This window comes from Dermochelys coriacea, chromosome 4 (genome assembly GCF_009764565.3).
Source record: "Dermochelys coriacea isolate rDerCor1 chromosome 4, rDerCor1.pri.v4, whole genome shotgun sequence".
In the NCBI taxonomy this organism is placed as follows: domain Eukaryota; kingdom Metazoa; phylum Chordata; order Testudines; family Dermochelyidae; genus Dermochelys; species Dermochelys coriacea.
In genome coordinates this window covers 138,565,709-138,637,328 of record NC_050071.1, presented here as the reverse complement: position 1 = coordinate 138,637,328, position 71,620 = coordinate 138,565,709, and the positions used below count along the sequence as shown (strand labels likewise).

Here is a 71,620-nt window from a genome sequence, read left to right as displayed (position 1 = left end):
GCACTCTGCAATGACTAACACAGTGGCCACATAGATGCCAGTGTTGACAAGAACTGTACTATACGCTTCCTATCCAAATGCAATGGCCGCCTGACTGCAGAAGACAGGCCGGTAACCGACAAACAAAACCCTCTCTGCCAGGGAAAACCTTTTCCCTTCACTTAGAACAGAGGAAGACTGAGTGCAGTGAGGGCGGGAAACAATGTGAGGAGAAAAGGTGGTTGAAACGTTTCCCTCAAAATATTTGTTTGGTGGGGAAAAAAAAGATATCTTGACAAATGACTTTTTGATAAAATGGAAAATTTCACATACAAAAATTTGCTGCAAGCTAAACCTGAAAGTGTATCGGTTTTCGACAACTGAAAATGTCGAGGGTTCAGTTTTTTCCAACAAAAACTTGAAACCTTTGGGAGAAGCTTCTCAGTTAAAATGGGAAGGGGGTGGATGGCTTTGTTGAAATATTTCATGGGGAAAAAAAATTCTCCTGGCCAGCTGAACTTGAGGTTCTGTCTTGCAATTGGCATGTACCAAACTGGCCTTGTAGCGAGGCAGTGACCCTGCTCCTGAAAAAGGTAGACAGATTGCGTGTGGCTGCAGCTGTGGCCGCTTCACCAATCAGGCCACAGCTGGCCCTGATAAAAGGGCTGAGGGTAGAGTGGGGTCAGATCTCTCGAGAGAGAGAGAGAGAGAGAGGAGGACCTAGCTGTCTGAAGGAGCCAGGGTACCGGAGGCTGAGCAATTCTGGGGAAGGGCAAAGGAGCTGGGGAGTTCCAGCCTGGCAACTCCCCAGGCTGTGTTGGGTCCCCACTCCCCACTTGCAGGAGCCCCCTAGCCTGTGTTGGATGTCCACCCCGGCCTGAAGGCCAGGCTCCTAGACTCTTACTTGCTCTACCCTGCTTGAGGGCTGGAGCTCTAGACTGCTGGGTACCCTGCCTTGCCTATGGGCCTGGGCCCCTGAACTGTTCACTGCTCTACCCCGCCTGTGGGTTTGAGCTCTAGAAAAAGCTACTATCCCCCTGGCACAGATTGCTGTTCCAGGTGTATGACAGCAAAGAAGCATAGCCGCCCTCAGAGATTGACAGTGAGGGACGGCCACGCACACCTACCCGCCTACAGTACTAATCGGGCAAATTCCTCAGGCATCAAAGTTCATGCTACTTTGATGCTTGAGCCAACTGTAATGAGGGTGGTAGCTGGCTACTAAGATCCCCAAAAGGGACCAGCAGGAGGTGGGACAGTGGCCTATGTCACCTCCAGGCACTTCCCCAGCAGGTCACCCCGCAGCATAATTCCACCTTGTATCTGGAAGCTCCGGGGCCCCTTGTGCTCTCCCACCCCATCTCACCCCCCACCAGCCAGTGCAGCTGTTGTTATTATTTATTGTATTACAGGAGCACCTAGGGAATCCAACCAAGATTGGGGCCCCATTGTGCTAGGTGCTGTACACAATGAGAGAGTCCTTTCCCCAAGGAGCTCACAATCTACATAGAGAAGGGAAGCCAAGGGGATAACTGTGCCACAGAGAGAGGGGAAGTGACTTGCGAAAGATCACACAGTAGGCCAATTGCCAAGCAGGGAGTAGAACCCCAATCTCCTGGCTTCTAGTCCTGTGCCCAAACCACTGGACCATACCCCTCTGTTCCATTGGAGCCACGTGGTCAGGACTTCCCAGGAGAGGGGTGGCCCCTGGAGTCCCTCTACAAATGGAGTTTGCAAGTGCAGAGGGGGCTCATGCTGGCTCCTGAATGTCTGTTCTGCAGGGCTGGGAATGGGGGTGAAAGTGTTTTCCCCATCTACTCTGACACCTCTAGATCTCCAGAGAGTATCCCTTTTGCCCTCTATATCCTTCATAAAGGCCAGGCAAGCATAATATAACCCTTAATTAACATTGGACCACATCTTAAAGTCAAGCCCGCCTCCTCTCTCACACACAAACACCCATCCCTATGCAGCTTTCTGTATAATTCTGCTTACCCGTTCGTTAATGATCACCTCCCCTAGGTAACCAGTCACAGCCGGTCTCTTAGCTGGGTACATAATGCAGGTTTCACTCAGTCACAATGTGAGCAATTTGGCTGTTCCTATCCCATCACTCCTTGAAGTAGCCTTTTCATCTGAAAGCCTCTCTAATTATACAGGCAGCACTTTTTATCATGGCACATTTTCTATTAGTCATTGCTTAATCTATATTGCACCTACCCTTTCTTAGCAGAATAAGATAACGGCGGTTACACAAACAACAGAGTAATCACGCTCCTGAGCCTTTCATGAGAGGGACTATAAAACCTCTTGTCCATTGCCTGGGATTGGGGGGGGGGGGGGAAACAGGCCTGCTGAAAAAATAGAGGCTTGGTAGGATTGCTGTATTGTGAACACACTGCAGAGGGCAAGAGGCGGAGGTGATATGTTAAAGCAGCCTAGACAAGAAGGGGGAAGGAAACAGGAGGAAGTTGAGAAACAAGCTGGGAAACTCAAAGCAAACTCTTCTCTCCATTGGTATCGTTAGGATGTGTAACCCTATGTATGTTGCGTACATCCTCATTTATCTAGCAGCATTTATCGGCATGATCGGCAACCTCATCGTTGTCTTTGCCTTCGTCAGTAATGCCGTCCGGCACAGAGCCCTTCTACCTTTGGATAGAATCATTGTCAACATGGCCCTGGTGAACCTCTTACTCTGCTGCTATCAGGTAATCCCTGGGCTCATCTTCTTTGTCAGCGCCAAGGCTTTTGGAAAGCTGAGCTGCAGGATCCTCCTCTACACTTACCACACGCTGAGGCTGATTAGCATCTGGTCAGTGGAGAATTTAAGCTTCCTTCACCTGATCAAGATCCGAAGACCTAACCACCGCTGGTCAAAATTCATCTACAGGCACCAGGGGCAGTATGTAAATAGCGTCCTTGTGGGATGTTGGATCTTTACCATCGTTTTCCATATCCCTTACCTTCAACATGACGGAATGGCAGAGAAGAAGATTAACAAGACCATAGAGTATCTGGCAATTACAACCTGCTTAAGCTACACAGGGACTTTCATCATGAAGTTCACCACCTACGCATCGGTCAGTTTGGACCTCATCTTCATCGTCCTTGTGATTGTCTTAAATGGCTTCACCATCGACCTGCTCTGCAAGCACCGGAGAAAAGTCAGGGCCACTTGGACCACCAACAGCAGTTGGAACAAGCACACGGCCCAAGCCACAAAAATCTTGCTCTCGTTGCTGTCCATCTATGTGGTTTGCTGGATCTCTAATGACATGGTCTGGATTGCCATCATTTCTGGGTTGCTCGAAAGCGATTTTGAAAACAGCGTCCTCAACGGTGTCTATGGAATTCTGTCCTCCATTTATTACTCTGCCAGCTCCTACGTTGTGGTGTTTGGCTACAGAAAGGTCAGAGAATACCTGGCTGAAGCCTGCTGGTGCCTGAAATGTGAGAGGCCCACAGTCATTCAGAGCATGGAGCTGTAGCCTGGATGTGGTATGAACCAGCTGCTGGCTCCTTCATCCTCCAGAACATAAACATAGTTCTGCAACCATGGCTTTCTTTGGACCTTTACAATAGCCCTCAGACCAGCCTTTTGAAATCCTGCCTTGGATATTGCTTGAAATTCAGAAGATTCCCATTTGCTTTCCCCGCCCCCGACCTTTATAGCAATATTCATACTGAAGCAGTATCAAGCAGGGTGGGGAACTATTCAGATAGCAGACCTATTAGGCACTACACAATGGATACAGCAAGGAGATCTGCCGCAGAAAACACCCAGCAGAAAGCGTATTTCAAAAGGCAAGCGACAGGTAAACATTTGCCTTCAGTCAGCTGAAAGCAAATGGAAATACTCCAATCTTTACCAACCCACGGTGGCACTGATCTTAAACAAAAGACTGAGCGCACACATGACCCTGAGCGTTCAGGTGTTTGATGTTCATTATCTTTTACAGCTGCAAAGGTGGCAGGGGAAGAAAGTATTGTTTTTTTAAATATTGTCACTGTCACCAAAGCAGTCTCTTTTTTCTGCAATAGATCATTGAAACAACAAATGCTCACTGATGTTCCAAGCAGTCTCCATGTACATGTTCAGCAAATGAAATAATTAAGGAAACTGGGAAAATTAACTGAAGAATTCTCTTCTAAACAGGTTCTTATACTGTGCTCATCAATGTTGTATCTTGAGCACCTTCTAGTACCGTATTAAGCAACATGACTAACATCTGTTACATGTTCGTTCTTTCATCCTCTCCCCAGGTGGAGAAACGTGTGCCGTGGAGTTTCTTGTTTTGGTAGGGGTTTCTTTTTGGATGGGTGGAGAGTTTTGGGGGGTAGATTTGAAGTGGGAGTTGTTTTTATAAATATACCTGTTGCTCTGTATTTATGTTAGAAAAGGCAGATGAAAGCAATATACCTTGCACTTGCTGGTGAAGTCTACGATGGTCCTTAGTTTCTGGGGGAGTTTGTTCCATGGTCTCAGATTGGCCCCCAGGAAAGCTGTGTCTCCTGCACAGACAAGCTTTACTTTTATTGTACAGAGCTTCATTGTGTCAGAGTAGTGGAGCGGTCAACCACGGTCTTCATCCTGGAGCTTTAGGATACGTCTACACTACAATTACACACCCATGGCTGGCCCGTATCAGCTGACTCGGGCTTGTGCAGTCTTGATGTTCAGGCTCAGGCTGGAGCCCAAGCTCTGGGAACCTCCCCCCTCATGGGGTCCCAGAGCCCTGGCTCCACTCCGAGCCCAAACATCTACACCATAGTTTTACAGTGCTGCAGCACGAGTCCCATTAGCCCAAGTCAGTGACATGGGCCAGTGAGGATGTTTAATTGTAGTGTAGACATACCCAGGGTGCAGGCCATGGAGCACTGTGAAGATAAGTGAACCTGGTATCAGATGATGCTTTACACCTGAGAAAGCTAATGTGCAAACAAGTACAATTTTTTTATTTCCCGAAAGAGTATAAAATGTGAAATTGCATCAAGTGTATTTTGTGCTTTTTTTCATTCCATGCTCACTACATATGGACCAGAACCTGAAATCCAAACCCTCACTCCCCTTTGCGCTCCAGCTCTAATCCTGGCCCTGACGTTTTATATCTGAGATGGATCCCAAATTGGATAGGGCCTGTTTTCTGTATGCATTTAGTCATGGTCCAAAATGGCTAAAATCTCATGAGAAGAGGGGAATGTGTGGGGTTTTCTTCATTCAAATACTTTCTAAAGACACCCTTCTCCCATGGTGTACCCAAGAAGAGAGTCAATATACAATCACAAAATAAAAATCCACAGCTGAGTGATATTCTCACCTCGGAGATTTGTATGTGCATCCTGTCTGCTCAGTGTCTGTCTAGATTATGTGAGACTGCCAAGTATTTTTGTCTGAACAATTGTTGTCTCTTCATAAATAATCAAATCATAATGATAATCAATTGATCACTCAAGATTTCTGCCCATTTGAGGCCAGACTCGAGAACAGCTCACAAGAGCTCAGCACCATCAAATCCAAACCTGACTTGTAACCCTGCGTGGTTCTCAAACCCCAAACTTGCCCTACCCCTCAATCTGGATAAAGTTCTGGATTCAAATTCTGTTGCCCCAAGACCTCTCTCGCATTCTAACCCAGTGGAGCAAAGTGCCCAAAATTAAGCTAGTTGGTGGTTAACAATCTGTTGGTGCCCATGTAAGTATATGCTCACAGCAGTCATTAGTTGCATACAGTCACAGTCTAACCTTTGAACAGATACGGTTCTGTCCACATGCCAATGTGCTTATTTCTGTGGATGACAGTGGCTTGTCCTGGGTGAACTACATGCACAATCTAAATTCATCCCCATGCAGAAGGCTAGTATGAGCCCACTTAAGCCCTCATACCACTCAAGGAATCTTTTACAAAAGGTCAAGGGGGAGGATCCTCTTTTGGAGAGTTAAACCATCTTTAGGACATCTTTCTGCAGTGCGAGCTGACCAATCCAGGGTCAGCCCCATATGTTGCTTCCTTTCAACTGCTTGATTCTGGCCTGCAGATTCAAGACAGCATCAGCATTCTCTCCTCCTGCTATACAATTTCATCTCCACCAATCTTCTCATCTAGGTCAGGCACTCCTCTCTTTAAGGGCCAGCATCTTAGAATGAATAGAAGTTCTGAGTGCCCTGATCACTGCTAGAAGCTCTTTTAGGTCAGCGTTTGTAGATGGAAGGATTTTTTTCCCTTGTTTTGGAGGCCTGGTCTCCATGTTTTCTCCAGTAGGGAGTGGAGACAGAACTTCCAGAACCGTCAGAGGGACAGAATAGCTCTTGACTTGGATTATTTGGTCACTGGATTCTTGTGGGATGATTTTTGAGGATCACATGCTGACACTGGCAGCCCAAGTAGAGACGAATTTGGCAGCTGCCCACTCAATGATGGAGGCTCAAACTGCCATCCCCAGCAGTGCCCCCTAGTGGTCTTGTTCTTATCTTTTAAGGACTTGATCCACCACTGAAAATGTACAGTAAACGTCACAGTCGCCTGGTTTAAATATTCCACATGCTGTAGGAATCTCTCCTAGAAGATGGCTTGAGAAGATTGCCTGTTGCTGGTGAAAGATACCAGATTGACAGCATTGGAAATGGAAGGAGGGCAGCTACGCTCAGGGACAGAATATCCCACATCTCCCTACTACAGGGTGCTAATGCTGTCCTTAGAAGCATCAAGTGCTGGCCTCTGCTAGATAGGATATTGGGCTAGATCAGGGGTTGTCAAACTTCATTGTACCACGACCCCCTTCTGACAACAAAAATTACTACACAACTCTAGGAGGGGGGACTGAAGCCTGAGCCCTTCCCCAAACCCCGCTGCCCCAGGTTGGGGGGGCAAAGCCGAATCCCCAGGGCTTCATCCCCAGGCAGGGGGCCTGCAACTTGAGACCATTACTCCTCGTTCTGTCATCTGCTACTGCTGAGAACAGTCTAGATCCATCCTCTTTGGAACCCCCTTTCAGGTAGTTGAAAGCAGCTATCAAATCCCCCCTCACTCTTCTCTTCCGCAGACTTAACAATCCCAGTTCCCTCAGCCTCTCCTCATAAGTCATGTGTTCCAGTCCCCTGATCATTTTTATTGCACTCCACAGGACACTTTCCAATTTTTCCACATCCTTCTTGTAGTGTGATGCCCAAAACTGGACACAGTACTCCAGATGAGGCCTACCAATGTCGAATAGAGGAGAACGATCATGTCCCTTGATCTGCTGGCAATGCCCCTACTTATACATCCCAAAATGCCACTGGCCTTCTTGGCAACAACGGCACGCTGTTGACTCATATCCACTGTTGACATCTAACAAAGGTGCTGGGTAAAGCATTGGCAATACTATGTTCTAATTCCAGGTCCTGCTAGAGGTCAACCCCCTCCAGCTTTTCATTATTTTTACCATCTTTTAACCAAAAAATCACAAGAGCAAAGCTTCCCCCCACTCCCCTCTTAAAACCAAAATAATGGGTTTGGCTCACATCCAGCCCAATGAAACCTGCCTTCCTGCTCTCAGATCGATCTGCAAGCCCTGGGCCATGCAAGTTGAAATGCAAACACACCTTGTGGGTGATGCGGTTTGCTTAGCTGTTGGTAAGTTTAGCCTTCTCAGTGGCAACTATGCATGCAGCAGGCAATGAGGCACTCTCTAGAAACTGATTGTTCTTTTTCTAAAGCCAGGCTTATCTATGGATGCAGCTCTGAGTCCAGCTTGATCTGTCCATAACATTTTTCATGCTCTTTGCTGACAGTCATGTAGAACCCATCTTGTTAACAGAAAAATACCTGGAAGTTGTCCCTACGTTCAGATCAGAAGCTAGATAAGCATACACAAACCTGGGTGGCTTTTCCATTCATGATGACGAACACACTCTTTCTTTCTCCCAGACTCTGATGTCAGAGCTAAAGGCTGTGCCACAATCCAAATCTCTGCCTCACCCCTAACTTCTGGGGGTCAGAGAAAGTGGGGCCCAGATACAAAGCACACCTGGCTTTGATCCGACAAAGATCATACTTGTGTTTACCCCTTACACAGATTGCAGCTCGGGTTGGCATACCCGCTGTGATGGTTTTCTGGGTACCCATCCAGGATGGCATCACCTTGTTACCCCCTGCCTCCAGCATGAGGAGAGTCCTTCTTGTGGTAGCTGGGTGTCCGCTCCCTGATGCTGCCAGCCTTTCAGGCACTTAAGCACTCTCCTCAGGGCTATACCAGCCCTAACTTTGCCTTGCAGGTTAGCAATAGATGCACCCTTGTCCCTGTGTCCCTTTGAATTGTTCCCCTTTGATATAGAATCCCTGACACTGGCTAATCACAGAAATTCCAGATCCTCTACCCCCAAAGGTGCAGTGTGCCCTAGTTTACGAGCTTCACCTTCAACCACCGCGCCTGTAACCCACACACCACTTGTGAACACTTATAATAAAACAAAAGAAGGTTTCTTTAAGCATAAGGATTTAACTAGCAATTAGGGAGTGGTGGAAACAAATGGTTACAACACAAAACAATGAGTGTAGACTCAGGTTCACATTTTATTATTTTAACAGTTACCTCCTATCTAATAAAGTAGCTTCCCATCCACAAAAATTCCGTCTATTGCAGAGCTTGCTGGTTTCCCAAGAACCAAGATCCAGAGGTTCATGGAAAGCTCCTTCCTCTGCCAGGGGTTTTGTCGAAGCCAGGTCTACACTATAGACCTATATCGGTATAACTAGGTTACTCAGGGATGTGAAAAATCCACACCCCTGAGCGATGTAGTTATATCAACCTAACCCCCCACGTAGACAGCGCTATGTCGACAGGAGAGCTTCTCCCACCAACATAGCTACTGCCTCTCAGGGAGGTGGATTAACAGTGTCGATGGGAGAAGCTCTCCTGTCGACATAGCGCTGTCTGCGTGGGGGGTTAGGTTGATATCTCCCACCTGCTATCATGTTCTTTATACCAAGTGGTTGTGATCACTTGTCTTTGATGCATAGAAACTTGTCTTTGATGGTTTTCCATTGATTGTTCTGGGATCTGGCACAGGCAGACAATAGAACCTTGCGCTACCTTGCCATTTGACTAGGGAGACGGCTCAAACGGGACATCACTGAGATCCATTATCGCTGATGACGAATTTTTACTCCAAGTCCAAGCATACTTTCACTATCCACACGTTGTTCCTTAAATATTATCCATACTTATCTCTTTCAATGATTGAGTTTTGACAAGTTACGAGCTTTCCATAGGTACCATACTTGTTACTGTTTATGGATCAATACCCTTCACGTCATGGTATGGTGTTGTGAGTTTGTCAGGTCTGAGGTGAGATGTTTGCAAAGAATGGGGACCCTTTGCCAAGTGGACTCTGGCACACCCACCCTAGCTTTCATTGAACTAGTGCAGCTAAAAATAGCAGTAAAGATGGGCAATGCTCGTACATACCCACGGTCCCAGGGGGTTTGTACAGCCCGTGCCACTGCATCTTCACTGTTGTTTTTAGCTGTACTAACTAGATTAAAGCTAGTGTGAGAGTGCCAACCCAGGTGATAATGATCTCTCTAGTTGCTGTGTAGACATGGCCTCTGAGAGACTATGCAGCAGCACATCCAAACCAATACATTCCTATGGATCTGATTCTCTGCGCACTTCCAGTAGAGAGTAAAACCAGTTCCAAGGGAATTATTCCTGATTTCCATTGGTGTGAGTGGAAGATCAGGCCCATCTGTGTCTTAGCTGCTTCTTGTGTGTGTTGTCTGACTCAGACAGCACTGCCCTGGTTTATTTCAAATGTAGATGATTGTGTCAAGAAAGAGATAACACCTTTAATTAAAAAGGTTTTAATGGAAGCGAGTGGGTGGGCAGGTGAAATTAAAAAGGGGTTGAAAATGACAAGGCTCTTGACTGATGCTTTCTAAAATGGGTACAATTCACAGTTTGAAAAGATAAAGGAAGCTCATTACCGTGTTGTATAAACAGCTCGGAAGGCCTTACAGCTATCAAAGCACGATAGTGATGATCGTTAATGATACCTAGCTCTTACATAATGCTTTTCATCCTAGATCTCAAAGCACTTTGCAAAGGAGGGTAGTGTCATTATCCCCATTGTACAGATGGGGAAACCGAGGCACAAAGAAATGAAGAGATTTGCCCAAAGCTAGCGGCAGCATCTGGAATAGAAATTGGTCTCCTGAGAGATTGATAATTAGGTGCTGTGGCAAATCCCCTCTATGGACAAAGGGGATGAAAGTCACAGAATCTCCAGCTTAGAAATTTCACTTCTGGGCCATTTCTCCTTCACCCACCACTAGGATAGCCCCGTGGGTGCCCAAAACTCCCCATATAATTCTTAAATTGTGCTCACTGGCAATACAAACTATATGCTTTGTCTCTATATCATGCAAAGCTGGCAAGAAATTCAGAAAAGTAGAGTCTCTGTCCCTGTTAACTCAGCTGCATTACATCCACTTTAATACACGATATAATATTTCATGCTATATATTTATAACGGGCTCTCCACCTTTTCCGGAGCCTGGGCCACATTGTAATAGGAAGGTTTCAGAGTAGCAGCCGTGTTAGTCTGTATTCACAAAAAGAAAAGGAGTACTTGGGGCACCTTAGAGACTAACAAATTTATTTGAGCATAAGCTTTCGTGAGCTACAGCTCACTTCACTGGATGCATCCGATGAAGTGAGCTGTAGCTCACGAAAGCTTATGCTCTAATAAATTTGTTAGTCTCTAAGGTGCCACAAATACTCCTTTTCTTATTGTAATAGGAAGATTGTCTTGGGGATTATCATCCAGTCCCAACTCTCCTCCCATTTGCGACCGCATGGACCACCATTGGCTAGCACATAGTCTGACCATCTGCCTTCCAATTTACCATCACCCGGCACCAGCTCCACTGCCCAGGCATAATGTTACAACACCCCACCGAGCACGACAGCAAATGCTCAGGTGGAAAAGTCATGTATGGGAGTCTGTATTCTGAATTGTGTTTTGTCCTTTGTGCAACAGGTTAAGAACAATGGGCTTGATTCCTCGTTGCTGTCAATCACACCAGTGCTAAGGGGGTGGGTGAAGCACTAACAGATTGCAATGGTTGGATTTTACCTGCACTTAGCACTGGGGGGAAAGATTGCACAAGGTACAAGGCAATGGGGAATTAGGCCCAGTGTCTCCTTTTGCTGTTTGTCACGGTTCAGGGTAACTGCACCTGTATTCCTTCAGGTGTCCAGCCAGGGCACCCACTCTAGGCTCTCGTCTCCTCAGCTGTCACCTCTCTGGGGCAGAGACCCACATCTCTCTCCCTCCTGACCAGGGTAGTTGCAGACTGCTCCCCGCGCGGCTCCCTGCCTACACTATCACTTCCCCAGCAAAGTCAGGCTGCATAACCCAGCCTGCTTTGCTTTTCTCCTCTCAGACAGCAAACAGTGTAATGCCACAGTTAAGCTACCACACAGTTCTGTCTAAGCAAGCATATGTATTCTTAAGGTAAAAGCACTACAGAGAAAACATATTAAAACAATAAAAGAACCTATAGCCTACTAATAAGCTTACCAGAGCTCACCCCCTGACTCCAACAAGGTCTTTGGCCACTCTCCCAGAGGTTTTCCTGTTGTCACAAGTTCATCACAGCTTCAGCTCAGAACAAGTAGCCTCAGTCTTATGGGCCTCAGTAGGCCTAAGGATCTGGGCCCCCTCAGACTAGAGGTCCTTCCTTTGCTGGATCAGGAAGATGGCCCTGTGACGGTTTAAGTCCTTTCTTTCTTTGTTGCTCCCTGGAGGATCCAGTCTGAACCAGTACATGCAATCTCTCCAGGAGGTGGTACCTTTGGGAGTGTTACAACCTTAGTGAATTTGCCTAACATCCCCCACTGTTCTTACATGCAGTCCCTGGCCCACAATGATGCACAAACTCAATTCAGTCAGGTTTGTCCAGGATATTGCAGGAAATTGCCCTCTTTGTCACACTCTTCATTCCCCGATGCTAGCTGTTCTGTTCCCCTCCTCTTGCAAGTGCTTCCTTGGTGCTTGGTCTCTTTATCTATCCCTACTTTGAGCAGGGGGTTGGACTAGATGACCTTCTGGGGTCCCTTCCAACCCTGATATTCTATGATTCTATGATTCTATACTGCTTGGTTCCCTTCTCTTGTGCTTCCCTTGACATACTGCCCAGATATTTGATCCTCATCTCCCACTGTTCCCTTAGTCCCTTCTCCCAAGCATTCTTCTTGCTCTAGTTACTGGCAGCTGCTATTGCTATTCTTCCTCTTCTCACTTACAGATTAAAAGGGACCATTATGATCATCAAGTCTGATGTGCTGCATATCAGGCCATAAAACCTCACCCAGGAATTCCTGCATCAAGACCATAACTTGTGGTTGAACTAGAACATACATTTTATCTGGTCATCATCAGTAGTTGTCAAAGAACTTTACAAAGGAAGTCAGCATAATTTTACAGATGGGGAAACTGAGGCATGGTGCTGCAGTGACTTACACAAGGTGCCAGCATGCACAGAGCCAGGAATAGAACCCAGGTCTCCACTCCAGTGCCATATCCCTAGACCATACTACCTCCTCTAGGTCACATTGTCTTGATTTAAAGACATCGAGTGATGGAGAACCTACCAAGTCCCTTGCTAATCTGTTCAAAGGATTAGTTGTCCTCACCTTTTGCACCTTATTTCCAGTCTGAACTTGGTTAGCTTCAGCTTCCAGCAAGGGCCGCTTGCTCTGCCATTGTAAGACCTTCTTTCTCCCTGATGGCTGGGAGTAATGGAAATTCAAACAGTGGCATTTTAAAAGGTTCGTGGTTCACGCTTCTCTTTGGAATTTTCTTAGCGGGGTAAGAATTAATGCCTCTATTCAGAGACAAGTGGTGTGAGATGTGCAGCGACTAGAAGTTACTAGTTAGAATCTCAGTTTTATGTCTCTAACAAAAAGTGGCACTTCCAGCTGACCTATGTGCCCTACCCCACTCGGGCACTGGCAAAAGGGCCACCTGTCAAATCATTAAAACCTCCTACTGCAGCCCCTGGGATTTTTCTCGGACATATCCCATCCAAGTATTGACCCCTACTGATCTTGCTTAATGGGAAGTAGCATAGAATGGGGGAAAATCAGGATGATTAAGGGCTTCAGGGGTTATGAGCGAGCAGAGGCTAGGAAGGTTTGGCTTGCATTTGTTAGAAGGGAGTGGGGGCTAAGAAATGAGGCAATTGCAGTGTGGTGACCATTCAGTGGAGTTTAAAGAAAGTGGATGCCAAAAACGTGCTCTGAAGGTACCGGATGCAAAACCTAGAGAGTATGTATGAAAACCAAGAAAACACAGGTTGGTGCAGGAGCTCAGGAGAACTTGCTCTACAAAGAGAGTAATTAATGTAGGGAGAATAAGAGCACTCTGGGCCAGATATTCAAAGGGATTTAGGCACCTAAAGAAGCAGATAGGTGCCTCGCAGGATTTGCTAAAATGCCTGAGCAGATAAGACACCTAACTCCAATGGAATATGAAAATCCAACAGGCATCTATCGGCTTCGTTAGGCACTTAAATAACTGTATGTAGATGTGGCCCTGTGCGCTTACACAGCAATTTCTGCCTGTGGATCTCCTCCTCAGAGGCCCAGTCCTGGACATTTCCTGAAAGGTACTGAAGGCCCTCAACGTCTATTGACGCTACAATTATGTAGAGGGTACTCTAGCTCTTCTAGGATAGTGCACCTCTGGACTTCAACTGAGTATTTTAGAAAGACAAACACTTGGAGGGAAGAAACATGACCAGGTACAAGTGGTAGGGAGGCAGGTGGACAGCACCGGAGAGGCTGCATGTCCTCCTTTCACCCTAAAATACCACTTGTTACATTCAGGGACACAGACTAGACTCTGATTGCTGTGTGATCAATAAGCTATGGTGTTTGTTTTGCAGTTAGATGGAGATGCACTAAGTTGCAAATTGTCAGAGATGGAGTATTGTATATTTACAACATTGACGGTGGGGGGAGTCATGCTCCAACAGAGCCACAAGGGGACTGAAGGTAACTATGGTATTAAAAGGATTATGAGAGTGAATCCTCCCCCGCCACCCCAAAAATTCACCAGCGCCCTTCATCCCCCATTAAAATCCTCACAAAGCTCCACCAGCAGCCACAAAACACACGTGGTTGCTGCTGCGAGCTCAACCCCCACCTCCTTTGAAACGTAGTTGGTTAGAAACCACGGCTAGTTTGGGGGGGTCCAAAGTGGGAAGAGGCTGAGCACCACTGGAATACAGTCTGACAGATCTTAAAATATCAGGAGACCTGCATTGTGCTTCCAGATAGGAAGAGACGTGCTAGCCAAACTGAACTGAGGCATCCAATGCACCTTTATTTATTTTGTGTAAATCTTATCTCCTCTTTTCCAGCTGTCAGAGTAGCAGCCGTGTTAGTCTGTATTCACAAAAAGAAAAGGAGGACTTTTGGCACCTTAAAGACTAACACATTTATTTGAGCATAAGCTTTCGTGAGCTACAGCATCCGATGCATCCGATGAAGTGAGCTGTAGCTCACGAAAGCTTATGCTCAAATAAATGTGTTAGTCTCTAAGGTGCCATAAGTCCTCCTTTTCTTTTTTCCAGTTGTGTTAATGTGGAACAAGAATGACACCTAGTGGTATGACTAGACATTCATGAGTATATAACCCAGACAGGGTCTGATCCTGGGAATGAATACACACCTGTGTAGTCCTCCCTTTGCACATAAGTAATCTTATCAACTTCACTGAAGGCTGCAGAGACTGTTCAGGTGGATGCAAATTGCTCATGTGGGTACAGCTTGCAAGGTCAGGCCCAGAATCTGGGCTATCCAAGGGTATTCTGTTTCCTAATGGTAAAAGCGAATTTGACCGTGGTTTCTGCTACCGTACTGTGCCTTCATTGCACAGTACAGTCTAAATGGCCAGAGGAAAGTAAAAATGATAAATAATAGGTAACTGCAGGATCATAAAAATAATACAAAGTTCTATAAATCTCCTGCCAAATTTCTACTTCGATAAAATAATGAGGTAGATAAAATAATATGTGGAGGCCCTAGTATATCTCTCCTATTTAATGTTTAGTATTTTATATCTAGAGCAAACCTAACTGACTAAAAATATTTGATTGATGTAGACACCAGGAAAAGAGGGCATTCGTGAGGGGGATTCTAGTGATTACAGGATGACATTCAGGAAAGGAACGGTTATGGTGAATAAAAAGGAAAACATTCTGATAGGGAGATCTTACTTGTGGAATATTCTCCTAAGGAATGTGCCGCACTGCATTTGACTCCTTCACATACTGCACAGTCAGCCTGTGAAACTCATTGCCAGGGGATGTTGTGAAGGCCAAAAATATAACTGGGTTCAAAAAAGAATTAGAGAAGTTCATGGAGGTTTGGTCCATTAATGGCTATTAGCCAAGATGGTCTGGGATCCAACCCCATGTTCTGAGTGTCCTTAGCCTCTGACTGCCAGAAGCTGGGAGCGGACGACGAGATGGATCACTTGATAATTGCCCTGTTCTGTTCCCTCTGAAGCATCTGGCATTGGCTACGATCAGAAAACAAGATACTGAACTAGATTGACCATTGGTCTGACCCAGTGTGGCCATTCTAATTTAATTTAAACCTAATTTAAAATTCGGTTGGTTAAGCATTAGCAAATATAGTGCAGGGAAGCAACCAACATGGGTAAGGCCTTCCAAGGATGCCCCTCACAAGCTCTTCCATAAGGTGGGCGTGTAGGAGCTGGACATGCCGTCCACTTCCAGGAACCGCCTAAGGTACGCACCACCTGGCTGGAGACCGCACCCCATACCCCTTCCCGCATCCCAATCCCCTACCCCAGCTCTGAGCCCTCTCCCCCACCCAAACTCCCTCCCAGAGCCTGCACCCCAGCCCTGAGTCCCCTCCTGCACTCCAAACTCCTCATCCCCAGGCCAGTAGCGTAGCTAGGGGGGGAGTGGGGCAGCGGCCGCTCCCACACCGAGCAGAAGTGGCGCCTTTTTAATTCTTTGGCGCCTTTTAAATTGTTACTCACCCGGCAGCACTCCGGGTCTTCAGCGGTGGGTCAGGCGGCGCTCCGGGTCTTCAGCAGCACTTTGGCGGCGAGTCCTTCACTCGCTCCGATCTTTGGCATCATTGCGGTGGTGGTGGAGAGTGAAGGAGGGCTTTAAACTAGGTTCACCGGGGGAAGGAGACCAAAGCCCTGAGGTAAGTGGGGAAGTGGGATACCGGGAAGAAGCATGAGCAGGAGCGCGTGAGGGGGAGGGCTCCTGCTTCATACTGAGAAAGAGGGACGATCAGCAAGTTATCTCAAGTGCCTATACACAAATGCAAGAAGCCTGGGAAACAAGCAGGGAGAACTGGAAGTCCTGGCACAGTCAAGGAATTATGATATGATTGAAATAACAGAGACTTGGTGGGATAATTCACATGACTGGAGTACTGTAATGGATGGATATAAACTGTTCAGGAAGGACAGGCAGGGCAGAAAAGGTGGGGGAGTTTCATTGTATGTAAGAGAGCAGTATGACTGCTCAGAGCTCAAGTATGAAACTGCAGAAAAACCTGAGAGTCTCCGGATTAAGTTTAGCAGTGTGAGCAACAAGGGTGATGTCGTGGTGGGAGTCTGCTGTAGACCACCAGACCAGGGGGATGAGGTGGACAAGGCTTTCTTCCAGCAACTCACGGAAGTTACTAGATCACAGACTCTGGTTCTCATGGGAGACTTCAATCACCCTGATAGCTGCTGGGAGAGCAATACAGCGGTATACAGACAATCCAGGAAGTTTCTGGAAAGTGTAGGGGACAATTTCCTGGTGCAAGTGCTGGAGGAACCAACTAGGGGCAGAGCTCTTCTTGACCTGCTGCTCACAAACCGGGAAGACTTAGTAGAGGAAGCAAAAGTGGATGGGTTCCTGGGAGGCAGTGACCATGAGATGGTCGAGTTCAGGATCCTGACACAGGGAAGAAAGGAGAGCAGCAGAATACGGACCCTGGACTTCAGAAAAGCAGACTGTGACTCCCTCAGGGAACTGATGGGCAGGATCCCCTGGGAGAACAACATGAGGGGGAAAGGAGTCCAGGAGAGTTAGCTGTATTTTAAAGAATCCTTATTGAGGTTACAGGGACAAAACATCCTGATGTGTAGAAAGAATAGTAAATATGGCAGGCAACCAGCTTGGCTTCACAGTGAAATCCTTGCTGATCTTAAACACAAAAAAAGAAGCTTACAAGAAGTGGAAGATTGGACAAATGACCAGAGAAGAGTACAAAAATATCGCTCAGGCGTGCAGAAGGGAAATCAGGAAGGCCAAATCACACCTGGAGTTGTAGCTAGCAAGCGATTGTTAAGAGTAACAAGAAGGGTTTCTTCAGGTATGTTAGCAACAAGAAGAAAGTCAAGGAAAGTGTGGGCCCCTTACTGAATGAGGGAGGCAACCTAGTGACAGAGGATGTGGAAAAAGCTAATGTACTCAATGCTTTTTTTTTGCCTCTGTCTTCACGAACAAGGTCAGCTCCCAGAAGACATAGACATAGAAGACATAGAATATCAGGGTTGGAAGGGACCTCAGGAGATCATCTAGTCCAACCCCCTGCTCAAAGCAGGACTAATCCCCAGTTTTTGCCCCAGATTCCTAAATGGCCCCCTCAAGGATTGAACTCACAACCCTGGGTTTAACAGGCCAATGCTCAAACCACTGAGCTATCCCTCCCCTGCATTGGGCAGCACAGCATGGGGAGGAGGTGACCAGTCCTCTGTGGAGAAAGAAGTGTTTCGGGACTCTTTAGAAAAGCTGTATGAGCACAAGTCCATGGGGCCGAATGCGCTGCATCCGAGAGTGCTAAAGGAGTTGGCGGATGTGATTGCAGAGCCATTGGCCATTATCTTTGAAAACTCATGGCGATCGGGGGAAGTCCCGGACGACTGGAAAAAGGCTAATGTAGTGCCCATCTTTAAAAAAAGGAAGAAGGAGGATCCTGGGAACTACAGGCCAGTCAGCCTCACCTCAGTCCCTGGAAAAATCATGGAGCAGGTCCTCCAGGAATCAATTCTGAAGCACTTAGAGCTCTCAGGAACAGTCAGCATGGATTCACCAAGGGCAAGTCATGCCTGACTAACCTAATTGCCTTCTATGACGAGATAACTGGCTCTGTGGATGAGGGGAAAGCAGTGGACGTGTTGTTCCTTGACTTTAGCAAAACTTTTGACACGGTCTCCCACAGTATTCTTGCCAGCAACTTTAAGTAGTATGGGCTGGATGAATGGACTATAAGATGGATAGAAAGCTGGCTAGATTGTCAGGCTCAGCGGGTAGTGATCAATGGCTCCATGTCTAGTTGGCAGCCAGTATCAAGTGGAGTGCCCCAAGGGTCGGTCCTGGGGCCGGTTTTGTTCAATATCTTCATAAATGATCTGGAGGATGGTGTGGATTGCATCCTCAGCAAGTTTGCAGATGACACTAAACTGGGAGGAGAGGTAGATACCTGGAGGGTAGGGTAGGATACAGAGGGCCCTAGACAAATTAGAGGATTGGGCCAAAAGAAATCTGATGAGGTTCAACAAGGACAAGTGTAGAGTCCTACACTTAAGACGGAAGAATCCCCTGCACCGCTACAGACTAGGGACCGAATGGCTAGGCAGCAGTTCTGCAGAAAAGGACCTAGGGGTTACAGTGGATGAGTAGCTGGATATGAGTCAATAGTGCCGTTGTTGCCAAGAAGGCCAATGGCATTTTGGGATGTATAAGTAGGGGCATTGCCAGCAGATCAAGGGACGTGATCGTTCCCCTCTATTCAACAATGGTGAGGCCTCATCTGGAGTACTGTGTCCAATTTTGGGCACCACACTACAAGAAGGATGTGGAAAAATTGGAAAGTGTCCTGTGGAGTGCAACAAAAATGATCAGGGGACTGGAACACATGACTTATGAGGAGAGGCTGAGGGAACTGGGATTGTTAAGTCTGTGGAAGAGAAGAGTGAGGGGGGATTTGATAGCTGCTTTCAACTACCTGAAAGGGGGTTCCAAAGAGGATGGATCTAGACTGTTCTCAGCGGTAGCAGATGACAGAACGAGGAGTAATGGTCTCAAGTTGCAGTGGGGGAGGTTTAGGTTGGATATTAGGAAAAACTTTTTCACTAGGAGCGTGGTGAAGCACTGGAATGTGTTACCTAGGGAGGTGGTGGAATCTCCTTCCTTAGAAGTTTTTAAGGTCAGGCTTGACAAAGCCCTGGCTGGGATGATTTAGCTGGGGTTGGTCCTGCTTTGAGCAGGGGGTTGGACTAGATGACCTCCTGAGGTCCCTTCCAACCCTGATATTCTATGATTCACTGAAGTGCTGCTGAAGACAGTACTAGCGGGTGGCGCCTTTTTTTTTTATCTCCGCTCCCCGTTTTCTCCACCTGGCTACGCCGCTGCCCCAGGCCTAGCCCAGAGCCCACAAACGCAACCGGAGCCCACACCCCAACCTCCTGCCTGAGCCTTAAGCCCCCTCCTGCATCCCAAACTTCTCATCTCTGGCCCCACACTGTGGCCCACACACCCAGCCAGAGCCCTCACCCCCTCCTACACCCCAATCCCCTGCCCTAGCCCATTTAAAGTGAGTGAGGGTGGGGAAGAGTGAGCAATAGAAGGAGGGGGAATGGAGTGAGCAGGGATGGGGCTTCGGAGAAGGGGCAGGCCAGGGGCGGGGCCGGGTAGGGGTGTTCAGTTTTGCGTGATTAGAAAGTTGGCAACCCATTTTAGTGTTTGGACTTTATGAAATACTTGTAGGTTGCTGCATGCATTAATATCACTTTTTATATCTGTATCCTACATCATAAGGTAATAGTATTTGCTCTGTAACTACAGAAGTGTTTGCTATGAAACTGGAAAAGCTCAGAGTCAGGAGCGAGACATTAGCAAGTGTGACATACTAGTTTATCACAAGAGGTGGTGTCATCTGCCCAACAAAAAGAAGGCCTATAAACATCAGACAAGCCATTGTGGGACATCAGCGAACAAAAGACTTTGTTGATGGCTTCCCCCCCACACCCATGAAGAGGAGACATTCATGAACACTCACCCCAGTAGTTTGAACTCTAAGGGAAGGGACTAAAAATGCCTACCAGAAGGAACTTTATGCTTCTTGAACGCTGTGGGGCAAAGACATCTAAGCATAAGCAAGAGATTCCCCAGCTGGTTAGCCTGGGTTAGCCCTAAAGGACACATAGAGCTTGCTAATTATAGAAACTTCTATTAGGTTTTGGAACCTAAGACTGTAACTCATTTGTGTGTACGTTTACCTGCTTTAACCTTGTAAATATCTCACTTCTCTTTCTTAGCCAGTAAATCTTTGGCTAGTTTAGTAGAGGATTGGCTAGAAGCATTGTCTTTGGTTTGAGATCTACGGTGCAATTGACCTGGGGGTAAGTGACTGATCCTTTAGGACTGGGAGTAACCTGATTATTATACTTGCCTAATGTATTTTCCACTCCATGCATCTGATGAAGTGGGTTTTAGCCCACAAAAGCTTATGTCCAAATACATTTGTTAATCTGTAAGGTAACACAAGGACTCCTCGTTGTTTTTGCTGAACATTACGGTAACTTCTGGTATAGGGGACCATCCACCAGAAAGGCACGACAGATCGGAGTACCCAAGGGGACGGTCCGTGACCCCATGCTAAGGCCGTCATCGTGCCGAAGGCGGTCACCCTCGCTGCTGGCTTGGTTTCAGAGTAGCAGCCGTGTTAGTCTGTATTTGCAAAAAGAAAAGGAGGACTTGTGGCACCTTAGAGACTAACAAATTTATTAGAGCATAAGCTTTCGTGAGCTACAGCTCAGCTGTAGCTCACGAAAGCTTATGCTCTAATAAATTTGTTAGTCTCTAAGGTGCCACAAGCCCTCCTTTTCTTTTTGCTGGCTTGGTGAAATCAAAGCAGAGCTTGGCACAACCAATGTGGGGTTTGTGCCCCGCTGCTTCGCGGTCTGCCCTGAGATTGGGACTCACGCCCATGAGCCAGGCTGAGAAGAGCCGAACTTTCCCCCTAGTGACAAAGGGGGAAGGGATCTTCCCTGCTGGGGGGGGGGGAGGATCCCCCCCAGGAGCGAGGCTTTGGGGAAAGCCGCGCCTGAAGGCGGGTAGGGAACCAGCCTCGGATACACCCGGGAAGAGGGAGAACCACCAGCACCCCCTTTACAGCGGGTGTCCAGGCCATCCTCTGCCAGCCCCCCCCCCCACCACCACCACCACCAGGCGTGGGGGCCCCGGCTCGCGCCCCTGATGCTGCTGAGGCCCATCGCTGCCCGGGACAGCTGCCCCCCAACGTTATCATTGAGGTGGGCGCCATGACAGGCAGCGCCCTAGCCACCCCCCTGCCCTGCCCACGCTATTGCAACAGGCACCGAAGGGGCCACCCCGCCTCTGGGGCCCTCACTCACAGCCCTCCCCCTCACTTCCGGGATCGCCCTCGCTGCCCCTCCCCCTCCCCCGGGGAGCTGAGTCGCTGTGGAACCGCCCTCGGCGGCCTTCGGGCAGAAGGCGCGTGGCCTGCGGGGGCGTGGCCAGGCCGCCGACGTACGCGTGTGGAGGGGGCGGTCCCGTGGGAAGATGGACCCGGTGCTGTACGTGTTGGCCGCGGCGCTGCTGGCCGCCCTCATCGTCTTTGCCACCCGGTTTCGGGGCCAGGCGCAGGCAGGTAAGCGGGGGGGGAGAGTTCTCCCCTCGGTCCGCCCCTCATGGGCGGGCCTGTCCTCATCTCGGTCCGGCTCTCAGCCGGGGGGGGGGGCGGCTGAAAGGAGTTGGGAGCCCCCCGCCCCGGCTGCGTCCTCTGAGGGCCCCGTCACCTGCAAGGGGGGAACAGGGGCCCGTTGGGGAGGAATGGGGCGGCCCCCCCCCGCGGGCAGAGGGGGGGCAGCCTAGCCCCTGGGGAGTGGGAACGGGCCCCTGGGGGAGGATGGGGGGGCCCGGCCCCCCTGCGGTTAGACGGGAGGCGGCAGCCAGGCCCTTGGCTCACTGAGGGGGAGCCCAGGGGCGGTAGAGGCTGGGGTTACTAGGGGGGCAGTTGGGGCAGGGCAGCCCAGTGGTCAGGACACCATGAGGAGGATGTAATGTGGCGTTTCCACAGCCTGCTGTTCTGTGGCACTGGTGTGGGGGTGGGTTGCATGGCACGTGGTTTATATCAACCAGGGTGATCAGTGAAATGTGACTTTTTTTTTCTTTTTCCGGGGACAACGTTAGTGCTTTCCTTCTTCACTCTCCATTTCATTGGTGTCATTGGTATTGCAATAGCAGCTGCCGGCCATGCTCCGGAATCAGGGCCCTGATGCGCAAGGTGCTGTACACATGCACAGAATGAAGCCAGTTCCTGCCTCAAAGAGATTATAGTCAGAGTATCTGCTGACTGTTTTCTGCAAGAATATGCAAAGAAAAAAATTCCTGGCTGGTCTTCTGCTATCAGGCTGGATGTATTGATTGAAATTGACTCTTGAGGGCATTTCTGCTGCCCCCTCTGTTAGGAACACAACATTTCCCATGGTAGACACATTTACTGATCAGTTTCTTCAAATATTCTGCATGCATCCGATGAAGTGAGCTGTAGCTCACAAAAGCTTATGCTCAAATAAATTTGTTAGTCTCTAAGGTGCCACAAGTCCTCCTTTTCTTTTTGCGGATACAGACTAACAGGGCTGCTATTCTGAAACTTTCAAATATCCTGCTTCAGCTGTTGATCATACTGGATGCTCCAGATCCTGAAGAAAGCAGAATCTGTTTCCTCAGTGAAGCACTTGGCCCAAATGGTGAAATGCTCTTTGTGGGTATTCCTCATGCCCTGGACTGTGAGATTTGGTTATATGTGGAGTAGGGCGATTCCTCAAACTGTGTTAGTCTCAAGCAGTTCCCACCCCAGGTCCTCCACTAGGAGATCCTGAAGGACAGAGTTGAAAACCTTAAGTCTGCTCTACATTAGAAAATTAGGTTGACCAAGCTGACTCAATCAGGGATGTGAAAAATCTTCCTCTGAGTGGCGTAGTAAAACCAACCAGTGTAAACAGCATTAGATAGACAGAATTCTCCCATTGTCCTAGCAACCGCCTCTCAGGGATGGGGATTACCTATGCCGATGGGAGAAACGCTCCTGTCAGCATAGGTAGTGTCTACACTGAAGCGCTGTAGTTGCACAGCTGTGCTGCTGTAGCATTTCGAGTGTTGACAGACCCTTAGGGTTTAACTTCTCTCTCTCTCTCTCTCTCTCTCTCTCTCACTCACACACACACACACGGCAGATTGGCAATTTTCACAAAAAATTCCCACTGTTGCTACCACCAGGTCAGCTTGATTGGTGGTAGCATCAGGGAAGATGAGATGCTGGTAGCTAGCAGTGTTTTAGGCACCATGCTATGCAGCCCTGCCCTGAGAAGGGTTTGGTGACACAGCACCTTAAAATGGTGTTGGCTGCCTGTGGTTGCAATAATGTAAAACTTCTGCTGCAATTTCCTTGCATCCCAAATGTCATAAGTGAAAGCCTAATGGAGCCATAAACTGGCCAGATCAGTGCGTTTTATAAGTGAAGGGAGAGGCTTCTTAGCTATGAAGACTCGAGGTCTACACTAGAGACTTTTGCCGGCAATGTTAGTCAGGGCATGTAAGTGACATTTTTCTGTCAACAAAAGCACTAGTGTAGAGGCAATTACGCCAGCATAAATTACCAAATTAGTATAAGCTATTCTGGCAAAAGCACTTTTTTGCCGGCATAAACTGTATCTACAACAGAAGGGTTTGCTGGTATAGCCGTACCTTTTCTAGTGTAGGCCTGGCCTTAGTGTTTCTTCCACAGCAGCTTGGGCTCTTGCTGATACCTAAGGCAGAGCAGGCAGCTGCCTTGTCCCTACCTTAGATATTGACACATCGGTAATGCTTGCTGGAGAAATACCACTTCCTGAACTCGGGACTTTCAAGCTAGGGTGAAGCAAGAACTGTGTTTTGTCTTTTGTTTTTTTGTTTTTTTTGGGTGGGGGGGGACAACTTTCTTCTGAAACCAACCTACGTTGAAGCCCATGCAACTATTAATGATCTGGGATCCCAAATAGCCTTTTTTTAAAAGGCGTTTGTTTCAAATCAGTTTATATTCAGAATGTTTTAATTGTGTTGAAGCTTTTTTTTTTTTAATGGCATTTTGTTACACCATCTGACTTGTCTTTGTCCTCAAACAGAAATGGTGTATTATTTAATGATTTATATTTGACTTCTGTAGCTTCAAAGCACTTCACAGAATTGCAAACCTTGGGCTTGATCCTGGCCTCCTTGCACACCAAAAAGTTGTTTTCAAAACCAATGGGACTCCCGTTCAATCGATGATGGCAGTATGTGATCTGCCATGGGGGTCATTTCACTGCACTCTCTTCTTGAGTGGAAGGCAGCAGCTATTACAATTATGTTAAGAATTCTACATCCTGCTGTGAAAGGCCGCTTTAGGCCAGGCGTCTTCAGCATGGGGGCTTGCAAATAGTTTTAGGGGATTGTGATAACCTCACAAAGGGAATTCTGGATGTCTGAATAGAGGTCCCAAAACTTCTCTGATGTGATGAAAGGTCACAGTAAGGAAATGGTTGAGAACTGCTGTTTTAGACAAGTGTGTAATGAGCACAGGTGCTCAGTGTCACAGTTTCAGGGCAACTGCATCTATATTTCTTACTCTGTGGATGCCCTTCATGCACTTAAAGGTTTCCAGCTCCCAGCCGTCATCTCTCATGGATGGAGACCTGTGCCTCTCTTCCTTGTGACTAGGGGTTTTAACGCTGCACAGTTCCCTGATCTACACTGTACTAACCACAGCAAACCAATCTCCCATCACCTCTGCTTTGCTTTCTCTCGAGATATCTCCAGCAGTCACAAGTTACCACACAGCTCTTTCTAAGCAAGCAGGTTTATTCATAAGTAAGGCTAAGGTTTAGTCGTAGGCATTTTTTAGCAAAAGTCATGGACAGGTCATGGGCAATAAACAAAAATTCACAGCCCTGTGACCTGTTTATAACTTGTACTATATACCTGTGACTAAATCTTCGGTGTTCTAGGGCGCTCCGGGGCGCCCGCTGGTGCTTGGGGTGGGCGCTCCGGGGCGCCCGCTGGTGCTCGGGGTGGGGGCTCTAGGGTGCCTGCTGGAGCTTGGGCGGCGGGGGAAGTGGTACAGGACCACCACAGCTGGCAGGAAACGGCCCCACCAGCCCGGGAACACCACTCTGCTGCTGGCAAGGGGCGGCTCAGAACTGTTGCTGTTACGGGGGTGGAGGGTGGTGCGGCTGGCCCTGGGGCTGCCCAAGCTGCTTGGGCAACCCTGGGGTCAACCGCACCTGCCAGCTGCAGAAGTCGCGGAATCCGTGACAGACTCGCAGCCTTATTCATAAGGGAAAAACATTGCAGTGAATGTATATAAAAACTGTAAAAGAACATATATGCATGCTAAAAAGGTCACTCCCACCCCACACCCCCGCTCCAACATAGGTGTCAGTCCTTCAAATCCCACAAGTGGGTTTTTCCTGTGGTTACAAGTTCTCATCAGTCTTTAGATCAGGAACCAGACTGAAGGCACTGAGTCAGTTTAAGATCAGGCTGTATATCTAGATGTTCGGGTTTTTTTTTTTTTTCATGTTGGTCTCTGAAGAATCCAGTTTAAAGCAGAATATGTGCACTTTCCCAGGAGATGGTACCTCTCTGGAGGTGTTATAACCTGAATGATTTGCCTTTTTTCACTTCCTGCAAGAGCTGCGGTAATCCTCCTCCCATGGAATGTGTGCAGTTCCTAATCCACACTGATCCATGCCCTTAATGCAATGTGGTCTCCCACATATATTGCTGAAAGTTGCCCATCTGTCACAGTCAGGACCTTGACTTTAACAACAAGCATCTGAAGAAGTGGTCTTTTTTACTCATGAAAGCTTATGCCCAAGTAAATCTGTTAGTCTTTAAGGTGCCACTGGACTCCTTGTTGTTTTTGTGGGCGCAGACTAACACGGCTACCCCCGATACTTGACCTTGACTTTGTGTCTCCTTGGAAGGGCAGTGCCTCCAGCAGCACAGGTTTATCCTGCTGGGATACTAGTGCAGTCCTACTGAGAGTAAAGAATGCTACCTGTTTATGAAAACCAGAAATCACCCTATATCATCTGCTAGTGTTAGGAAAATTTGAAGCTTGGGAGTGGGGAACCAAAGATCCCTTCTGGGCTAAATCATTCTATCCATCAGAGATGGCGGACAGCAAGAAGCGTCCTGCGGGTTTGCAGGAATTTTTTTTAAGGGGCATGACAATTATGGGATATGGATGGCATTTGGATGAGGACAGTTGCATGATGGGAACTTGTCTCCTAGCTCCCAGAGTTCCCTGCATCACTCATTTCTACTCGATAACACATTGGGCAAGTCTCCCAAAAGGGGTTTGCACTGGAGAAAGGTTTATGGCACACTCGGATACCTGTCTATCCATGATGCACCATACCTGGCATCAACATAGACACTCCTGGTGAGTACGTACAATGCCAGCACAAGGAGCCAAGTATGCGCATGAATGAGCGATCTACTAACTGGCAGTTCTGTGCCAATGTAACTGGTGTTAGACGATTTGTAGTGCAGACGTGGCCTTGTTCTGTATGCCCAGACTGCTGTGCAGTGTCTTACACCACATTTGTAAAACTACATGTTCAACGTATATATGGCTTTTTTTTTTAATGATACGCCTGCAGCCATGCTAATTTGTGTTACCAGCTCCTTGGATGTCACAAGCTGAGTTAGTTTGTGGATAGGAGAGAGAGGGTCTTGCAGGAAGTGCTGGCATATTTGAAATGTACTTGTAAGGCAGTTGCTACAGTAGTCCTTAGCGCTATGCAAATGTATAAATAAATGCAGCAGGTGTTGCTCTTTTTCTTCTGAGTCAGTACAAAGCTAGTGACCCAGGATACCATTAGGGCAGTGTTGCAAAACTGTCATGAAAATCTGCCAGCTCAGGCACAATGTTGACTTGTCGACTTACCATGCTATTAAAGATGATAATGTTATATGAGGAGAGAACATCTTTCACATGCTGATCAAAAAAATAAAAATTCTTTGCGGTGAGCAAGTAAAATTGTGTAAAGTTGTGTTAGAGAGCACTCTTGGAGGTACCTTATTTGAGGTGAGATGGAAAACTGCCGCTCTAAGCGTTTTGGGACATGAAAGAACCCATGGCGCTCTAGGAATGGGTACCAGGGGATGGATCACTTGATTACCTCTTCTGTTCATTCCCTTTGTGGCACCTGCATTGGCCACTGTCGGAAGACAGGAGACTGGGCTAGATGGACTTTGGTCTTACCCAGCGTGGCCGTTCTTATGTTCTATAATGTTACAACCCCAATGTCTTTGCTAAATTCCAGTTTGGAAAACTGTTCTGCTTTCCTAGATCCACCTGCACTTTCTGTGGGTGGTTTGTAGTCGTCTTTTTCTCTTTTAGCTTTGTATAGTGTTGCTTTGCAGGTTGTTTGCTGTGGAGCCAGGTAAAGTGATCAGTATATAAACACTTATGTATTTAAACGGCTTTAGTCCCTTTTAGGGTTTCTTGTTTTGCTCCATTCCTCTGGTGGTTTTCAAAAATCCAAAATGAAGCTAATCTTGCAGCCCACGCATAAGAAAATCAAATTTCCTGCTGATCCGAGGTGTCTGCTGGATGTAGAAGTACTGAGTCATGAAACTGGAGCTATTGAAAACTTGGATAAAATTAAACATGCACTTCCAAGGTATCTCAGTTTTCCTGTTCCACTTTTTTGTTTGTTTTGGTGTTGCCCTTTAACTGGGGGGGGGCGGTTGTTATGCATTATTATATTTTGCTCAGGGTTTATAGTGTGCTCTGTTCTGAACAAAGCTGGGATTGATAAGGCCCCATCTGGCCATCTAAATAGACAAGCAATACAGGTCAGTGACTCTGCATGCAGTAGCCATGAGAAGCATTAGTTTTATGTTTTTTGTTTTGTTTTAATATACTAAATACCGCTTTCTTTGCTGGATTAACACTGATCGATTTGGGGACTATCTCTGTCTTCTGGGGTGATTTGAGTCAAGGTGATGCGGTCACTGGGTTCACACATTTGTCCTTGTGAGGGCTGTGAGACAGGTTTGAAATGAACACACACTTTGTAAATAGATTTATTTCTCTTGAAATGTATAATAGTGTCTGTTTCTCAGGAATTGTGTTCTGGGTATTTTTTTTTTATTACACAAAATGAGCACTAGAATTTCCCAACTGATGTGCTATGCGGGGATGTCTTTAAAGTTTGACAGGCATGTTGAATCCTTTTAGATTAAAGGATACCAAGCCTTGAAGGGTGGGATTTTTTTTAAAGAGGCTAAGAAATACTATACATGTATTTTGTATAGTGCCTCCATACGTACTGTATCCCAAAACACTTCTCATAGTTTTTAATAATAGTTACAAAGTGCCATAATAAATGATATTTGTAGTATTCAGTATCTCATTGCATTATTTTATCCTCTCAGAAGTATATTAGGCACTTCACAGAAGATGAGACACATTCCCTGCCCTAACGAGTTTACTCTCAAAATTTTAGATATGATACAATAAGCAAGGGTGCCAAACAGAAGGAGCTGGATGAGGGTTACCGCCTGAGCATATGGCAGTGACTTCCTCAAGGATGTCGTAGTAAATATTATTCTCCTATGGTTGGCACCACAATAGAAGTGTGTTTTTTAGCAAGGGTTTCACAGAGGAGGGGGTAGTGACATGGCAGAGCAGTGTGTGGAGGGCACTCTGAGCTCAATCCTGCAAGCTGCCAGGCACACTGGTCCCAAGCCAACCAAGAACTTAAGCACATACTTAACTTAAACATCTGAGTAGTCCCCTCACATGCTTAAAGTTAAGACTTCAGTGAGACCATTCGCACACTAAAGTGAACCATGTCCTTAAAAAGAAAAGGAGTACTTGTGGCACCTTAGAGATTAACAAATTTATTTGAGCATCAGCTTTCGTGAGCTATAGCTCACTTCATCGGATGCATTCAGTGGAAAATACAGTGGGGAGATTTATATACATAGAGAACATGAAACAATGGATGTTACCATACACACTGTAACAAGTTTCAGAGTAGCAGCCAGAGAGTGATTACTTAAGGTGAGCTATTACCAGCAGCAGAGCGGGGGCGGGGGGGTGGAGGGGAACCTTTTGTAGTGATAATCAAGGTGGGCCATTTCCAGCAGTTGACAAGAACATCTGAGGAACAGTGGGGGGTGGAGGGGGGGGGAATAAACATGGGGAAATAGTTTTACTTGGTGTAATGACACATCAACTCCCATTCTTAATTCAAGCCTAAGTTTTTCGTAGGAGTGGGTGGGTGAGATTCTGTGGCCTGCGCTGTGCAGGAGGTCGGACTAGATCAGAATGGAGTGAGCTGTAGCTCACGAAAGCTTATGCTCTAATAAATTTGTTAGTCTCTAAGGTGCCACAAGTCCTCCTTTTTCTTTTTGCGAATACAGACTAACACGGCTGCTACTCTGAAACTTCTGACCTTAGTATCTATGAATCTATAATTGTATCCAGTTTGCAAATTAATTCCAATTCAGCAGTCTCTCATTGGAGTCTGTTTTTGAAGTTTTTTTTGTTGAAGAATTGCCACTCTTAGGTCTGTAATCGAGTGACTGACCGAAGAGATTGAAGTGTTCTCCAACTGGTTTTTGAATGTTATAATTCTTGATGTCCGATTTGTGTCCATTTATTCTTTTATGTCGAGACTGTCCAGTTTGACCAATGTACGTGGCAGAGGGGCATTGCTGACACATGATGGCATATATCACATTGGTAGATGTGCAGGTGAACGAGCCTCTGATGGTATGGCTGATGTGATTAGAGCCTATGATGGTGTCCCCTGAATAGATATGTGGACACAGTTGGCAACAGGCTTTGTTGTAAGGATAGGTTCCTGGGTTAATGGTTCTGTTGTGTGGTTTGTGGTTGCTGGTAAGTATTTGCTTCAGGTTAGGGGGCTGTCTGTAAGCAAGGACTGGCCTGTCTCCCAAGATCTGTGAGAGTGATGGGTCGTCCTTCAGGATAGGTTGTAGATCCTTGATGATGCGTTGGAGAGGTTTTAGTTGGGGGCTGAAGGTGATGGCTAGTGGCGTTCTGCTGTTCTCTCTGTTGGGCCTGTCCTGTAATAGGTGACTTCTGAGTACTCTTCTGGCTCTGTCAATCTGTTTCTTCACTTCAGCAGCTGGGTATTGTAGTTGTAAGAATGCTTGATAGAGATCTTGTAGGTGTCTGTCTCTGTCTGAGGGGTTGGAGCAAATGCAGTTGTATCGTCGAGCTTGGCTGTAGACAATAGATCGTGTGGTGTGGTCTGGATGAAAGCTGGAGACATGTAGGTAGGAATAGCGGTCTTAAGTACTTAAGGTGTTAATACTGTTCTTAAGTGCTTTGCTGGCTCAGGTCCAGAGTGCTCCATGCCTCTCAGGATCGAGCCCACCACACGTAGTTGGCAGCATGCAGAAAGACATGGACACACTTAGGGGGACAAGTGGATGAAGCAGGTCATGAAGGATGGCATCGCTGGAGCAGCAGAGGGGATGGGATGAAACGTGTGACTGGATGAGTAGGTGGGGTGGAATTATGTAGGCGACACAAATATAAATATGATGCTGTGGATGCTTGACGAATCAGCCAATAGTCAGAGGACAGGAACGTTGTGGGGGGATCGGAGAAAGCTCTGTTACGTACTCTTCATCCATGATTTGTAACCTTTATGAGTAGGTAGGTGGACTCAAGCATGGTTGTATGTATCCTTGAAACATGATGTAGGTAGCTTGTACCTCTTGCTAATTGTGATTCACCAGCACCCACTTCCGTACGTGTACATTCTGAGGATAACTGTGCTGAAGTCGGCATGGGAAGACGAGGAAACGCTGCATGCACAGATTGTGATCTGTAGTCCTTATTTGTCGTCGTATTTGTAGTCCTTATTTGCACGTTTTCCAAGTGCAGCAATAAGTGAAAAATACACACGCGTTCACATGTTTGAACAAGCCAGATGACGTCCGGTCTGAATAGCTGAAGTACAAAAAAACAAAGATCTGAATCATCTGAAAGGAAGAAAAACACTTTTGGGTCCCATGTTCTGCTAACTTGGAAAGGACTGAACTGATTCTCTTACCAGATGCAGGGAGAAAAGAACATATATTAAAAAATCACTTATTGAACTGAAAAATGGAAATTCAGCACAAAGGGTCCTTTTTCCTCCCCCCACCCCCGGAAAGTTCCAAGAGCTATGTGCCCATGATAGAATGACGGAGCCTTCTCATCTAGAGCTAGTTCATGGTCACAACAGTATTTTTGAAGTGCCTGTCCATAGACACTTCTTATGCCACCTTCCACTCTATTAACAGCAGTACCTAGAGACCACAGTCAACATTGCAGGGCTATTGTTTTAGGCCCCTCCTTCCCCCCAAGGAGACTGTCTGTGCCCCTAAGAGACTAGAGTCTAAATAAACAAAACAGATAAGAATCATCCCTGTTTTACTGGTGGGGAACTGAGAGCCAGAAAGCCAGGTTTTTAAAGGCACTTAGAGCCCTGATCCACCAAGGTATTCTGACTTCTAACTTGCATTGATTTCATTTGATTTCAATGGCCCTTTGGTGCCTCAATACCTAAAGGCGCAGAGAGGTGTCTAGTGGGATCAGTGGGAGTTAGGAGCTTTGGATGCTTTTGAAAATCCCACTAGGCACCCAAATGCCTTTCAAAATCTAACCCAGAGAGTTTAAGGATGGGGCTTTCCAAATCCTCAGTGTTTGTCTACCTCCTGCATAGATTAATCATGTTGATTCAGATATAATTTGCCTATTGTTTTTGCTCCTTTTCTCCCTACTTCTGCCTGATTGTCAGATCCTTGGGCCACCCTTCTTGAATGTCTGGGAAGAGCCAGCATGTACTAGGTGCTACCATACAGAAACATCATCATCATTGGGGTGGGGAGGGAATGATATTCTCTCTCTGTGAAATATACCTGATCTAAACATTGCAAACCATTCCAGCTGCTAGTGTATCTCTAATTGCTGGTCAGCTAGCTTCTTTCACTCTTGCGATGGGATGCCTGCAACAGATCAATATTAAATCTGATTTAAAATGTTCCCCTTTGCCAGCTGACGAGGAACACCAGCGAAATGTGGCAGCCGCAGTGGCCAGGCCTCGGCCTCACACCGATGAGCGTGGAGAAGGGATGCCCAGACGCCGGAGAACCATGGGCAGCAGGATGCTGGCCCAGAGGAGAGCGCAACAGGCAGAAGATGGGATGGAAGGTAATTTCTGATTCAGCTCTTCTTTTAAAAACTGATTGGGCTAGCCGATGAGCTTGGTTCGGGTTAGGAACGAGGTAAGTGTTCCCAGAATGTCCCAGCCAGCTGCACTGACTGGAGACTGCATAGTTCGAAGCTGACCTGACTTAATGTCCTAATAATCTGAAGGTAAATTTACACACGACTTCCTCCAGTGTGTTAGATCTCATATCACTAAAGGTAATTTGCCCATCACTGAAATGCAGCCGCTTCTGTGATGGATTGTGGCAGCCGTTCTGTGCCAGTGACACTGTTTCTAGGATGAAGAATACTGTTTGTTTGTTTGTTTGTTTTTTTTCCCCCAGTTTGAAACTACAAGGGGAAATTTAGGAGGAAGGCAGAACATAGGTAACCAGGTTAGAATGTGGCCCCTTCACCAGGCTAACAGCTCAAGCCGATGAAAAGTGCCAAGGAATCGTAGGGTACAAACAGAATTGGTACCTTGGCGTTTATACCCTGCCTCAGCAGCACAAAGCATTGGTTTAGTGCTATTTTAGGGGAAAGAACACCACATACTAAACCACCAGCTCCACTTCCTGCAGCATCTGGGTTTTCCTTAGTGGGCTTCTGTCCCAATACTGATCAGAGCAGACCCTGCTTAGTTTGAGATTGGAACACTGTGTGGTGTGGTTGTATGTCAGTGTGGACAGCGTCCCATAATTTTTTTTTTTGCATCTCGAGTTAGTAACCACATTATCTTAGTGTGGTTATGGTCAGGAAAGTGCCTATAAGTTGCACCTTTTTATTCCCTGTAAATGCTATTTGCTGACTTTTCTAGCCAAACTACCTTTTTGTCACTCCACACCCATTAGCTCTGCAGAGCCAGTATAGCTGTGGGTGAATGAGTTGGATGCTTCTCCGGCTTGCAACATCAACAGCATTGTTCACTGAGTTACGAACCAGAAGGACACTGCTGGTGTCGAGCAGGCTTGACTCTCAGATCCTAGGTTGAGTTTGGAGGGCTCCTATCCAAGTGCTGGTCAGGGCAGACCCTGCTTTGCTTGAGATTGCAGCACTGTCTGATATAGTATCATATTGGGTGGAAAGGGAATCTTGTCATTGATAAACAGAGCATGATTGATCAGCAGTCAGTAAGACATAATAAACATGGCACGGCATGATACTTTGTCTTGGAGAAAATCACACTTTACCAGCTTTTATTTTCCTACTGTTTTTAGTAGATGTTTGCATTTGCTTTGGCAGGTAAATGTGCCATCAAAGCTAATTATATTTAATCATGTCACACGTGGGAGATTGACAGGGCCTGAACTTTGCTGTTTCTTTTGATGCGCTGGCACACTTGAAAGACACTGAAATCTAAAAGTCTTTTGATGTCTGAAGCCTGGGCCACTCAGACTTTCTCCTGAGGAGCCAAATGTGAAGCTATCAAAGCACAGCTGCTTATGTTAGTTTGCACTTTAGCAGTGGAAGAATAAATGTCATCAGCCCATATAAATTCTTTTGTGGTTCAGTGCACACAAAGGCAAGTGACTTAGCCCTTATATAAAGTTGTTTAAATTAACATCTGTTTACTTGTTTCTTTAGTCTATATCAAATTAAGACAACTCCTTTTTTACCTTGGTGTCCCTTTTCTCACCTCTATCTTGTGCTGCTGGTACATTCTCGAGTACATGAGCACAGTGCTAATGCCTCGTGGAGAGAGCACAGGCACTGAAAATCGTACAGTGGCTGGACTTGCAACCACTTTTTGTGGACTTGCTGCTCTCTTCTGCGGGCTGCCTTTAGATCAGTTACAGGGCTGTAATTCAGGCATCCATGATTTCAGTTGATGTGTGCTTAAAATAACCTGCTCTCTGTCTGTTTTCTATTTTGGACTTGTATTATGGATCAGATGCTCTGGTCTGGCTGAGCTGAGCTTTGTGCACAGAGCACCTTCTCAGTCCCTGGTCCTGGAGCTGGTTCTGTGCTGGCCTGGTTCCTGACACAGACTTAAAGCAGACCTAAAACTAATCTACACCAGCTGCCAAAGTTCCCTTTCTCCCTAAGTACTCCCTTATGTTGAGAGCTGAGAACGCTTTGACATAGGAGTTGCTGCAGTCACCAGAGGATCCCCCTATGCCGGGTGATCCTTCTGGGGGAATATCTGCTTTGTCCTAGAAGACTGGTACGAAGCAACCCTAGCAGACCTGAGATTTGGGCCTTGTGTAATCTTTGTTCAGACCCTGGATGTAGGTGGTGGAGATTTTTTTCCATTTTACAATTAAAGTTCCTTGCTAGAATAAGACCCCTTCAAGGGAAGAAGGGTGACCCTGTATTTTTGCTGACTCTACTGCGTTAAAGATTAATTCAGAAGGTACCTTTTGTGATCGTCTGGTGTGACCTCCCGTATAACACAGGCTATGGAACTTTCCTGAAATAACTCTTGTTGGAGCTAGAGAATTCTATTATTATTATTATTATTATTATTATTTATTATTTTTAAAGATAATCTTGATTTAAAAATTGCCAATGGCATGAGTCCACCATGACCCTTGGTAAATCCTTCCAATAATTGATTACCATCACTGTTAAAAATGTGCACCTTATTTCCAGGGTAGCTTCACCAGCCATTGTATCTTGTTATATCTTTCTCTTCTAGATGGGAAGAGCTCATTATCTAATATCTGTTCATCAGATAGGTACTTATGGACTGTAATCAAGTCTCCCCATAACCTTCTCTTTGTTAAACTAAAGAGATTGAGCTCCCTGGAGTCTCACTATAAGGCATGTTTTCTAATAATTTAATTATTCTTGTGGCTCTTCTCTGAACCTTCTCCAATTTACAGTATGCTGCTGGGAACAGGATTCTTGTTCATAGCATCTAGTTGTCATTGCTTGATTCTTGTGTCCAGCCTGTTGAATTTGTATTTTAATCTCTATAGGTGCTTATAACAAGCTATTAAAATAAGTTAGATGAAGGCTTAATTTTATTTACTGAACCAGATATCCAGATGTAGAGGGTGTGCCGGGGAGGAATAGTTAATAGAAAGAGAGATGGAAAATGATTATTTGGGGGGGGTAAAATACCCACCCTTAGCAAGTAGAGCTAAATCAAGTTGAAATCTTTTTGTGGTTGCTTCTTCCTGCAGTTGGGGTGGGGCAAGACATCTAAATAACTTGCAGATTGGCGCACAAAACAGGGCTGAAATGCCTAACGCCAACGGTTTCCCCACAAAGCCTTGACCCCCGATGTGTAGGAAGGCTCCTTATTCAGGGGTTCCGTGTGGGCTGTGGCAGGTCATGCAGACAGGCCTGTTAGCCAAGTGTCCCATGTGGGCTCCACCTGCTGAGTAAAATTGTCAGTGGTTAGCTGACTACTTAAAGAAGGTCATCCTTTCTGAGACTAACCGGGTCTATTAATAACCTGCTCCGATCAAAATGGTGGGACAGACTTCTGACAGAGTGATTCTCAAAATGAGTAAACCCAGTGAGATATTTTCTAAGCTTATTTCTAAATTGGCTCAGAAAATAGTCTTGGACTGGCAGGTGTTGAACATCCAGACCACGGTAGTGGTGGTGCTGCTGCTATTAATACTAGTTGCATATATCTATATGGGGCTGGACAAAAAGATGACAAAGTTTGTGCTTTTGGGGGCTTTCTTTAAGTTAGGCATAACTCAGCAAGATGGGCAATTGTTGGGGACCTTCTGGGGGCTGGCATTACAACGGTGAAGATAATGAATACATGTATTGTTAGGTACTGAATGCTCCATGTTTGTGTTTAAAATATAGATAAGTTGGGAGCGGGGTAGAGTAGAGAGGAAGGATGACCCAGTGGTTAGGGCACTAGCTTAGGGCTTGGGAGACCTGGGTTCAGTTCCATGCTCCACCACAGACCACCTGTGTGAATTTGGGCCCGTCACTGAGCCTTTCTGAGCCTTAGAAAGAGCAAGGGAGGAATTTCAAGTAAGAATGTGTGTTTGCAAGGCTCAGGGTTTGCATGTGAGAGTGAGTTTGCATGGCTCAGGAACGGCATTAGCTGAAACCAGCTTTGAAATCTCTTTAGTTGGTTCAGGTGGAGGTGGCCTTTGCTGGCTCTGACTTTCACTGATTCACCAAAGGTTTGAGCTCATATATCTCTGGTGGAGCCTGTTTGTTTTTAGAGTTTAATGGTTCTGCTGAAAGCTTTTATTCAGACATCAGATTGAGTGGCAGCCCTGCATTTAAGCTCGGTCTGCAAGCCCAGAGTAGTGGCTTGTTGCCACTAAAATGCTAATAATTTTGTTAGTCTCTAAGGATGCCACAAGTATTCCTTTTCTTTTAGCAGTGAAGTAGTTAACTTTTTGGGCGCTGTAATTTTCTTCAGCAAGTTCAGAAAAGAATCTAGCCTCCTATGGGTTTACTCAAATCTTCTCAGGCCTTGATTCCTAGTAAAATGACCCAGATCCCCCAAGAATGCACATAAAACCATACAGCACCTTGTACAATGGGGCTGGGCCCTATGAATGTTACGGCAATAAGATAATTCTTATCGTTTATGCCACAGGACCCTCTGTTTATCTGGAGAATAATGGCTACTGCTTGTTAATTGTAAAACAGTCACCTCAAATGAGATCAGAGCCCCATTTTGTTAGATGCTCTGCAAAGTGTAATGAAGGAGGCTCCCTTCCCCAAAGAGATGATAATCTAAACAGACAAGCCAGGTAAGGGTGGGAAGGAAAACAGGCACAGAGAGGTGAAATGACTTTTCCAGGGTTCACAGCAGGCCAGTGGCAGAGGTCTCCTTAATCTCACTCCAGTACCCTAGCCCCCAAACCATGGAAAACATCAGCATTTTGGGAGCTATGGATTCATCTCTCTGTGCTACTGTTTGTATGTCTGCAGACTCGGGAAGACAAAACTCAGTTTGCATTGGGTCACATCAGGAAGATTATCCTTGTGCCCCTCTACCTGTAATCAAATCAGCATAAATCAGTAGAGCCCCCAGAGAAATGTTGGCACAGCAAGGTGTGCCACTGAGCACCAGGACAATCTAGCTTTTAAAATATAAGGATGTAAAAATCCCAAATTAAACATAGCCGATTAAAACTTAATAGTTGACATTCAGTTCCTTTACTTACCTCCTGAAAGCTGGAGCTCAGCATGGTATGCTTCCCCCAGAAAGTATCAAATGCCTAAAGCTTGCTGTCAAGTATCAGGGGTAGCCGTGTTAGTCTGTATCCACAAAAACAACAGGGAGTCCAGTGGCACCTTAAAGACTAACAGATTTATTTGGGCATAAGCTTTTGTGGGTAAAAAAACCCACTTCTTCAGCTTGCTGGACGGTTTAGCTGCTTAGTTGTCAACTGCTGCCAGAAGCACATAGAAACTGCAACTTGGGCCCTTATAGGGCTTTTTCTGTTTGTTTAAATCAGTTTGCTTTTTAAAATGCACAGGACTGATTTGTGTAGCACAGTGTTTCCAAAACTTTTTTGGCCACGGAACACTTTTTAGCCTATTACGGAACACTTATAATATTATTTTGTAGTCATCTGGTTTTCAAATAAAAATTGCATTATTTATTCTCAAATATATTTTATTTTATAAAACAAAGCAAAAATACAAATTTAAAACAACTTGAACTAACAATTTCTAACTGGAAAGCGCCTATAAAGTAGTACAAAAATCAAGTGCAAGAGTCAAAATTAAAAACAGTGTTCTACTTTAGAAAAACTATTTTTATAGATACACAAACACCAAACAAATTAGATTTTTACTAGGAAAATCTATTTTTATAAGCAGAAATACAAATTTGGATTTAATAGTATTGGTGTTTCTGCTTTTTTCTATCACAAATTCATTTAATATTAGGAATAATGCTGGAAAGTTGAATCCTCATGTCAGGCGCAGCATCAAGTCTATTCCTATATTTGATTTTTGTTGCAGTATAATACGAAAATCTCGTCTTGCACAAATAAGTTGTAGCAAAAGGAAGGAGCACTCGAACTGCACGTTTAGCCACATTAGGGTGCTTTTCTATTTAGGCTGCCCCAAAAATTATTCAGCGGAAGATCCTTTAAACTTTTGTTTCCAATCAGAATCAGAAATTAAGTCAATTAGGCTTTCATAATCGTGCGCAGTAAAGCCAACTGGTTTGTCTGTAATTACAAACAGCTTTCGAACCCAAGCATTATCATCAGTAGTTGTAGGAAAATATTCTAACAAAGAGGCCTGCAAGTCATGAAAGTGCTGTAAAATGGTACTGGAAACTTCTTCATGGACTGTAGAATTTATTTCAGACAGAAATTCATGTAGTGTAGGAAAGCAGTTGAAGTTATTCTGTTCTACAGAAGATGCCCAGAATTCCAGTTTCTTTTTTAATAACACAATTTTATCCATTGTAGTAAAAATGGTCACATTCTTTCCTTGCAGCGACAGATTAATTTCATTTAATTTTGCAAAAATGTCTGCAAGGTACGCAAGTCTCATTAGCCATGAGGAATTTGTCAGACAGTCATTAAATTTTCATCCTGAATTATCTGAAGTGAAGAACACCAGTAGTTCACTACGAAGCTCAAAAAGCTTCACAAGCACTTTTCCTCTGGATAGCCACCTCACTTCCATATGTAAAAGAAGCGTTTTGTGCTGACTACCCATTTCCTCGTACAAAATTTTAAATAACGTGGATTGAAGTGGTCGAAATTTGACAAAATTGATCATTTGTGCTCGATAAAGCAATACAATTTTCAAATATGCTGGTATTTTTTTACTGCAAGTGTTTGTATGTGTAGAACACAATGGCTCTTAGTGCTTTCTGGTGCCACACTTATGATTCACGTTACAGCTCCCTTCAACTTCCCGATCATTGCCCGAGCACTGTCAGTACATACATCAATACGTTTTTCCCAACTAATTTCATGCTTTCTGATAAAATTGTTGATGCAGTTGACTATTTCTTCTCCAGTCGTGTAGCTTTGCAGAGATTCACATAAGAGCAGGTCCTCTTCAGTAATATTATTAAATCTATATCGGACAAATACTAGTAGCTACAGCAAGTCCTGAAACGTCAGTGGACTCATCTAGCTGCAATGAACACTCATGGCAATTTTTCAGTCAGCAAACTAGCTCTTTTTCTATGTCATCGGCAAGATCTTTAATACGGCGTGCAACAGTATTATTTGACAACTGTACAGCATCAGTTTTTTTTTTACCAGACTGCTCACTCAACATGCATGTTACAATATCTTTCACGCAAGGCTTGATAAGCGTTTCTCCAATACTGTGAGCTTCTCCAGCAAGCGCTATACAGTAACTTGCTCGATAAGATGCCTCTGTTGCACTTTCGTTGTCTGTTTTAGCAATTTTAATCATCCAAAGTTTACAATTTCCAAGTGAGTCACGCTGCCTCTTGAAAAATCTTATATCTTTGTCTTTGTATTCAGCATGCTTAGTTTCCAAATGCCTACGAAGTTTAGCAGGAGCTAATGAACTGTTCGCTAATATTTTGTTGCACACAACGCACTGCACATCGGGAACATCTCTATTTCCAACACACGTAAAACCAAAAGACAAATAACTTTCATCATACCTTCGTTTTGGTCTTTTAACACCTGCTGCTTCTTGTTTTTTTATATACTTTGGTGGAAATTCTTTCACCTTGGATAACTCACTAGTACCAAGAGATTTTGTGGCAACAAAAGACTGCGATTGTTCATCCTCATTTTGAAGTGTCACAATATTTTTCTCGTTTATTTCGGCCACAGTTGGAGTACCAGAAGAACTTGCCTTTTGTTTCAAAGTTCCTTCTTTTAGCCACAAATCCATGGTGATTAGGTTTAGTAACAATATTTAGAAATACTGATTTTTGTCAAATTTTGTTTGTCACAAATATTTGTATTTCGAGTGAAGCTAGTTTAGTTGTGCTTATCGCACACACAGTAAAGACCCACTGGTTTGAACGTGTTGAGTGAATATGTTATGTTCAACATGGCGGTTTGAGCATTGGTTTGCTAAACCCAGGGTTGTGAGTTCAATCCTTGAGGGGGCCATTTAGGGATCTGGGGCAAAAATTGGGGATTGGTCCTGCTTTGAGCAGGGGGTTGGACTAGATGATCTCCTGAGGTCCCTTCCAACCCTGATAGTCTATGATTCTATGGCGAAAGAGAATGGTATGTACATACTGCTGCAGTTCTCAGCCTCGAGCAGAAGGGGTACGACGTCACTAACTGAAACGTGTCTGAAAGAGGTAGACGTCAACATGCTTGCGTGCCGCGTTCTCTTTACGCCATGATATTCAATACGAGATCTATCAATAACCGGAAAAAGTTTTATGTTAAATTATAGTCATTCAAAAATTTTTGTAAACTATGCTTCAAATATGCCAAATTTAAAATTAAAAAAAAAATTTAAAGACTCTTGTTTTTAATTACGATTCTTTCACGGAACAGCTATTCACATCATGTGGAACACAATTTGGGAAATGCTGGTGTAGCATTTAAATCTGCAGCTGTTCATAATTTTGACATCTGAAACAGTGCCTATTTAAATTCACCTTAATAATTCTATGTTTTGAATGTATTTTAAATCCTATCTTTTTTTTTTTTTTTTGTAATGCCCATTAAATAGTGGATCCTATGTACACCTTTTTGGGATAACTGAATTTATTCTAAGGTGGTAAATTGGGAAGTTGTGCGCTATTTTACTTGAAGGTCAACCTGCCGTGAATCACTGACCACTTTTAAATCAAGATTGGATGTTTTTCTAAAAGATCTGTGCTAGGAATTATTTGGGGACAGTTCTTTGGCCTGTGTAATGCAGGAGGTCAGACTAGATGACTATTGACTATGATCCCTTCTGGCCTAGAAATCTATCAGTCTGCCTGACTACTAACTAATAAATACTTCTGTCTTATTCGCAAGAGTGCCATGCATCCACAGATACCTAACTACATTGTTCGATAAACGTTAATGATGCCTCACAAACTCCTGTAAGGCAGGAACTGTTAGAGCTCTATTAATGGATGCAGTCATTGGACTGCGCTTCTAGTTTAAGCGAAATAAAACACCGTAAAACCTCTTCAGTGCACAATTAAACTTTGTGCTGTGCTTTCCATAACTAACATATTCTTCATTAGAGAAGCACCTGTAAATAGTATACGTTTTGACCTGGATTTGTTGTCAGGCTGCATTTTTATAGCAATCTAGATTTCCTTTACATCAGTAAACAACGTGACATGGTTTAGCACTGGCCATCTTTGTCCTTGAGACATTTCAAGCCCAGACATGAGTGAAGGAGGTAAGTGTGTGTGGTTTCTCAGTTATGCCATATGCGCTTGTTTGGAAAAGGAATTTCAAGTGGTTCGACTCCTTCTCAAAGGAGCCTATGCCCTTTACATACTGCACTTGGCTGTCATCAGCATAGGCTGGTTTTGTGGCTGCAGATTAATAGGCCAGCATCTTGTTTGGGTCCTAAAATGGTTCACTGATAAATCTTAATTTAAAAAAAAAAAAAAGCGGCTTGCATAACTGTCATGTTAGTCATCTTATTGCCCATGCTTTTCCATATGGTGGATTGATTTGTCCCCGTCAGTGACCATGTGTAACAAAGATTCCTGTGTAATCAGGGTTGGATGGATTTCTGAAGCCAATATCTTAGTTGCTTCATGAGTTCATTATCATTTGTACTACAGTTTTTTCTGGGACCCCCAGTCATGGATCAGGGTCCCATTGTGCTAGGCACTACAGTTACATAACAAAAATATGGCCCCCCTACCTGAAGAACTGATAGTCTGTCAGTGGTTCTCAAACTTTTGTACTGGTGACCCCTTTCACATAGCAAGCCTCTGAGTGGTTTGGGTTGGAAGGGACCTCAGGAGGTCATCTAATCCAACCCCCTGCTCAAAGCAGGACCAATCCCCAACTAAATCAAAATTAAAAACACTTTAAAATATATTTAACATCATTATAAATGCTGGAGGCAAAGCTGGGTTTGGGGTGGAGGCTGACAGCTCATGCCTCCTGAGGGTCCTGACCCCCAGTTTGAGAACCCCTGGTCTAAGTAGTCAGAACTGAAGCTTGGGGCTGGATTCTGCTTCAGGATTCACCAATATAAAACAGTTATTTCAGTGGACTTACCACTTACATTAGAGGAACAGAGCAGAATTTGGTCCCTGATCTGCAAATCCAAAGCCCAACAGCAAAAAACGGTTGTTAGAGGAATACAAAGAAGTGCTGGTGAGTCTCTCACTAAGTGCATCTGAATGCTGATGAATGTATTACTAAAAGGTTATTTGAAAAGGGGGCATATCTACAGTGCGTGTAGATTAAATGCAAAAAAAACCAAACCCCAAACCAAAAATTTTCGAGAAACAGTCTTAAAATTTTGCCTGTACATCTGGGGAAGCTCAAAAATGTGTGACTCGTACATCAGCAATAACCTCTGTCCCCCTTGCACACAAACACCTTTATCATCTGTTGCTGTTCATGCCTGAATAGGTGCACTGTGATTAAGCTGTAGTGCTGTGGTGGTAATAACTATGTGTGAAATCTCAAACGCGATGCTGCATTGAACATCTATTCTACCACTTTAATAATTAAGGCTGTAACTCGGCAAAGTACTTCAGCATGTACTTAAGTCCTATTAAGCACATACTTGGGCACGGTGTTAACTTGAAGCGCTTTGCTGAATCTTGGGGCCCAACAAAAATGTCTAAAGAGAGACGTGCATTTCTAGCAACTGCACATTCAAGGAAATGTGCTGATGTCTTGAGGAAGTGGGTCTTGTGGGATCCCATCAGTCACTACATTCTGGGGGGAGGAAAATGCTAATGGTCGGAGGTCAGGGACTTATTTTTGTCAGTCCCCGACAAGTGTTTAAACAGCATCTTCTCTGTCATAATCACTAAACTACTAACATTAACATGGAAAGCATACTCACAATTAACAATTTTTTATATACTTTACCTCAATACTACTATCCCTCTAGACTCCAAATGAGAATTTCAATTAGACTTCTTAACCAGGATAAAAATTTACTCTCTTGCTAGACTGAGAGCCAAACACGGGTACAAATATCTCGTATGCAGACAAGCCCTGAGGAGCCAGTAAGATATTTAGATCTGACGACACTATGCAAGCCTTTTAGGGCAGGGACTGTGTTTTCTTATTTGCTTCTGGAAAGCACCAGCCACGCATGTGGTGACTCCTAGAGAATTGTGAACCAGAATGGTGTAATTCCATCCAGGACGTCTGATGATGCGTTGCTGACTTTGATATTGCCACGTGATCCAGAGTCAAATTATTTTCACACTTGGCAGCAGCTTCTGAAATGTTATTATCTAAAATGTGAGTGGGCCTTGTGCTTTCTGTGCATGTGTGGGGGAGGGAGGGGGAACCCTTCTGAACATCTGGCTAGTATGATTTCACTCTTACTGAAACCTGGGCTGAGAAGTCTGCCTCGCGTTTATTTCCTTCCAGAGCGAGTGAACAGTGGTATAGTTTGAGAACAATTTACAGAAAACAAATTTAGTAGAGAACGCATTTACTTTCAGTAGTCTGTCTATAGTAGTATGTGTTTCAGTTTGTGAAACAGGCTGTGTCTAACATGCCTCGGGATACATATTCAAAACCTAATCCTATCAAAGAAGAAGGCCACCCAAACGTCTCCTCTGGCAAATGCCTGAGTAAGTCTGGGCCTTGCCTCATGCCCTAAAGGTCAGCAGACTTCGGCTCTGTCAGACCAGGAAGTAAATTCCATGGGGGAAAAGGGTCCCTTATTGAAAACACGCTGCAATCAAAATCTTTCACATTTCAGTGTAGTGACTGTCGTATCGCCAATTCAAAGCATTCAAAAACCTTGAGTTGGGCCCCAAAAGTTATGATTATATATCGAATCTCATGGGCTTTTTTTTTTTTTTTTTAAGTTGGAAGTGTTCTGGGTTCTGAGCCATCAGGATGCACTTGACTTATGTTTTGGGGGGTGGATTTTCCCCCACAACCATGTAGGCTAGAAACTTTTTAAAATGAAAACTGAGATGACTCTGGCAACTTGGGCTTTGTTTAAAAATAAATAAATAAAATTAAATTATATATATATTAAAGCAAATGTTGAAAGACTGGAAACAAAATTACAAGAGTTGAGAACACTCTGACTCAAGCAGCCCAGCTGAACTCAGAGTTTTGCAGATCAAAGTCAACGCCTTGAATAATCGTATCGGGGATGTGCATAATACTTCACATATAAGTAGGGTCATGAGGTCCCTCTCACAAGGATTTTGCAGTCCAGGACTCCAGTCCTGCAGTTCATTTATGTCATGTAGAGTCCCAATGAATCTCTCTTTGAGCATAGGGATCAGTCTACTCTACTGGTGTTGCAAGATTGGGGCCCAAGTTAGGCAGGTGAATGAGTAATAAGACCAAACATGTGGGACGTGAAGAAACAAGGGGACAGAATATATGCTGGGGAGGGAGTATGCTCTTTCGAACACTGCTGCTCATTGATCGCTTGATCAGCATATGTTTAGGTGAGCAAAAACGCATACACGTTTGCGCATTAAATTATCATGTTCCACAATTGCAGAAATTGGATTTGCAAATGGCCAGTTTTGTTGTAGCAAGCCATTTCTTGTGCAATTCTGTGACTGTGCATGCAGGCTATTAAAGATCAAGCCTCTGATATGCATTATATTCCTTGGAGGGTTTTATATTTTTTTTTTAAAGGACAGACATGGGGGATGGTAGACAGCATCACAGTGTAGAATTGTTGCACTAGGCTTGAAGGTAACAGGAAAACAAAATCCCTACAGCTGGATGTTAAATTGTAAAAGTAGGTGTGTGTGATACATGACTTTGTTCCTATGTAATGAAAATTACGTTAAACGGTGGAAAGCAGGAAATGATAAACAGCCTTTCTTCAAAGGATCCAGTAAAGTTTACCTCTGACTTCACCATACATGTGCCTGCCTTGTAAATCTATTCTGTGGTTTGGCAGCCTCTTGTGAATGTCTTTTTTTTTTTTTTTCCTTCCCCCCCCCCCCCCCCCAATGAATCTTGTCAGAGCTTTGGCTGTCTTCTCATCTGCAGCTCATCTCTCTTCAGAAGCAGGGAATCCAATTTCCTGAGACCTCTAAAATGTTCTTTTTCCCTTTCTAATGCAATGTTGCAGAGGAAGATGATGGAGACGAGGCTGCAGAATTTCAGTCATCTGGGAAAATCGGAGCAAAGAAACAGAGGAAACTAGAAGAGAAACAAGCCAGAAAAGCCAAGAGAGAGGTGAGTGTTTCCTGCCAAGTCTAAAGCACAAAGCAAAGGGCCGATGATAGCTGACCTAAAGGAGGCAGGAGTTGTTCTTTGGTCACAACAGCTGGGAGGTTTATCGGGGGGGGAACCCGCTTTGTCTCAGAAACACCCCACACACGTACAAATCTGGACAAGCAGCTGACGGTTGTGATTGTGTAACACCGACAGACCATGGTTGTCAGTGGGTGGGATCGAACTGGGGACTTCTGAGCTTAGTGCATCAGCCTCCACCGCATGAGCTAAAAGCTGCTGTAGTAGCAGCTGTGGAATGTCTGTGCATTGCTCCATGCTCACCTGTAGGGGGAGGTTCCCCTTCCTATTTCAACCACTGTGCCGGTTCTCCATGCACAGCCTTGTCCACTTGTTCCTTGGGGATTGGATGAGAATTTGGTGACATAGGTAAGCTGTGTCCTTGCAAAGCCCGTTGAAGTGCGTGGGAGCTGAGCATTCAGTCCTTAGGCCAGAATTCAGCAGAGAGCAAACAAAAAGCCTAGAAACCAGACATCTCTTTGCTATGAATATTCATCCGTTTCCTAAATTCTAGCTCTGCATATTAAATTACCATTTGAATACTCTGGATTTTTCAGTTACACTTATTTAACTGCTGCAAGTCCAGAGGTAACTAATCGGCAACAGCAAACCCTCCTAAAGCCCATTAGTATATGACTCAAGTTTTTATACGTTAATTTCTTTTTCCTGTTCTACTTTACTGGCCTGCAATCTCTGTAACCTGGAGTATGGTTTGCAAAAGCTTGATGTAATTGCAACAGACTTTTGCATAACAGAGAAGATGCTCGCCACAGCACAGAGTGAACAAAGTAATAATAAGAGCATTAAACAAGTCTGTTGGGCTGAAATTGACCTCTGCACAGGTCAACACAAAGCCACTCAAATCCCACATAAGCCCTGCTTTAAGAAATAAAGTGGTGCCTAGATCTTACACACAGGGATTAAATTTACCTTGGCTGACTGTGGTGATAAGTGCTAAAGGTAGCATATATCATAACAAATACTGCATGATTATATATAGTCTTCCATTACGATCCTCTCTTCACTTGCACATAACTTTAACCATTTTTGGTTTTAACTTTCTAAGCTTGATCTTTTATGAAAAGTTTGAGCAAAATCAATTAAGTTACTTTGGAGTTAGATCACTGGTTTTCAACCAGTGGTCCACATACCGCCGGGGGTCCGCAGACTAAGATTTCCAAAGGGGTCTGCACCTCCATTTGAAAATTTTTAGGGGTCCACAAATGAAAAAAGAGTGAAAACCACTGAGTTAAATAAAGGGTGTGGGAGGGCAGAGGAGAGATCCTTCGTTCCATTTTCAAACAAGCTGATTTTCTCCCCCCCCCCCCCCCAGCTCAAAACCCCTGACACTTAAAGCTGAAATGTTCCACGTGGCACATTCTCAGTGAGGATGAGTCTCCTGGCTATTTAATTTAAAAAACACAAATTAGATCAAGAATTTTCTGGAATGGGGAGAAAGGGGAAATAATAAAGAAATCAATATAAAGATATTTTAAGCAATAGTCTAAATCATCCATTATGAATTGAAACAATTTGTGTGTATTGGATATAGTGGCTGGTTATTTTGGGGGGAGGGAGTGGCTGTGGATCTTGTGTTTTTAAGTTAAATTTAATCTTCCTAATAGTAAGATTTCCATTCTTTTTCTAGGAGAGCAATTTTTCCATTTTTAACTGTACAGTAATTTAAATGTGCTTTCATTGTATGAATCACTTCTTTAAAGGATGCCATTCAGATTAATAAGAACAAAATTCAAGGTACCGTATAAAACTAAAGATTTTACATTTGCAAAGTTTTTTGTTTTTTGGTTTTTTTTTTTTTTTAGATTTAAAGTGAAGGGAAAAGTCAGTGGCTTTATCAGAGTATTCAATAGCAAAGCTACAAAAACAAGCTAATTCATGCATTCAGTGGAGGTGAAAACTTCGACAAGAAAACTGATATTTTAAATCTCCATAGGGATAATTTATAAACTGAGTGGAAAAATTTGAAACAAACGGAAAACCCTGATGATGGTGACAAACGAGAATAGCTTCTCTTTTAAAAATCAGTTGTGTATTTCTGGACACAGGAGTCCAGGAAATTGATGAGAGATAACTGATGCTCGTAAATTATGAAACCAAAGGTTGAGAGAGAATAATGTATTGCCTTTTTTTTTTTTTTAAGGCTGAAGAAGCAGAGCGTGAGGAACGGAAAAAACTCGAGTCAAAGAGAGAGGAGGAAAGGCGGAAAGAAGAGGAGAGAATACGCCTTGAAGAAGAAAGACAGGTGGGATTTGACTGAGTTTGCAGTTAGAAATTCTAAAGCAAATTTTGCCCTTTGTTACATCTTTAGTACAAAGAGGGCTGTATGCAACCTTGAACTGAGCTGAAACCCCTGCTGGTGTTAGGTACTCTCAGACAAGCCTGTGACTTTCTTTGGGTTATTATTTGTATTATGATAGTGTCTAGAGGTCCCAACCAAGATCAGGGCCCTGTTGTGTTAAATAGACGACAGACACAGTCCTTACTCTCACAAGCTTGCCTTCGAAGTAGACAAGACAGACAAAGGGGAAGTGACTAAGCCCGGAGGTCACACCGCCGGTCAGTGGTTAAAACTCTCATCTTCTGATTCCCAGTCCAGTTGGCTGTCCATTACTCCACACCGGCTCCTTTTGTGTGATAACTTTGCCATTAAAGAGTTGTTTGATCATTTGCTGTGATAGTGAATGTTGACTTAGACAGCCGCCCAAGGGACCAACAGGAAACTGCTTGGCCATGAGGGAGCATACTTAATGAAAGACGTCCTATGAACTTATAATGGGAACTTTGGTGAGGTACTCCAGATTGGTCTCTTAGGGGAGGGGGCTGGTTATCAGAAAGGGTTTTTAGTCCAGCGTTCACTGTAACTTTAAATCCATGTCGTGTAGGGAGTGATAGACTCACCAAAGCTGGCGTGCTGGACTGCAGCAGTGCCTCCTGGGGCATTGCGGTGTGAATACTTTATTTTGGAAATCTTTAAAAATGAATATTTGTGTGTGTGTAGCAAAAGAGATTAGAAAAAGCAGATACTGAGCATACATCAAAGTCTCTGTTAAAGCCTCCCTTCAGCTAGGAGGCTGGAAGGCAGGCAGCTCTTCCGAGGCTTCTCTGAGCAGAAAGGACCACTCTGGTGACAGCTAGTGGCTAAGAACAAGCTTCATATTCTCTTGGGCACTTGAGCAAGCTGTACAGAGGCTTTAGGGCACGTATCTGGGGTGAGTCACTGTTGGATGTCATGCAGCATCATGCGTTGCATTCGCACCTACCAAAGGGGCCAGAATACCCTCTGAATTAATCAACTGGCATACAGGAACGAGGATAATGATTTGTCTGCCTGCTTGCAGTAAGCCAGTTTATTTTAGTTGCTCAAAATCGGGATTGTGTATGTTGATATCAGAAAAGACGAGTCACTTTGCCTTTTAACATGCTGGATGGAATGCACAGAACATAGAGTGTAGGAAGTCTTTTAAAAGTGTTCGTTTCCTTATGTAAAGTTTGGGAAAACAAACAGAGGACTCCTAAAATGCTCTCATTTTTCTGCAGAAACAAAATGTTTTCGCTCTGGTTATCCATTGACAAATTCCTTCCTCTCTTCTGAGCTACTCTAATATGCCGGTACATCAGTGGAACGCTTCTGGGCTGCTAGTTTTTTATGAATGATGAGAGCATCAGCTAGAGTTATTGTAGCAGGGATTAAGAAAGCAAAAAACCAAGTGTTTGGAAGGGGATATAAACGCTTGTATTTCAGGGAATAACAACCTCTAACTCCTGGGGTTCAGGAAGAAACATTCTCAGTGAGCAGGATATTCAGTAACCACCCACTCCACAGTTTCTTGCACCTTCCTTGGAAACAGGTGATATTGGTCACTGAGAGAGATATGCTGTGTCTAGTCCAGTGTCACTGGTCTGAGTCAAACAACACCTTCTGATTTCAAAATCTGTCTACAAACGCAACCACCACAGCAGATAGATTTCTTACCAGAAAGGCAGTTTGCCCGGTAAGTTCAAGCTGTCTGAGAACAAGCTTCCTTCATGAGGGCAGACGTGGTGGCAAAGGGTATATTGCAAAGTGATGTTTTTCTGTGGCTTCCTTCGCTCCCAATGGCAATGCCTTTAACTGGTATTAGCATGAAAGCTGCTTAATAGAGTCCAGCCAGTGTTGAGGAGCTGAGTGGTAGGTACATGTGGAACTTTACACAATGGTCTCTTCATAGAGACTTTGCCACATTAAAAGGAAAAGACCAAAGCAGTCTTTGCAAAATTCTACTCACCCAAAGTGAGTTATTTTATTATGGTTGAGTGAATCAGATACCATTTTTATTCTTTTTTTCATTGCCATTGTTCATGGTTAAGTGAGAGGGAAAATATTTTTGTGTCTGGGCTGATGTGTTTTTGGTGGCAGCTTTGCCAGGCTTGGGGAAAAGAAGATGAATAAAGACACTCAGGCTCCTGAAAATCCCAGTCTAAACAGAACTACTATGGTTTTAGTTGTGTATTATTTAGAACAGTATCTTAGTGGATCCTTTCAGCGCTTTCCTTCAATAGTTTTGTAACTAGGCTGGTGCGTCAAGGGTATTCTATCACCTTATGAAACTCTCACACAGTTTTTAAGTAAATGCATTCCATTTCATATGAAAGGGTACAGGAGCCAAATAACCACCAAGTGCTCCGGATTCCTCCCCAAAGCAAGCTACTCTGGCCATATGTAGCCCATGAGTTGAGTTGGACATCTGTTATAATAACTTCTCTTCCCATCTGACTCTTCTCTGAATCTTTAACAGGAAGTGGGACTATTCTAGCGCCCCACCTTTTTACCCAAGAGCTAGATTTGTTCATCAAAAGCTCCTGCTCCAGTCAGGGAACAGAGTAGCATTTACAGGGAGGATCACAGTAACAGGAATTTAACCTGTTAGTATAGGAGAGTTAAGACGCTAGCTGGCTCCCTCAGCAGCCTGAGGAATTATCACCCACACCAAGCTAGTCTTCGGTTCTTGGTTCTGTGCTCCACTTATTGTCCAAATGGCCACAGACTCTCAAAAAGCAAACAAAACCCCCAGCTGGGTCTTTCTACCCAGCCGTGATGCCCAGGGCTTACCACCTGGAGTCTTCCTCCCTCAGGGTCTGCTGCGGAAGGCTGTCCCTTCCTGCAGTCCCCCCTCAAGGGAGCCGCTTGCTAGCCTTTATAGTCACCGACTCCCTTCACAGCTGAATCTGATAACTGACCAAGCCAGGCTGGCCCTTAAAGGGGCAAGTCCACCCTTTTACAGAGAAAATAAAAGGGGTTAAAAATTGGGTGACTGTATACCCAAGTGCACATATTGTGCTAACAAAGAGCGGAGTTCCATGCACAACACTGTAGCTTTCAGGTTCTTTTACAGACTTGGCCTATGACATCAAAGGTCAAAATATTAACCTGTTTGACCCCTTTATCTTTCGCAAGGGCCACGGCAAGATGATGCTGTTTGCAGACTGCCTAAGCTAGAATGTGCCATTCGTACTTTCCTTTTATTTAAAAAAAGGAGGAAAAAACCCTTAAACTATTGTTTACCGGAAACTTAATGTCTGGAACCAATTCTTGTGGGCAGCACACACACACTGTTCCTAGCCACCTACATCAATTAGAAAATGGAAAGGCCAAATTACTAAAGGTTTATGCAACCAGAGATTGATTAGTCATGAATTTAAAAAGGAAGAGAGGGCAGTTATGGAGCTTTATATCTCCAGCTGTACGTTCTGTTTGAGGCAGGTGATCTTGGTACTGACTCTTTTGTTGCAGAATCATAATCCCACAAAGCAGTGAATTCAGAATTAAAAGTTTAGCTAGAAATTGTACCGAGTCTTCCTGGTGTCCTGATCCTTGCCTCAGATCCATCCAGTTACTCCTGCCATTCAAGGTAGCTCAGCCATCTGCCCCTGTGTTTTTCTTCTCATCGATTTCAGGGAAGATGTTTAGGAGCAGTGATGAAGGCAAGGAGCAGAGTCATGGATGTGAAAGGGCGGGGATGGGTATTTTGTACATAGTGTTAATAACTGTTTCATGTATAAATTCTAACATATGAACCCACTGTTTTTTCACATGGACACTGTCCATTCCGTAGGAGCACCATGATTTATACATGCAAGAGAAGTTATTCTCCAAAGTAATTAACAAACGAGCAGTAAAACTCAGTGAGCTAGCTGAGTTACCCTTCAAATGTCTTCCTTTTGTACGTGTCTTGTAGAGAGCTACCAAAAGAAATTTCCTTTCCATAAGAGTTGACGTTCACTTCCTGTAGGGGATTCTGTTCTTTTGGCCTGCCTAGAGAAATTAGTTACACCCGAAACGAACAGCTGGATTCTCTCCAGTGATCCAGACAGTTTGATGGCCCAGGAAAGTTTGCCAAAAGTTAGGGTGATTCCTGATTGGGTTACTGTAGTTACAATTTACAAAATTCAATAACTGGATTTACTTGGTTATAGACGTCCTTCAAAGTATTCACTTGTAATCTTATCTTGTCTATTAACGCACTACTCTGAGTGGTTTGAGACAGGCACTTTAATGAAAATTGAGAATCTTAAAGACAAGTGAAATCCCAGAATCACTCTGGTTTACCTTTTGTAGGCGGATGGATAAATGCCGTCCATTCCTTCTGGGTAACTTTTCGCAGCATTTCAGAAAGCTTAGCTGTAAACGGAAACTGCTCTTTAATAGGAGTCATGGGCACTAAAATCTCAAACTTTGTGAGAAAATGAGCTCACTGGTGCTATTTTTAATGTAATTATATATATAAAAATAAAATGTGGCTGCCCCTTGGCTGCAGTGTTGCAAACTAGAGAATATATTTTTAAATTTTATAAGTTTCCTTTCCAGTGTTCTGATGACCTGATTGGCTGCATCTGTGAAGGAGCTCCTTTATGATTGGTATTGGCTTTAGCGGTGCCTTACCCTGGGGATTTCCCTTTTGCTCTTGGAGTTTTTTGGTGGTGAAATGGTTTACCGACTGACACCTTATCAATGAGAACGAACTTCCTCTGATGTTGCAAAACAGCACCCTTCGTGAGCAATCTGCAAAGCTTTTGTGTAAAGAGCTTGCTCTTCTGTGCACAGGGATTTTGTACGCTTCGTTCCCTACAGCACCAGCAAATCTACAGTAGTTTGAAAAATTGCATACAGCGTGTGTGATTGAGACAGACATGTAACTTCATGCCTGTCCTGTAATGAAATATTATATTGGAACAATATGTGTTGCCTGAAAGCAAATTGCCTTTGAAACGCGGCTTGCTGTAATATAAAAAGAACCAAGGTTTGTCCCTCTTCCATTGACCTGGTTTTAATTGTGTATTTAAAAAAATGCACCACTGCAGTATTAGAGTGTTAGAATCAGTGCTGTAAATAAAAAAACATGCTCATATTGCACAGACAAGGCTTTGGTCAAAATATCTGGATGCCTAAAGTTAGGCTTCTAATGTCATATTTCAGGGTCTAAATAAAAATGGCCAGATTTTTTTCCCAAGTTGCAGCTGCTCCCACTGACTCACTGGGATTTTGGGCGCTCAGTGCTTCTGAAAATTGGGCCATTTAGATTTAGTCTCCTAACTTGATATTGAAGACCCTAATTTTAAGCACCTAGCTTTGAAAATTTCGGCCTGTATTTTTAGCCTGTGTAGTGCTGCTAATGATATCTGCAACCCACTTAAATGTTGCCCTTATGCTTTATTTTGTCAGTATAAACTTTAATTTTAAAATAGTGCAGCCTTCTTGTACAATTGTGGTGAGAGGATGTATTAAATTCACATGCACCTACGGCGTTCCCTTGGATGCTAACAAGCTCAGGCTGCAATGCAATTTCAGTTTGTGGCTATTTTCAAACATTCATAAATTTCTGAAAATTTCCCATGCTTAATGTTGGCAGGAAGGTAAAGTTATTTAGAAAGTTTGAACAAAATTCCTTTTGAGCTGTTCTAATTATTAGAGTTGGGAGAGAGGTTTTTAAAAGATTGATGCTGTGCATAAGCAGTGAAAATGTGAATACAGAGGAACTCGGTTTGAGTTTCAAAAATATTTCTGGGTTTGAAAAATATTGTTTGACTCCTAATGTGTGCTCCCTGCTGAACCCCTTCCATCTCCTTGCAAATCCTGTATCATCACGATGATAGACTAGATGATAATTAATAATACCTAGTTCTTTTCAGCCATAGATCTCCACGCTTTACAAAAGAGATCAGTACCATTATCCCTGTTTTCCAATTGGGAAAACTGAGGCAGGGAGAGAGAGAAATGTCTTGTCTGAGATCTCTTAGCAGGCCAGTGGCAGAGCCAGGAATTGAATCCAGGTCTTCCAAATCCCAGTCCAGTACTCTGCCCACTCGACCATGTTGCCTTGTGGCTTTATTTCAACTTAAATGGTTTGCTGAAGAAGAGTCTAAGGAGGAGAGCTCTGCTTTGAAGTCTGCATTAGTGGATTATGGCCCTCTTGCTGCCTCACTACCCAGTTACCATTATTGTGAAACTAATCCTTTTGGGGCCAGGATCCTCCCGGCATGTACAGCATGGGGTGGGGTGATTTATATAGCACCGCAGAACTGTGCAGCACTTCACGGGCCTGTAAGAGGCGAGAGGTCAGATTCTGTTCTCCCTTGTTGGTTACAAATCCAGATGGACCCACTGACTTCAGGGGAGTTCATTCTCGGAGGGAGTGTGAATTTATACCAGGGTCTGAGAGACTTACTTAAAGGGTGGAAAGGATTGAAAAACTTCATAAGAAGGATAGAAATTGATCAGAAGAAATACTTTACACTTGTAGAGAGCCCAAACATGGTGTCGTGTTGAGGTGGGAGAGGAGTAAGATGCGACTGCTTCAAGGCAAAAAAAACAAAAAACAAAAAAAACCACCACCAATGTATGCAGCGGCAGTTACCAAATTTCCTTAGTGCTGGGGTTTCCCCACTCCCCACCCATCCTTTAAGGGAGGTGGCCCGTCTATTCTCTCTCCTGCACGTTCCCTGCAGCTTCACTTGAGAGCAATAGATCTGAGATCAGGCCAAAATAAACGACATAACCGTACTTTGCTTTTTTTCCCCAGAGGTTTAATTTCGCTTTCCTCCCACACACTCCCCGAAACGTTTTCACTGGTTGCCCTCGTGTTTCCTAAATCCTTGGGAGTGAGGCAGGCAGCACCATAAATGGCTACTAAACCAAGTAGTTAAGGACTGATCTTAGAGCTATTTCATAACGTGGACCACTTCCACGGGTGGATAGATTCTCCTGTGGACACCTCCCTGTCTAGTCCTGAGTCCACGCCTTCCACACAGCAGCTGTAGTGCTTGGTGATATGAAAGAAGGATACAAAGACAGTAGTAAGAGAGCCAGGTGAAAATACATGTGTGTTAATGTAATAGACATACCTGCTTTACTATGTTTTTTTTTTCCCCACATGTTCCATCTCTGCTGTTTGTTGCCCCTCTCAGTGAATTTATTGGTATACAAGCTCCTCATTTCTCTCTTTACAGTTTGGGTCTGTCCTCAGGTTTGATCATGGTTGAATTTACACCAAAGAAATGCATGAAGCAGCTGACCAGGGAGTTGCTGGGGGTTTTTTATGTTCGGATTAATTGTTCAACAAAGCCTCTAGAAATCCTGAGTGTCCTGCTAATAAAACTAATAAGCATTCAGGCTTGAAGGCTGGCGGATGCTTCATTGTTCTTACTGAAGGCGCTGCTCAGACCCCCTGGAAATGCTCTGCTGATCACAATATGAGAGCTGAAGGTCTGAGAAGTAAGTGTAGGTCAGCTTGTAATGAGTGACCAAGGAAAAAAGACGTGGGACCAAGAATGGCACGCTTTGTCAATCTCCTCGCACTGATGTGTTTCCTACAGTGTGCTGGATGTGGAAATACTGACACTAACATTGTGGCAGATTTTAGTCCTACTGAAGTCAAAGGCACAGCTCTTTAGACGTGTGAGAGAGAGAGAATAGGTTGGTTGGTTTGCTTGTCAGCCTCTTTTAGAACCAGGAAAATGATGTCCGACTGTTGTAAATGGGCCAGTTGTCTTTTGATTTTTGCAGAACAACCATCTGGAAATTTTGAAGGACTCAACTCTTATCACTTCCCTTCAAAAGTGTTGTCAGGTTCTTTTGTGCTTCAAAATTCTACGTAGCATTTGAGTTACAGGGATGTGATCGGAACAGAGTTGTGAAGGACTTTGATGTGTCTCAGTGATTCTAGATCAAATTGGCTCAGTTTACAAGTGAAGAAGGGCTCTGAGAGCCAGGCTGTGTTCTTTCAGGCTCATGTGCTGCTAATAATAAAGATTCTGCAGCTGGATCTTAGTTAATAACCTTTTTGGTGAGGCAGGACCCAGAAAATAATCCCACTCCCTCTCAAAAGCTGTGTTAAATCTGCAGGAATAAAAAGCAGCAAAATTTCCCCATTTGACTCTGAATGCACAAAAGGATCAGATCTGGTAAGAAATTAGGTGCTTTTTTTCCAGTCACTTTTTCACCATAATGACTCTTTAGGGCCACAGTCCCACAAGTTTCAGAGGGCCTGCTGTGTTGGTCTGTATCAGCAAAAATAACGAGGAGTCCTTGTGGCACCTTAGAGACTAACACATTTATTTGGGTATAAGCTTTCGTGGGCTAGAAACCACTTCATCAGATGCATGAAGTGGAAAATACAGGAGGCAGGTATAAATACACACCTGTGAAAAGATGGGAGTTGCCTTATCAAGTGCGGGGTCAGTGCTAACAAGGCCAATTCAATCAGGGTGGATGTGGCCCACGAGTGACTCAGCCTGGGAGTGCTGAGGCGTATAATAATTTTTTTTGGCTGTCTCTACTACAGGGCAGATATATCCATGCTGTGTTCTAAGGGCCCAATCCTGTCTCTCGTATTTCATGATAGGACCTTTTTTTTTTTTTTTTTTTTACTGTGTACATTTTATTGATGTAATGGTTCAATTTCCCTCCGTTTTCAGGAAGCAACTGCTATATAATACCAGTGTCAAAGAAATGCTGCATGGTTATTTCGGAGTGGAACTGAGGGAACAGCTAGCCATTAGAAACGGGCACAGCAGGATTTTGCTTCAAAAATACCTTACTGTGGTGGTGGTATTATTTCCTCCTGAGAACACGAAGGAAAAATGCATAGAAAGCAGCAAACCAAGCACGTGCTTGGGATGGCACATTTCGAGGGACGGCATTCCGGCCACCCTTTTTGCTTGGTCAGTTGCGCTCTCGGAGCTTGGGGCGGCAAAAAACCTAGATCCAGCCCTGTCTCTGAGCACGAAACCCCTGCAATCCCATCCTGGCTGTGCCCCTGATTTTTCTAGGCAGCCTAGAGCAAGTCACTTAACATGTGTGCTTCTGTTTTCCTCTCTTGTTAGATGGTTGTGATGCCCCCAGCACAGGGCAGTTAGGAGATTTAATTACCAATTGTACCCAGCTTTGAAGATTTAAAATGCTTTATAAGGCACAGTTAGTATTAGTGACTAGAAATGATTGAAAGGCACCAGAATGCACAGCTTTTAGCTAACTAGAGTGAACCGCTAACTGAAGAACTTTTTTTTCTCTCCTTATGGCCACCTCTTGTGTTCTATTCATAAACCAGGCAGTTAATACAGCTACTTGTATCTCTTACATATAACCAGTTGAGTGGTCTGCCATCAAAAAAAACATTTTTTTTAAACCTTGTAATAGGCCTGATTCTTCTTTCTCACTTGTTTGCCACCAGTGTAACTCCACTGACTTCAGTAGTTACTCCTGTTTTACACGGGTATAAGTGAGAGCAGGATCAGGGTCAGTAACTGAAAATGGATAGGTTGCATTAATGTATGGTTTGGGGGCAGGGACTTCCTGTAGCTTGCACTGCAGAAGAAATGTGTTCATGCAAATTGAGGAAGCAGTTTGCTATATAAAAGTGTGTCTCTCCCCTTCATCAGATCTTTTCCGAGCCAGCCTAGTAAGGGCTGAACTGACTGAGACAATTACTGTATTAAAAGAAGGGCAGAGGCAGAGCTGCTTGTGAAATTAATGATGCAATCAAGGGAGAGTCTAGAAGTTTCAGTTTTCAGAAAGTCCTTCTGTTCTGGGCCTGTCCCAGCGAACCCAATTGGCACCCAAATGATAAAGTAAGCAGGGTCTCCATTAAACTAAACCTGGTTTGAGGAGGAATGACTTGAGCACTTCATTTTTCTGCAGGAAGAGGAACAAAAGAAAGCAAAAGAAGAAGAGGAGCAGAGGGAACATGAAGAGTACCTCAAGCTGAAGGAGAGTTTTGTAGTTGAAGAGGAGGGTGTCGAAGAAGCAATGACCGTGGAAGAGGTATGTTGTGCTGTCACTGCAGCCAGTATTCCTGACTTCCCACCCAGCTTCCTGAAACTGAATAGATTCAGCTGTTTAAATTGTCCTGATTACATTTTATCCCCCTTATTGTTGTAAAAATCAAAAAAACCCATCCAAACCATTCTGAATTGAGTCCTGGGTGAGTTACTTGTGTGGTGTGTGCCGAGTGCACATAAGGAATTATTTTTGCCTTTAAATGACAGATCTGGTATATAGTAAATGTGAACCTAGAGCATTTACTGGAGAACATTAGAATGCTTTACACCAACCTTTAGATTTAGAGAGAAATGCGAAGGGGCAAATTCAGCACATGTGGAAAGGAGTACAAACCCCCCCAGTGGGGTTCCATCTGCTTACAGCATGGCTGAATTAGCCTAGGAGTTCTGTAATCCAAATGCCTTCCTAGGGTTAGAAACCCTGCAGTACAAGTGCAGAAAGTGCTGCTAGAAAAGGGCAGATAGCAGTGGAAGCGCGCAATTCCGAAGGCAGGGTTTGATTCCAAAATAGCTGCCAAGTATGTTTTAAATCCAGCTTCAATATCTAAGGGGTTTAATTATCACTAAATCAGGGGAATGAAACTGAACTAAAGCTGATTTTAAAAGAGATTTTATTTAAATGAAGCATTACAATGCCCATATCTCTGGTGTTTCTGGTTGTGTGTTGTTAGAACTGTACACTCTGCGATGGAAGCGACTGTTGCTAATTCCTTACCCTCTGCATAGGATTGTGGCACTCTATTGCGGCTGCATACAAGCATGTCTTTTGGATGCTGCTGATAAAACGTGGTATTTCGCATCATGGTACATGACTTTTTTTTTAATGCTGCCACTGTGGACGGCAAGAGTCTCATTTATAATCCGTTAGAGGCTAAATGGTTTGCTTTGTTTTAATTTTAAGTGCTGTGAAATAATGAAGGGAATGGAGACCTCATGCTCCAAATGTTTGCAGCTGAATATATTTGTTATGCTAAAATCTTCTTTTTTTTAAGTGTCAAAAATTCTTACACTGCTGCGACCCCAGTTTGTTCAGTGAGGTGGCATCAGTGTAAATCAGATTGGTAGTGGTGATTTCCCTCCCCCCCCGTCCAGCCACTCACTCTAAACCAAAGAAGCATTCATCATGGCTCTAAATTAGGACCAATGTAAGTCATGCCACATTAGTGATGGTGGAATAGATCTTCAGAGGTACAAAGGGCAGTTTGGTGCCAAGCTCCTACTGAAAGTTAGTTTGACTAGGGTGGCTAACTTCTATCGGTTCCTTTGTAAATCTACCCTTACTGTGCCATTGGCATTTCTGAACATTTGCATAGCAGTGTCTTACAGCACCAAAATGTGGCTAAAACAGACTTTTTCCATCTGTTTAAGTTACATGCAATGTTAAGCCGCTGTGCCAACTATACCACAGGTGCTCTTGGGAGATCAGTTAAAGCTAAGACAAAATTGTCACATGATCAGCTCCCTTTAAACAGGAGTATATAACTTAGTCTCATTAATTTGTTTGGGGGGAGGCAAAGGAATCTGGGGTGTACAAGATCTAGACCAGGAGGGTTATTGTATGTAAATGGGAGCGGAAAGGGGCTTTACTTGCTTAAGATGGAGGTTGTTCTCAGCTTAATGTTTTTGTTTATAAAGTACATATTTCAAATGCCTGTTAAACAAAGACTTTCCAAGATAAACAGTTATACAGGGCTGCTGTCAGCGCTAACATGGCTGGAAGGCCGTAGGCTTTCTGCCTTGTGCTTTATGAGGCATCCAGTATCCTGCTGCAGTCTAGGGTGACCAGCCAGCAAGTGTGGAAAAATCAGGATGGGGGTGGGGGTCTATAGGAGCCTATATAAGAAAAAGACCCCAAAATTGGGACTGTCCCTATAAAATCAGGATATCTGGTCATCCTACTGCAGTCACATGCTCTGTCAGTGGTTATTGGTTACTAGTCAATTATTGGTTACCAACATCCTCAAGCTTGAGTGTCTAGAATTAGGCACCTAAATCTGTAGTTAGGCAACTAATATAAATGATTTAATAATTCCCAGAGAATCTGAGTACCAGCATCTTCCATTTACTTAAATGCAAATTTTAGTTGTGCAGCGCCTTTGATGATCAGGCAACTTTTATTTAGATGCCTAACTATTGATTTAGATGCCTAATTTCAGGCATCCAAGTTTAAAAGAAATTCGCTCCACTTTCTCTTGTGTGATGAATAGTCCAGGCTAAATTCTGCCCTTGGATGCATCTGAGCGGCCTCCCATTGATATCACTCCACGCCCTGCCCTTCACACATGCAGAGGGCACGGTTTGGTCCTTGATATTTGTAACTTACTAGAAGGTGCAGAAAGTAACTTGGTCTAAACGTGAATGAAACACACTATCTATGGCATAGACATAAAGAAGATAGAAATTGGATATTTCCACTCTATTTGGACAGGTATAAAATATATATTTAATTTAAATACAGATACCTTGAGTCTTGTTTTGATTTTGGATAAATCAGTGCAAATTCATAGATATTAACTCCAGATTTACACTGGTGCAACAAATGAGAATCTGTTCCTCATACAGCGCCTTATATGAATAAGTCTATTTTATAACCCTTGTTTTTCCATCAGTTTGCAGACTCATTTGATTTGATTTCTATTCATTTGAATTAATAACTGTTTTCCTTGCTGTATCCAGTCCCATAGCTTTCTAACGGAATTTATCAACTACATTAAGGTAAGCTACCATTCCTCTTTCTTTATATCCAGTGTGTGTTCCTTTTATTTATTATTTTTATTATGAAAACGTTTATTGGCAGAGAACTTTATAAAGAAGGGAACCCTTTTGTTAATATCTAGGTGGATATTTAATAAAACAAGTATTCAAGCATTACATGGACCTGAACTACAATGTATGTTTGCTCTTGCAGCTCACAAATGTGTGAATAGTTGCTGGAGTAGTTCCTCCTACTCCTCATTTTATCTTGTGGCCATATTTTGGCACTTATATGTCTATTGCTGTTGTACCCCAGTCACTGAAGTCAACACGTGCCCCCAGGAGTTGAATTGGTACCTTAGATACTTAAAGTAAAACTCTGGAAATGTTTAAATAGAATTTTACTCTCCTGTTTGCTTTGGGATAGTGTTCTAGATATTCCAGTTTAAGCAGATCACTTTAAGAACATGTAATTTCCTTTTAGAAGTTATCAATAACTGAGCATTTCATTCCACCGTTAAAAGACCTTCATAGTGTAATCTGGACTTGGCAGCAATGATGTCTGTCTACCCTGCAGTTGGAGGTGTAACTGGAGCACAAGTACATGCACCACAGTAGCATTGATCTAGGTAGCTCAAATACCAGTAGAAATGAAGCCACAGCAGCAGGGGCTAGCTACCGAATAAGTACCCAGCACGGGCTTGTACAGCCCATGCTGCTGCTTCTTCACTGCTCTTTGCACTCGTGCTCGCTAGATCAGAGCTAGCTCTGGTGCTGAATTGCACCTCTGACTGCAGTGTAGACATACCCATACTCCTTGTAGTAAAATTTCTGAGTCTTGAATAGAAAAATTACTATATTTTTTAAAAAAAAATTACCTAGCCAGTTTCTTGGTGTCCAGTCCTGTGAGGTGGTGGTCTCCCTCAACTCGCATAGAGGCCAGTGGTAGTTGAGGACACTCCATGCCATACAAGATTCGGCCCTGAGTTTGCGAATGTTGAAGGCACAGTAATGATTATTTTTTATTTAATTCACTGGTTCCATGGCAGTTTAGTTCCCCTCCCCCCACCACTGAGTGAGAGTGCGGATTGCTGAATTTATGTGGTATCTGTTGTACCTAGTGCATGTTTTGATCCTCTTGAAACACAAGCACAATAAAGGTCACACAAACCTCTCACTTGACTTCCTCTGTAACTTCTTTACCCTTGAGATGCGTGGCCGTGTCTTAACCTTTAGAGAAGTGTTGTAGAAAAGCTCACTCGTCAGCGTGTCTTAGGGTTCCTTTTAATAGCATTGGGGAGCTTCATTTTTAAAGTTTGGGGTATTTGTGGTGATTCGCCCTCTCCAATTAAAATGGAAGCCTCAACTTGCATTTTGACTGCCATATACATTGTCTGTCTGAAACTGGAGAAGCAATAACAGTGTGTGACTCTGACATAAGCATATGCAAAAGGCCCTGCTTCAGAAAAACATCCCAATTCAGGAAGGCTCTTAAGCACATGCGTTACTGAATAGGGATGGATGGCAGAATTGGGAGCAATATTTTCTTTAACATTTTTAACTTTCTCTCGAGCTTGAAAATATACTTGGTTTAGAGAAGACAAGGGCAGCATACAATCCCTCCTAGCTGGATATGTTGTTGCTTTTTCAGAAGGAATGACTTCTCTGCTGAAACAGTGCTAATCCGGCAGCATCAGTCTGAAAGCATCGGTCACGTGGTCTTAAAGAGCAGCCGATGCCTCAACAACAAAAAAAATAGTAATTTAACTTTTCTGTTGAGGAAGCTGTTCTGACTGTGTCAGTTTTTGAGTGGAGGCAGCTTGCTTCATATTTTATTCTTAGATACATTTTACATGAAATGTAGACTCTCTTTGGTTTGTTTTTTGGGATTGGAATTTTCTGATTAAGACTGGATTTACAAAGGACCCAAAGGGAGTGAGGCACCCAGATCCCATTGAAATTAGATGGAGATTGAGTGCCTCATTCCCTCAGGCTCCTTTGAAAATCCCTTGATTATTAAATTCATCTGCAGATCCTGAAGTCTCAAGCCTCTGTGATCTTGCGTGTGTGTGTGAAATCTGTGCCAAAAGCGTTTCCATTCCCCAGCAACCGATTGTGACGTTACAAACTGGGGGTTCTGGCTTTTGAAAGAGATGCAGTGGAGCAACAGAAAAGACGCTGGGTTTGGACATGGTGCCAGAGCTGTGTAGGCCACTTCAGAAAAAGGACAACTCTGTGGGCCCAATCGGTACTTTACAAATTAATTGGCGGTTGTTTGAAAGCTGCAGGGAGGCTCGGGATCGTGGGAAGTAGTCCGGCCAGAGAAGGATGAGTGGGCAAAGTGCTGGTGAGGCAGCCCAAAATGCTAAGAGAAACGTACAGATGCACCTCAGACTGTGCCTCAGCCCATTAAATCATTTCCACTTGGACTCCCTGTTTTCAAACGTCTGAGCAGCTTCAGGTGGCTGTCAGTTTGTTTTTAAAAAGAACCTGTTGCAAAAATACCAAAAGGGGATGGGGGTTAAATCCCGAGTGCACGTAGACGCTCTCTCGGAAGTAAGATCAAAATCGTGCTCCCCTTATTCACATGAATCATCTCCTTGATTACAGTGGGATTCATTGTGTAAATAACCAGAGCAGGAGTTGACCCTAAATTACAGTTTCTGGCCCCAGTTCAGCAAAGTACTTAAGCACATGCCAGCCTACTGAAATTAATGGAACTTCAGCATGTGTTTTTGGAAGTTACGCACATGCTGAAGTGCTCTGCAATGAATCAGGCCTCAAGCTTCAGTGACTCTATTTCTGCAAAAGAGAGCCTTGATTTCCTAGAATACCAGCTATGATAAGCGATTCACCTGGAAAGCTTCCAGTAAACTTTCAGTAGTTCGCGGATGACTGTTTTTAAGGGAAAATTTAAATCCTCTTTTCTCATTTCGTAAAGGGGTGGGAGTTTGTTTGGTTTTTTTGGTTGGTTTTTTTTTTTTTGCCCCTTATCCTTTAAAATGAAGATGTGATGATCCGATCCATAGCAGTTCCCAGCTCTGAGAACTGAATTCCATGGACTGGTTTCAGTTCTGTATCTTCAGTCCATGGTAGTCAGTTCTCTAGCTTGGCTGTGTCTAACTTCACAACTAGTAAGTCTGGGGGGTTTTGGGTTTTTTTTTTGTTTGTTTTTTTTCCTTCCCTTAATGAGAGAGGGCATGACTGTGTACAACCTCTTTATTTCCCAGATGTCCATTCAGGTTAGAGTTGCTGTGTCCTTAAATCGGTCAAAACATAAATGTTCTCATTCTGAAATGGTTCTGTCCAATTCAAACATAATACTTGCATCTGGAATTGTAAAGGTCTCCAAGATATTGCCGTCCCACCATACTGGAAGGAATAGTGGCCTGGAACTAAAAGAGAATAATACTTGGCACCTCTATAGCCCTTTATATTTAGAGTTCCTCACAAGCATTAATGCATCTTTACAGTGCATTTAGATAAATGAGATATTAACTCATTTTACTGATGGGGAAACCACAGCATGGAGTGGTTGAGTTCCCATTTCACCAGTGCATTGTACGACTCCAGTCTTCTTCTGTGTAAGTCCCTCTGGTTACATCAGTTTAAGACTAGAGTAAAGCAGCGGTGAATCAGATACTAAATGACTTGGTTAAAGTCACCCAGGAAATCCATGCCAAAGCCACTTAGAAAATTCAAGAGTTCTTTGCTCCCAGTTCTGTTCTCAGTCCATATCATACTGCTCCTCTGACAGAGCACTAGGAGTACATCTCTAACTCTGAGAAACTAGATAAGGGATTAACTTGCTAAAGAAGGTCATTAAGGCAACAACATTCGTGTTGGAGGGAAAAAAAGCAGATAAATCACCCAAGAGCTTAGTACGCCAGGAGGTCTGGCCCAGTTCTCCTTTTTTTTTTTTTTTTTAAACGTAATTTGCAACATCCCAAACTGAAGTGAAAAGGAATAGCTTTATGCAAACTGAAAACTTACCTTAATACTGGTGGGGAGAGATACAGGTTGCAGGAAGAACAGTCAGGCGCCTTTTATGAATATCTGCACGTCAATAGTCCAAAATGTTTCTGCTTATCTTGCCTCTCTAAAATACGAGATTGGTCATAACAGGTCTCTAGAAACACATGCAGTGCTTCATCCGCAGGTGGAAAAGAGCCTCTAATTTCTCTGTAAGCAAAACTGATTTAAATAAATGATTCAACTCAGTTGTTTCCCAAGCAGGAGAGTTTGCTAGGAATTGTGAACTTGAATTCTAGTTTATCTCCCACTGGATGCATCCTGCTAATTTCTGTGGCCAAACAGTTAAAAATCTAGTCCCCATTCTCATCAGCTGCTTATAACTCTTCTTTGTTTCCGTAGAATGCAAAGGTAGTTCTTCTGGAAGACCTGGCTTCCCATTTGGGGTTAAGATCCCAGGTAAGCATTACAAGCCAGACCTAATACACCAATACTAATAATGGGAGTGTTGGTAAATTGGGTAATTTCCATGTGAATCTTGGTGGTCCTATTGAAAATACTTGGGTTTCGACTGAAGTTCAACAGAAGGGCCACCCTAAAGGAATTCATTGGAAGAGCCATCCAGCCAATAACTTCATCAGCCAATGAGTCCTTGCCATGAAGGAGCATGCTCAGAATGTATTGTACCCCAGCACTTCTTGTTGGCCGCTGGAGCTGTAATCCCAGCCTTTCTTTGTATCCAGCACACGCTCTCTCCTGATTTACCAGTTTGGGATACTTGGGGCTACAGAATCACCTAAAATATAGCTACGAGCATGGTCATTGTTGGATAGGGTGGAAAGCTGCCCAGATGAGTGGGGAAAATTGCAACATTAGCCATACTGTTTCATGTACAGTAAGAGAACAGATGTTAATTTTTTTGTCCCTAGACTTTCCTCCCACACTGCCCCCTTCCCCAATTTATAGCCTGCTAAATTATTTGTAAATGGTTAAATGTTTTTAGGATGTGTTTTCTTATTAAAAACAAGCAACCTCACCTCTGCAAAAACTATAAAGAACCTTCCAAGAGAAATCTTGACCTTACATTGTACCTTTTGGCCTCTGTCCTCCATTTCTCTCTCTTCTCCCCCTCACTTCCCTCCTGGTCTACAGTTCTCTCTTCCTGTTCTGCCTTGGCTCTGTCTGCAGTTTGGGGAGGGGCCATGTATTTGATTTGATTCTGACATGCCTAGCACATGTCAGCTGCTCTATAAATAATCAAAGCCCATCTGGTCACATTGAGTCCTAGTGTAACCTTGGAGTTACCCCACTGATAAATTCGGCATGTTACCTTTTGGGCCAGTGGAGAACACAACAGACTTTAAGCAGAACAAATACATTTTCATTACTGTATTTGGGCCAGATCCTCAGCTGGTGTACATTGGCATAGTTGCCTGGTCTGGCCCTTTTGTTTCTGCGCGCGCGCGCGCGCACACACACACACACACACACACCTTTGTTAATGCTCAAGAGGTCTCTATGCAATCCCCTTCCATTAAATATGTAAATCATACCTCTCACATTCAGATAAGTTTGCAAGAACAGCCTCTTGTGGGGAGGGAGCTATTTGCATATACCGGATTACAGAGGCTGACCGCATCCTGGCTAAAACAAAACCTCATCCCGATAACAGGCTTATCGCTTGCATTTGTGTAGAAATGCTGATATGCATGTTTTACCTAAATATTCTGCACTCAAGAATAAGACATGAAACACAATCTCTCTGATATGCCTGGAAATGCGAGATCTCTCTCCTTTTAACTGATTCTTTTTCCCACCCCTCCAACAGGATGCAATTAATAGAATACAAGACCTGATGGCAGATGGCACTCTAACAGGTGATTAGTGGAAACGTTACAGGTTTCTATTGAGTTGTTTAGTGTGTAAATAGATGATGCAGAAAATGCATAGAACCCCCAGCAAGGTAGTAAGAAAATGCTTCTATTTAATTTATCCTGTAATCACCAAGGACTCCTACTTGACTTGATCAGTAGATATGTTAATTACCCTAATTTCAGCTTTGAAACTTGGGTGGTTTAAAATGGACTGCCATCCTGGAGAGGTGCTCTAGCATTTTTGTACCTGATTGTTGTTGCGGTACAGAATCAAAATAACGCACCTTCACCCACCACCACCCCCACCCCCACCCCCGCCCACATCAAGGTCCTGTGTATTGGTTTGAGTTCTGCTGAAGCACTTGAGCTGCATACAGGCATTGCTGGGCTGCACAGGTATGAATTTCACTCTCTCTGAGAGCTACATTATTTTTGCAATGAGAAAAGTCTCATTGTGGGGGTTTTCAGGTACTTTGCTAACCTGTTTTTAAAAAACATTACACCTAAGCCTAGAAAAGGGACTGTCCCAGGGCACTAGACCTTGGGGTGCATACAGGCTATCCCAGTGCACTTGTTACAGCTCTGAAGGCCTTTAAAACTGGGAGTAGAAGTTATGGATCACATGCCTGCTCTTAGTCATGTGCCCTACAGGAAATTCCTGTGTGTGGCTTCCTGCCTCTTGGGCAGGGGAAGCAGACAGGAGAGACGGGGGTCAGGGAAGGACGTGGATGGAGGCTTTCCACACCTGTCAGTAGGAGGCGAAGATGGAAACAGCAGCAGAGAGCAGGAGCTGGCTTGGGGAAAGCCTCCCTGGGGGGCTGGGAAGCGGTGGAGACAAGGACTAGACAAAATTGTTAGGGTTGCTTTGACTCTTTTGTTTCTAAGTTAAGAAAGAAAAACCCGAAGTGCCAAATAAACAAAACAAAACAAAAAAAGCCCTGGAACTGTGCATCTCTTTAGATTAGGATTTCCCTTTCCTCAGCTGGTAGAGGAGCCTATGCACTCAACTGAGATGCTGCCAGCCTGAAATCTCTAATCCACTTGTAAAATTTAAGTTCAAATAGCTTCTAGTTCTACAAGTGTCCATTAGGAATGCGGCCAGTGTTTGTCCTCATATCCATATGTTTAAGTCGGTGCTCCCTGAATAGATACAATCATGATAATAGCAAGTGTTGTTCATTCCAGTCATCATTTGACGGGTAGGGAAAGGTATTGTCTATGTTCAAGGGTGCTAAATTATCTGAAGGACTGAAGCGGGTTTGCTACAGGAGGCTCGATAACACAGGGGTTAGAGCACTTGCCTTTTAGTGCTGGCAACTTGGGCTACAGTTGTTAATGTGTTACTGTCTTATTACAATAAATACTAGCAGTACACTCCTTTGATTTTATTATATGTGTTGTTCTACTGCCTCTCAGCCCAAGAGAGACTATTTTCCTGCAAGCCCCAGTTATAGGCCAGGACCCTGATGTGCTAGGTGCTGTACAAATAGAGAACAAAATGATGATCCCTGCCGCAAAGAATTTACAATCAAAGTATAAAACAAGACAACAGGTGGAAAGAGGCAGATAAGGGGTATAGGGAAAAAAGGAGACAGTATTGATCAGAATGACAGGCTGTGGTCTCGGCACACCAGCAGCCTAAATGTTAAGTTCTTTGTAGGCATTGCAGCAAAGGAGTGTTTTAAGGAGGATAATGAAGTAGAGTGGAGTCCCATTGCACTAGGCACTATACAAATACCACGGAAGAAACACTCCCGGCCCCCAAACCTCAGCAATCTAAATAGATGAGACAGACCAAGTATGAAAGGAAGGCACAGAAGTGCGTTTCCCAAGGTCACCAGCAGGCCAATGACAGAGTTAGGAATAGAAGAACCCAAGTCTCCTTGTTCCTAGACCAGTGCCCCTGTCTGCTAGACCACAGCGCCTTGCTAAATCTGGAATTTAGTTTGTGTACTGTAAATGTAGTCCCTGAATTAACTAAAGGTGTGGGGTCATTAATGTCTATTGGGGAAATGTAGTTAGCTTTGAAGTATTGACTCCAGGTCACGTTTGTCTTCTAGGTGTGATTGATGACCGAGGAAAGTTCATCTATATCACTCCAGAGGAGATGACTGCAGTGGCTCAGTTTATCAAACAGAGAGGACGAGTCTCCATTGCAGAACTGGTCCAAGCAAGCAATTCCCTCATCAACCTCCAACCTGAGAGCAGAGCTGTCACTCAGAGCACAGCGTGATAATTCATTTTACAGTGTGGGAAGATACTGCAGTAGAGTAAATTAATAACATGTAGGTCATTAAAAATATCCCTGTCTTTTCATAACCATGAAAAAAAGATGTGGTGATTACTTTTAAACATGAACTGCAAGACATTATCCAATGGTTTGCTTCTCAATTGATTAGAGTAGATAATCAGAATAAAATGGAGCCACATTTTCCTTCCCCCCCCCCGCCCCCCAAGGACACTAAAAAAGAATCCAGGGCTAAACTACACTTTCTGGTGCATCTGTGGCTCCGTGATTTCAGTGACTTCCCTGTGAACGTGTTAGAGGATGGAATTTAGCCCCAAGTGCACATAAAAGCACAGCCAAAATTTTCAGTTTACTCTGAAAGCTCAGAGCCCTATGTTGCTGTGAAATGGACGAGCATGCTGGGTAATTGTATGCACCCTACCAATCAGACCATTTTGCTTCCAAATCCCGCGTCCATGTCACATTACAGTTGCTTTTGAAGCTGCATTTGGTGTTACCTAGGCCAGCTGTACCGTGTTATACTCCTAGTTTTAAGGTCTTCTTCTGGGCGTGCTGGCTACAGGCTGAAACAGTAGATCTATGCAGATGACATTTGCAGATTTTACTGTATTATCTAGAATTGATGTAGAAGATAAAAAGAAAACTATATTAAATGTTTGTCTCTGTTCTGGTTGTAATGATAACTCTTTTTATAAAGTACTTCACAGGTTCAAAGAACTTCAAACATTCTCTTGCTTAAAAGCGTTTGCCAAGGAAATTCCTCTGTTTTCTTGTTTATATAATGCCAAAAGTGCGGCAAGCATCCAGAGTGCACTCTTGTTGTGTCTGCAGCCAGGAAGAGAGAGAAACACAGAGCAAAATGAACATCCCCAGCTTACTGTACAGATCAGTCCTAATTATGGTCACCCTTGTGTACCCTGTTATCCTGACATGCCTTCCATGCGAATGCATGTGCCAAGTCAGTGAGACTGCACGTTTCAGACATGTAACTACTAAAAGGGTGTTCTGGATTGTTTTAAAAAATAACAACACAAGGGGGAGACTAACTTCCAGGACTTTCAAAGTGCAATTGCTACAATCAAGAGAATATTTCTAAGAGACTGTTGTGCTGTTGTAGCTTTAAATATTTGATTGGGAGGCAGGGGGATTTATTACCTATATGAGAATAATTTGCTTTATAGTCAGATGGGTGCTTTGCTAATTATCTTTCTGCTATAAATACATTGTACTTGTGAATCTGACATACAGTACTTAGGCACTTGGTTTTGTCCTTACAAAACTTATTTTTACATGAAAAGTCAAGGTAGAACTGAGCCGAATGGAAATCTTGCTGTTCTGATTCACCGTAAATATGATGATGTAGCAATAATATGCAAATGAAATGTTTCTGTTAACAGCGCCATTCCTGCTAAACCTACCCGCTATTGGAGGCAACGTTCAGCTGTAACGCTGCGTCCGGTACCTGATGTGAATGCTGCACGTTTCACCACTCCGCAGAGGCAGTCAGTCACCACCAGATACATTGGCTGATTTAAGACTTTTCAAAGTATCTGAATTATTCAGAGTTGGGTTGGGGTTTATGCTGGTGCTATCTCTTTTGTTTTGTCCTGTCCTGATATGGACTGTTTTCCTAGTAAAATAAACACAGTGGGGAGAATTGCAGACTTTTGAGCGCCTGTGAGTTGTTGTTTTTTTTTTTTTTTTTAAAAAACAACTTGTGAGTTGATTTTTAAAGTTAAAAGTGTAAGTAACAGAGATCAGGTCATATTTTAATACTGCAAAGTAATGCCATTGAATCCAGTAGTGCGCCATTGAATCCAGTAATTTGTTACTCAGGACGTAACAAATCAAAATCATGTCCATTGTTCAGTGCAAGCTTCCTTTTGCAGCTCCCCCTGCGTAACTTGTCTAATGGAAACAACAGTGAAGAGCAAAGTTCAAGCAGCAAGGCCAGGCACCATTTAAACCCCACATTAAGAGGTTAAAGAGAGAGGGTTATCTGGCACAGGGAACCTTGCCTGGACTCTCCGTGGTGCAGTGCATTTCATCCTAAATAAATAACCTCTTGGCTCTTAGATCTGCTCTTCTTGGAAGAAATTTTAGCATTTGAATAGACATGACTTTAGACGTTTGCTCCTGCTGACCGTGGTGTGCTAGAAATGCCACGCTGACATGGCTTTCTCAGCCCCCAAAACACACTCCTCCAGCACATTTCCCCCTGGGTAAAGATGTGCAAGGAAACTACAATACCAAACATATGAGTGATCTAAGAGATTAATTATGTAATATTTGTGAAGGTTTTGAAGATGGTGCACCTCACAAAACCACTATCTGGCTCCAAAGTCATTCAATGCAAGACCCCGACCCCCACCGGCTTTCAGAGCCTAGACTCCAGCCCAAGCAGGAACATCTACAGTGCCACTGTTAGCTCCATAGCTAGGGAGCAGTTGGCCAGTATTTGACCAGCCTGGCTGGGGGTTTTTTTTTTTATGGATTTGCCAGTTGCCAGAAAAATTTAATCTGCCAGATTTGGGGGCTATCGAATGTTAAAAGTTTGTGTCCAGCTAAAGAAGCTGCCGTGTTCCCACTTCCGCAGCATCTGCGATAATGGATCAAAACTGGTGAAAATACAGCAGATGTCTGCCCATCGACTCGCAAGCACGCCGTGTGCGTGCGCGAGAGAGTTTGTCACTATAAATGGCTGTTGAAGGAGGGTGTTGCAGTTGCCTTGGGGTTGGGGGTGTGGTGGGGGTTGGGGGAGGTGCTGGGGTTTTTTTCCATTTCAAAGCTGGTAACTCTACACATGGCACCAGCTCGAGTCATAGATTTCATAGATACTAAGGTCAGAAGGGATCATTCTGATCATCTAGTCTGACCTCCAGCACAGCGCAGGCCACAGAATCTCACCCACCC

General features: G+C 44.1%; 2 protein-coding genes across 3 annotated transcripts; both read left to right on the top strand.

The window, feature by feature from the left end:
* The first annotated feature begins 2,507 nt into the window (after nucleotides 1–2,507).
* LOC119855107 (vomeronasal type-1 receptor A14-like) lies at nucleotides 2,508–3,470 on the top strand. Its single transcript, XM_038400550.1, has one exon. It carries the CDS (start codon nucleotides 2,508–2,510, stop codon nucleotides 3,468–3,470), a length of 963 nt encoding a protein of 320 aa, XP_038256478.1.
* Nucleotides 3,471–21,432: 17,962 nt separating this feature from the next.
* DDRGK1 (DDRGK domain containing 1) lies at nucleotides 21,433–70,369 on the top strand. 2 transcript variants are annotated; one of them, XM_043512772.1, is made up of 10 exons: nucleotides 21,490–21,683; nucleotides 32,151–32,306; nucleotides 45,423–45,529; nucleotides 47,748–47,849; nucleotides 57,780–57,902; nucleotides 60,596–60,634; nucleotides 64,988–65,044; nucleotides 66,414–66,462; nucleotides 68,520–68,744; nucleotides 70,105–70,369. In XM_043512772.1, exons 1-9 carry the CDS (start codon nucleotides 21,596–21,598, stop codon nucleotides 68,690–68,692), a joined length of 894 nt encoding a protein of 297 aa, XP_043368707.1. In that variant the 5' UTR covers nucleotides 21,490–21,595; the 3' UTR covers nucleotides 68,693–68,744; nucleotides 70,105–70,369. The 2 variants fall into 2 exon arrangements, with proteins under 2 accessions (XP_038255706.1, XP_043368707.1); XM_038399778.2 differs by having other exon boundaries at nucleotides 21,433–21,683; nucleotides 68,520–70,369.
* The last annotated feature ends 1,251 nt before the right edge of the window (nucleotides 70,370–71,620 follow it).

What these genes read in the sequence shown, in the direction of transcription:
- LOC119855107 (XM_038400550.1), top strand. Translation starts at nt 2,508, where the DNA reads ATGTGTAACCCTATGTATGTTGCGTACATCCTCATTTATCTAGCAGCA.
- DDRGK1 (XM_038399778.2), top strand. Translation starts at nt 21,596, where the DNA reads ATGGACCCGGTGCTGTACGTGTTGGCCGCGGCGCTGCTGGCCGCCCTC. An exon ending in TCGGGGCCAGGCGCAGGCAG is followed by an intron (nt 21,684 to 32,150) that starts GTAAGCGGGGGG and finishes CCCCTTTGCCAG; the next exon opens with CTGACGAGGAACACCAGCGA. An exon ending in GGCAGAAGATGGGATGGAAG is followed by an intron (nt 32,307 to 45,422) that starts GTAATTTCTGAT and finishes GCAATGTTGCAG; the next exon opens with AGGAAGATGATGGAGACGAG.